Below are 72,089 nucleotides of genomic sequence, written 5' to 3' on the forward strand. Positions count from 1 at the left end.
TGACTTGGTCTTCACTGCAAAGTCTGCAAGGGCTAATCCAGTTTTATGATGTAATGAGTCATCTAGAATAAATGCCAATCTCATTTTTTCCAACATTTGCTTTGGCAAGATAGTAGAGACAATAAGGCACTTCTCCGAAAAATTCTGAGGCCAAAAAGAAAACCAAAGTTTTTTTGTTTTGTTTTGTTTTAATTTGGCCGTGCTGCGCGGCTTGCAGGATCTTAGCTCCCCAACCAGGGATAGAACCCAGACTCCGGCAGTGAAAGCGCCGAGTCCTAACCACTGGACTGCCAGGGAATTCCCAAAGAAAACCAGAGTTAAAGGACAATAAATGTGTCATCTTCGTAGTCACCTCAGAAATTATTTGCAAAACAAGTATAAGCTTCATGAAATCCTTAAAATAGGACACAATACACAGAAAACCGTCTTATACCGACAGAGCAAGGCCAAAGATAATCTGAGTAGGTAAAAAAGCTACCTTGTGCTACTATGTCCTAGTCACATACTATGAAACACCCAGGGACTGATATTTAACTACAGTCAAGACCAAAGTGAGAACCCATTAACCCTTTACAAAGCCTTCATTTGTTTTTCTTTGTCTTTCAAATTTGACCTTGGAAAGACACAAATATTAGGTGACAAACTACCAAGTATAAAAATAATAAAGGACTGAAATCTAAATAGTTAATTTGACTGATAAGGTCCACTGCCTGTTGCTTATTTATCTCTTCTATTCTAATTAATAGAAGAGATAAATAAGCAAATAGGGCTACTGTATCATGACTGGTCTTAACTGAAACTGTGTAAAGATCAAATAGAAGGTTAAAATTACACGGACTGGAGAGGTATCAGTTTGGAATAAGAAGAGACATATTTGCTAAGTTCTAAGACATATTTTTTTCACATTTACTTGTTTGCTTATTCACTCAGTGAAAGTCTATTGAACATCTAATATGTGCCTCTTTTAAGCTCTGAAGATATAGTAGTGAACAAAACAGCCAAAAATAGCTATCTTCTTGGAACTTACATTCTGGTTGGGGGCTCTAACTGTACTTGATATTTGGTCTTGGATATCTAATGGGCATATCAAACTTGACAAATCCAAATAATTCTCAATCCCTTTCCCCTTCAAATGTATTTCTCCTCCAGTCTTTCCTACCTCAGTAAATGGCATGTCCATTCACCCTGTTGCTTATGCCAAAAACTACGGTTACTCTTGTTTTCTCTCATTCCCTTATTCTACACTTACAATCTATCCATCATCAAATGCTGCTGGTTCTACCTTCCGAATATATTCCAAATGTGACTGTTTTTCAACACCTGCTACCACCCTGGTCCATCATTTCTCAATTATACTGCCATAATAAGTTTTCTAACTTTCCTCATTCTGTAAGAGGAAGCAGGGGAGAGGGGGAGAAAGAGAGAAAAAGAGATACTACAAAATAGAACAAATAGAGAAAGACTGTTTCTAGTTGTTTACCTAAGGTATCCAGGAATTAGGTTGAAGCAGATAAATATATACATATATATGTGCATATATATACACATTTTAATATAGTCTTACAAGCTTGATTTTTAATTGTGTAATATTTTAGTAATAATAAAACACGATTAAATTGAAATGCAACCACTAAACATAAAATTTAAAAAGTACTTTTCCAATCCACATCCATTGGAAAGTTCTTAAAACACTGGCAACCTGGTAGCAAAGAATATTTCCAGTACTCAGACTTTGGTCTTAATATACCATTTTCCTATAAAATGAACCAAAGTTCCTTAAAAATGGCAGGAACTGTATAATGTCTACATGGAAAAACAAGCTTTTACCTTAGACAGCAAAAATAAAAATCTCAAACTCACTGCTAGAGTCATGCCAAAGGACTCAGTAGTAACTGATGAATCTCACACTGGGTGAAGATAGAAAAATTTGAGCATCAAAAATAAGATAATTTAAATACCTAAAATAGATTTAAATACACCAGCTCATCATGATGTTAAAAAAATGCTAATTGCTCATCATTTGAAGATGCTGGTAAATGGACTCATTATGTTGTGAAATAAATGTAAAAAATTAAATATGTATCCTACTGTTTTCTGCCATAACTGTTGTGGGTTTTTTTTGGGTTTTTTTGGCTAATGACATAGCACATGAGAAGTTTATTTTTAAGGGAGAATTTCACATAATAAAATAATATGATAGATGTACTATCATTTTATATACTCTAATGAATTAATCTAGATATTGATCAACAACTACTGTTAACATCAGAAAACAAGAAAAACAGGTATTATGTGCTTCATTTTAGATAAACACAACACTATGAAATAGCATTGCTACAAAAAGAGAAATGAATAAATCTAATCACATCAAGCCTCCAGTTCTAATGAAGAGAAAAATATATATGAGTGTTGGTTTGTGAACTTGGGAATTTACCAGGTGAAATCTGAAACTGGCCCCTATACATGGAAGGCAAGAAGAGATCCAAGAAAGAGGCAGACCACTCCAGATTGGTAGGTGGCAGGTTTAATAAGCAAGGGGACTTAATTACCAGGTTTGTTTTGGGCAGCTTCAAGACAAGTAGATCTTCACACCTGCCCACCAGAATCTTAAAAGTTGACATAGAGGCTTTAACTGGGTTCAGTCATGTACCCTGTCCGGATGGTCTCAACAGCACATTACTCCCTCAAGGTGGCATCCTTGAAAACAGCTCCAGCTGTGGGAACAGTCGGTGGAACATATATTCCAAGGACAGAGGAGGGGGTGAGGAGCTTCTGACTGCCCAGGCCCAACTCACAGGTCAACGGCTGGTCATGACCTCTCAATAACTCCTCCAACAAAGAAAAAAGAACATGTTAAAGGGACACACGAGGGGTGCAACCAGCAAAAGCTAAACTGTAGGAAACTGCTGAACAAAGAATCTTGTTTCTGATTCAACAGATACGTTGCAAGTAATCTTTTTATTTTTAGTTTTGGTATGAATTTATTTATTTATTTTTGTCTGTGTTGGCGTCTTTGTTGCTGCGCACAGGCTTTCTTTTTAGTTGCAGCAAGCAGGGGCTACTCTCCATTGTGATGCATGGGCTTCTCATTGCGGTGGCTTCCCCTGTTGTGGAGCACGGGCTCTAGGCGCGCGGGTTTCAGTAGCTGTGGTTCAAGAGCTCTAGAGCGCAGGCTCAGTAGTTGTGGCACTTGGGCTTAGTTGCTCCACGGCATGTGGGATCTTCCCGGACCAGGGCTCGAACCCATGTGCCCTGCATTGGCAGGCGGATTCTCAACCACTGCACCCAGGAAGCCCTAAAAATGAGACAGATGGAGAGAAACAGAAACCATGCCCTCTAAGTTACAAGGCCCATAAGGTAGAAACAAAATGATACATCAAGAATACCAAGCTTGTTTTGCAGAGGACCAGAGAAACCACAGACAAGAAAACAACTTGCTGACAGACCCTGACTAAGCATCACACAGGTTCAGGCACGTTGAAGGACTAGAATGACATAGTAAACTTTAGACCTCAAATGACTAAAATCTACCACATGTTACATAATGAACCCTGCACATACAACCCACGATGAGGTTTGAAGAACAGTCACACCTGCACAGAGAACTCTAGAAACTTACAACTTGCTTTCCACCAATCATTTCCTGGCCCCCTCCCCCTCTTGCTCCCTGCTTCCACTATAAATACCCCAGTCAACAGCCTATCCAGCAGACAGCTGAGCTTTGCCTCTTGTCTCCTTGCTTGGCCGCCCTGCAATAAAGCCTTTTCTTTCTGGAAAAGACTATTGCCTCAGTATTTGGTCTTTCCATTGTGCAGTGGGCAACAAGCCACTTGCTCTGTTACAAAATCTTTTATATTAAAAGGGAATTAAGAGATATGTCAAATAATTGAAATGTTTAGAATTTAGTTGGTCCCTGATTTTTAAAACAACATATAAAAATAATTGTGGCATTTGTGAGAAAGTTGGAAAAATTTAAACAATGATTGGATCTTTTCTGATATTAAGCATTTATTGTTAAATTTTTGGAATAATAATGATATCATGGGTATCTTTAAAAAGAAAACTATTAACTTTCAGAGAAACATACTGATATATTTGCAGATGGAATAATACATCTTATATCTGCTCCAGAAATGATAAGATAAAGGGAAGTACGTAGGAGTATATAACACAAGATGGGCCAGGTATTGATAATTGTTGATGATGGGTCATGGTGAAGTACTTTATTATGCTCTTCTATTTCTATATATGGTTAAAGTTTTATACAATAAATAATTTAAAATACATATGCAAAGCAACATGATATAAATATATATAAGTAAAGTTTTTGAGACAAGAAAACATAACTGTGTTCCTTTCACTGTCGTGTCATTTGCTAAGTGTTTTGAATCATTTAAAATCGGATAAAGATGTCATATTTGAGGCTTCATGCTTTTAGTGTATATTTTGTTGGTAGAGGTGTTTTCACAGCAGCGGAATTTATATTTTCTGGCAAAACTTCTCATGTGTCAGTACTTTTAATATTGTATACATCAAATTACAGTAAAAAGACAACTACGAACAAGATGCAGTTCCTCTACTTTAATTAACCACACACCTCTATTATAGTAAGCCAAAATTATATTCCACCATCAAGTGGGGTTCTTTCATTACATCATTTTGTGACGGATCATTAAAACTATCTTGAGAACCAATAGCTTCATCGTTACCCCTCAACATATCCAGTGAAAGATCTGAGCTAGGAAAACACGGAAGATTCTGAACGTGCTCCGCTGCACTGAATTCCATTTGTAATTCTATTAGAGCAAATAGACCCTGGATGTTTCTTAATGTGGATGAATTCATTTTATTTCCATTGAGCATTTTATTTTGGTATACTAGTCAGCTGGGGCTGCCATAACAAAATACCACCAACTAGGTGGCCTAAACAATAGACATTTATTTTCCCACATTGTGAAGGTTGAAATCAAGATGCTGGCAGGGTTGGTTTCTCCTAAGGTCTCTGTCCTTGGCTCACAGACAGCTGCCTTCTCATTGTGTCCTCACTTGGCCTTTGTGTAAATCTCTGGTGTCTCTTCCTCTTCTTCTAAGGATTATCAGTCATTGGATTAGGGTCCTTATGACTTCATTTAATCTTAAGTACCTTCTTAAAGGCCCTATCTCCAAATACAGTCACCTTGGGAGTTAGGGCTTCAATATATGAATTTGGGTAATACTGTTCAGTACATAACAAGCTGAAAAGTTTTTTTTCTAATAGTTCAAGAGGATGACTGGGAAAAAGTTAATTTTTCACATAAGAAAAATATTTTGAAAGAAGATCATGACTTTCAAAAGGTCCACTTGCTGAAAGTTCAGTAACTGGAACACTATCCATTAGCTGAGCTCCTAGTCCTCTGGCATTCACTTCCAGCCTGCTCTGCACACAGCCACTCAGCCCCCTGATGTCAGCCAGCCCCTCACTTCTAATTCTGGGAGTTAGTTCCTCACATCTGCTGGCACATGCTTTTTTTTTTTTTTTAATATGCACAGATTTGTGGTCAAAAAGATTTAAAAGTTACAGATAGCAAATAAACATACGAAAAGATGCTTCACATCATATATCATTAGGGAAATGCAAATTAAAACAACAATGAGATACCACTACACACCTATCAGAATGGCTAAAATCCAGAACTGACAACGCCAGATGCTGATGAAGTATGGAGTATCAGGAATTCTTATTTATTTCCGGTAGAAGTGCAAAATGGTACAGTCACTTTGGAAGACAGTTTGGTGGCTTCTTACAAAACTAAACATGCTCTTACCATACAACCCAGCAAATGCACTCCTCGGTATTTACCCAAAGGGGTTGAAAATGTATATCCACACAAAAACCTGCACATGGATGTTTACTGCAGCTTTATTCATAAACGCCAAAACCTGGAAGTGACCAAGATGCCCATCAGTAGGAGAATGGATAAATAAACCGTGGTGCATCCAGGCAACAAAATATTATTTAGCACTAAAAACAAATAGCTATCAAGCCATTAAAAGACATGGAGTAAACTTAAATGCATATTACTAAGTGAAAGAAGCCAATCAGAAAAAGTTACGCAGTGGACTTCTCTGGTGGCGCAGCGGTTAAGAATCCTCCTGTCAATGCAGGGGACACGGGTTCAATCCCTGCTCCAGGAAGATCCCACATGCTGCGGAGCAACTAAGCCCTTGCTCCACAAGTACTGAGCCCACGCTCTAGAGCCCGCGAGCCACAACTACTGAAGCCTGTGTGCCTAGAGCCCGTGCTCTGCAACAAGAGAAGCCACCGCAATGAGAAGCCCGTGCACCGCAACAGAGAGTAGTCCCTGCTCGCTGCAACTAGAGAAAAAGCCAGCGCGCAGCAACAAAGACCCAATGCAGCCTAAATAAATAAATACATTTAATTAAAAAAAAGAAAAAGTTATGTATTGTATGATTCTAACTATATGATATTCAGAAAAGAGACAAACTATGGATATGTTCAGTAGTTGCTTAGAGGGAAAGGAGACATGAATAGGTGAAGCACAGAGGATTTTTAGGGCAGTGCAAATACTCTGTATGATGCCATAATGATGTATACATTTCATTATACATTTGCCAAAATCCATAGAATGCACAACACCAAGAGTGAATCTTAATGTAAACTATGGACTTTGGGTAACTATGATATATCAATGTGGGTACATCAATTATAACAAATGTGCCATTCTGGTGTTTGATAATGGGGGATAGGGGTGTTGATAATGGGGGAAGTCACACATGCCTGGGGACAAGGCATATGGGAAATCTCCATACTTTCTGCTCGATTTTGCAGCGAACATAAAGCTGTTCTAAAAAACAAAGTCTATTTTTAAAAAATAATAAAATTTTAAAAATTTGAATCCCACCCCTTTTATTTACTGTGTGATTTTGAACAAATTAATTAGTATCTTTGTAGTCCAGTATACCTATCTGGAAAATGGAATAATAAAAGTACTTGCTTTTCAGAATGATTAAGGATAATTTTAAATGAAAAAATAAGGATTTTACAAAATGCTTTCAGATACTGATTTGTACTAAATTGATTGGAGGCTTTCAGCTGGGACATAAGTGAAAAACAGTGCAAATAGGAGGCCATTTATTCCTTTATACTACTTCTATAAGGGGAATCATAGAAATATTTCTTTCTAATGATTATTTTATAGATTCTTGAGATCTAGATATAAGATTTATGTCTATAATAATCTTGCTTAATTAAAACATAATCACTGTTTTCAAGAGGCAATATATATTCATGGTACAAATTTTAAACTTAACTAAATCATACATGGTGAAAAGAAATTCCCCCTACTCCCTTCTTCATCATATATATATATATGTATATATATATGTGTGTATATTCTATATAGATGACCTAGTTTTATTAGTAAGAACTTTGGTAAAATTTTTTTACTTAAAAATAAAAGATTTGCCAGAGCAATGTATTACTTCCTTTACATACCTTTCCCTTAATTTTCAAAATATCATTTCTAATAAACTCATATTCCCACTGTGTAAAGAAACCGATATTTAAAGTGATTAAGGAGTTGCTCAGAACTGTGAGTTAGGATTTATCCCATATCTCTGTGATTGTGATGCCAAAACCAAAGGCTTTTAATTTGACTATTCAGCTTTATTAATGCTGAGTCCCTGAGTAAAGATTTAATTTATTCTCTTACCTAAAATAACATTTTCTAATTTTTAAGAAGTTTTACTTTGATTTTCTTTGTTCCCTATACCCATCTTTCTCCCTTGCCACCTCCCTAAACCTCCTAAGAATTGTCATTTTCTAGGATTTCAGGATGAGACTCTGTACAATCACATTTTTCACTTTTTCTAACTTTAGAAATGTGGTAGTCAATGACAAGTTTAGACAGCTTTTCTTCAGATTCAATTTTGGTCATATACAAGACTCATTCAGCCTTCTCAGGTCCTTTCATGAACAGTCTCAGAAGTAAGGCACCTTAGGTTTGATGTATTTCAAGTCTCATAAAATGCGCTGTTCACTTTCAAGTATGTTCATTCATAGCCATTCTCTTTCTTTACCTCAAAGTCAAGGGAGGTATACCCATAAAAGAATTTCGAACCTACCACTGTTAATTCCGTATGAATACTGCAAGGAGATGATAGAAATATCCAAAGGAAGCACCATTTTAGCACCGGGCTAAAACAAAATAAAATGTCAAGTCATATTTGTCTCCCTCTTTTCTTCCATCTATTTATTATTAAGTACAGATATTAAAAAAAAAACCCAAAAAATCCTAAGAGCTAATATGTGATTTCAGAGCTTTCTGTCTTTCAAATAACTTACGATAACTGGTGTGTCCATAAGACGGTGCGATATGATGGAAAGCATAGTAGCTGGATGAGCTCCAGTTCTTACTAATGGATGATCCTAGGCATCCATTCACTAGTCTTCAGCTTCAGCTTCCATAAAACCATTCTAATATCTACTGGGGCTATTTAGAAGCTTCAGTGGTATGTATTAAATGTTTTATAAACTGTAAAACACGTAAAGTGGAGGATATATTATCTCTGAAAAAGGTATGTTTTTTGGTAAGAGAGTTTTGCCACAAAACCTCATTCCTTTTTCACTGCACTTAAGAATCCATACAAATATTTAAAATTAGTTTCAAATTTGGCATATGAATTTTATCCATGGCTGGGAAGATGGAAAGGTAACATCATGACAGAGTCATGCAAGTTCCAGGAAGAATGACTCTGTGAATTTTAGCAGCATCTTCTAGAGTGCTAGGGGTAGAGTGATAAAACTCAAAGAAACTTTTTCAGAAGGGGAATCGAGAATAAGAGATATAAAGTTCCATGTCTAAAGCAACAAAAATAAACAACTATACTCCAATATAAAATAAAGGTTTTTCAAAAAGCAACAAAAATAATTATTGGTGAAAACTCTACAACCCAAAACCCAAGGCTGCCAGATAAGCTTTTCCTTTTCTCAACACTGATATGTACTATCTCCAAAACTCTCATGTTGGAGTCTCAGGTAATGGATAACTCAGCAGTGGGAAATATATGGGAACAGACAGCTCTGACCAGCCTAACTCAATTCATACCATAAATGTAACTCTCAAGAGTAGTTCTGATGCTAACTAACCTTCTGGGATTTTCAGCTTGGAGACAGATGCCCAACAACCTGTATCTATAAATAGTAAGAATACATGTGGGAGCTAATCACTTTTTCTTGCTTCCACCTTTAACATTTTTGATATTTTATTTTATTGTTTTCGTTAATTGCTACTTTGAAAGCACATATGCAGAATAATAAAGAAATTTCAGAAAATCAGTATCGGGCCTGAAGATAATGTTCATTCACTGAGTGAGTGCTAAACTGGACAATTAATGAGTGATGAATGAAGATAGCTTTATAAGGTAAATAGTTCTTTCCTCTTTTCTAGAGATAAATGAGAGTTCTTTAAGTCTTAGCTGATGTCTTGGGACCAAAGAAAAATGCAAATATAAACCTGTCTTTATTTTTTAAATAGATGTATTCCTAGCCTGTGCAACTTAACTACTTTATAAATCTAACATATTTTTCTGAGTTAAAGGGGCTTGATATTCACATTTCAAAAGCTGAATACTCTTTTTAAAAAAATTTTTAAAAATTTTTTAGCCACATTGCACAGCATGTGGGATCTTAGCTCCCACACCAGGGATCGAACCTGCACCCCCTGAATTGGGAGCTTAGAGTTTTAACCACTGGACTGCCAGGGAAGTCCCTGAATACTCTTTTAATGTGGATAAATATTATTAAATATATCTTGTCTATAAATTTAGGGTTTTTTTTCTTTTTTTTTAAACTTTGGATTTATTTATTTATTTATGGCTGTGTTGGGTCTTCGTTTCTGTGCGAGGGCTTTCTCTAGTTGCGGCAAGTGGGGGCCACTCTTCATCGCGGTGCGCGGGCCCCTTATTATCGCGACCTCTCTTGTTGCGGAGCACAGGCTCCAGACGCACAGGCTCAGTAATTGTGGCTCACGGGCCCAGTTGCTCCGCGGAATGTGGGATCTTCCCAGACCAGGGCTCGAACCCGTGTCCCCTGCATTGGCAGGCAGATTCTCAACCATTGCGCCACCAGGGAAGCCCCTTTTTTCTTAAGTTGATAAAGTCTGTTAGCTTTACTAACTCTTCAACATATACAAACAAGACTACTTGAGATAAAGCATTTTTGTCACTGCCACATTTATTCAGCATACTGTAAACTGTCAGTATGACATGAGATAGTGAAAACAATTTTGGCATTCATCTTCACATTGCATAAACACTGAGGGAGTTGAAACCGGGAAGCTCTAATTTAGACAAGCTGACCAGCAGTTACCAATTTCTAAGGAATAAAGCTCCATTTTCATGTGTTGGACCAGAGGAAAGAAGTTCCCAGAAAACTTGACAACACCCGTAGATCTCATCTTAACTTCCCCCAAACTTTGTGTTGTGGATAAATCCTTTAATATTTTGGGGCCTCTAATGTGCAAAATGAGGAGGTTGAAGACATTGGTCCCCAAGTTCTTTACTACAAAGCTCCTTTTAAAATTTTATTTAACTACTTTAAAAATTAATTTTAGACTTACATAAGTGTTCAAGAGTAGTACAAAGAGTTTTCTTCTACCTCTCGTGCTGCTTCTTCTAATGTTATCTTACACAACCATAGTAAAATGATAGAGAACAGGAAATTAACATTGACACAATGTTATTAGCTAAACTACACCAACTTTCCACTAATGTAATTTTTCTTTTCCAGCATTCTATACAGGATCTTGTATTATATTTAGTTGTTATTTATACTTGTTATACAATCTGTAGCAGTTCTTAAGCTTTCCTTGCCTTTCATGCTTATGACACTTTTGAAGAGTATTCATCAACAATTTTGTAGAATGCCCATAAATTGGGGATCATCTGGTGTTTTCACAGATTGAGGTTATACATTATTGTCAAAAATACTACAAACAATGTTGTACCCTTCTCAGTGCTTCACATCAAGGGCTTCGTGATGTCAGTATGTCTTATTCCTAGTGATGTTTACCTGGATCGCTAGGTTAAGATGGTATCTGCTGGGTTTCTCCAGTATAAAGTTACCATCCTTCCCTTTGTAGTTGGTAAGTATCTTGGGGGACATACCTGAGACTATGTAAATCTTTTCCTCCTCAAACCTTTTCCCAAGATTTCCCTAATTTTAGTATTCATTGGTGGATTTTTGTCTGTAACAATTATGACTATAGTTATTGCCTCATGATGATCCTTTATTTCCCTTCTTCCTTCTATATGTTTTCATTAGAATTCTACTGTAAGGAAGGTTTGCCATGTTTCCCCCATTTTTTAGTTAATCTGATTATTTATTTACATTAGTAAGGATCCATGAATATGTATTTTACTCTATGAGTTATATTCCAATACTATCACTTTTTATTCTGTTGGGAAACTTATTCCAGTTTTGTCCATTAGGGCTCCTTCAGGGTGGCTCTTGTGTTTTTGTTTTTTTTTTTTTTCCTTTGTAACACTTTCTTACTTTCTGGGATGAGAAGAAGTTTCAGACTCCTCTTGTATTTTCCTGCCCCAGTTCTGGAATCAAACAGTTATTCAAGCAGCCCTAGTTCCTTTTACTGGAGAATGGGGTTTATAAACCAAGATCTGGATCCTTGGCATGCTAATTGCTACTGGGATGTCATGGCTTCTAGGCCATATTAACAGACAGAACTAGGAAATATGTGTTTGTGTACTAACCCCTGCATGGGTGGATGCATACAAACACACACCATGTCTATTGTTCTGCCTATTATTCTATCGAAAACCATGAATTTATACTGATACCTCCAACTTAAATGCAACACCACATGGTTCATTCTAGCCTCCCTTCTTTCCATATTTAGAAATTCTTTCTCCAAAAGTGAGAAATGAGAAATCTGGCTTTCATTACATCTACACTACATTTTCTTACTTATAAGTTTTAGCATACACATAAAATAGTTTCAGAATTGCTAAATCATACCCCTACGAAAAACGTTTTTACTGACCAGAGTTTATCTTTACTTACAGTATTTTCCACAGCTACTTATATTAGTTCTTGACTTCTGCACTCCATTCAATGTGGATGTGTTATTCATTTGTAATGCAGTTAGGTTCACTTGTTGGTATCTGTATTCAATTTTTGTTTCCCACCACATCACGGTTGGTTTTAAATGTTTGTTTATTTTAGAGCACATGTGAATACTACCAGGGCCTTTTAAAATTATTATTATTTCCCCCAAAGCATTCATGTTTTAAAATTGTTGTCTAGGAAAAAATTTCATTTATTAAGTGGTCATTTTCCATTTCCCTGATTATTTTTTGTTTTAATTAAAGTCATAGAAAATTACAAAGAGAGTTTCCAATGTTATCTCTGAGTTGATTTAAATTCTGACCAAAAGAAGAAAAATAATTAACAACAGCTGTCTCATACAGCATTACAATTTCTCATAATTATAACTGTTAAGCATAATCTTATGACTATAATTAAAACGCATAATTTTAATTGTTTTTCAAAAAGTACATTGCAAACAGTTCACTTTACTACTTCCAAAGGCACATAGACAAACACTGGACTAAAGGATTTCTAAGATTATATGCCCGTTTATGATTCAATCCTGAGTCAGAAGAAGAGGCCTGATTTTCTGCACCACACCTGACCCACAAAACCACTCTCCAGTGATAGACAGGGAAGGGAGGAATAGATGTAAATGACTAGCTGGACAAATAATTTTCCTATCTGTCAAAGGTCAAAGTTGATTAAAGTATACCATGAAATTAAAAACACTATATTTTGGTATGTGAAATGGAAATCACAATGATTCAAGTTATACAATACCTACAATTACACAAACTATTAAATTCTTAAAGTTAGAATTCCTCAGATTTAACAATATGAAGAGACTCTTAGAATGAAGTTGATGAGTTTGACAAGAAATTCTCTAAAAAATATGATTCATGTGTTACAATTATTTTTAAGCAGAATATCCTCCCAAATAATTCATTTCCACCTCATTTTTTTTTAATATTTTGTGTACTTTCCTTTAAAATCTTTATTTGAATTTTACATCTTAACATTAGTCATGGGACAGTAATATAAAGAGAACACATTATCCTGATTGATAGCTGGAGATTGACAAGTCTCATTGTCAGTTTGGTAGAACTGTACATGTATCTTAGCTCAGAATTTGAAATCTCCCTCAGAGATTGTGTGCTAATTAACAATGAACTGCAATATATTTTCATAATTTTGTCATTTGGTTGAATTCAGGTGAATCTAAGGTGCCAAATAAAGTTGCGAGTTGTGTTGAATACAAGCCCTGGCATTTTAGATGTCACATGCCCATTAGAGAACACTCAACCAATGGATACTATGGTGTCATTTTGGAGCATTCTCAGTTGGTACACAAAACTAGCAGTGATTACAGCAGGTTTTCTGATAGTAAAATATCATGATATTCCTAACAACACTGATAATAAATACACTCCTAGAAAAAATGAGTTACCTCAAGTCTGAGAATTGTGTTATATAGGAGAATATTAGTAGGATATGAACTTAAGTACAAATAATTCAGGAAATATTTCCACTAAAATTCTAAGTTCCACAATAATTTTTGTTTTCTTTGAGTTTAGGTAGTCCGTATTTTTTCAGAAATAGATTTTAAATGAGTAAAATGTCTCACTTTCTTATAAGTTATATATATTACATATATATATATATATATTGCCAGAGAGAGGGAAAATACTTGCAAAGCTCTAAAAATGGTAATGATCTAAAATTTTTACTTGCCCTAACTTATCATAATTTCTAAATAATGTCTAATATCTATGATTATCCACAGTTTTCTAATATGCCTATTGTTACTCAATGAGTTCATTAATTCAGAGAGTCATGAAAATAGTCTTGACACTATTTTATTCTTCTTATATTGATGTAAAAAATGTTCATCAACTAGCATTTTAGTGTTAGGGACCACAATATTAAAAGCCTTTGGTACTTGCATATTCACAGTAATATCATGTTCTCTATTTTCTCACTGAAAGGATGAGAACCCTAAACTTTTAGTGACTAATAGAGTCCCTTACATTAACCTATAATTACATTCTAACGTAAGAATGTGCCCTGTTTTAGGTCTTACCCAACTCCTATCCTCTGATACATCAGAAGTTCAGTGACTTTTTCTTCCTTTACAAATGAAGACAAATAGTTCCCGTAATGGATTTCTACTACCTTTTTGAGTTTTATTTGCCACTGTAAATTTCTCACACTGAGTCACATTCACACACTCATTTAGTGTTTTTGTAAAGTTTCTAAGGTTTTAATTCTGGAAAGTATTATTCTGAAGATGACTCACACCAAGGACCACATGTTTCTGACTTGAAGTCTCAACAATAAAATCTCTAAAAGGACTACTTAGCCCAGACCTTGGCTTCTCAATACTATTCTCCAATAAAAGGAACTAGGTCTCCCTGGAAAATGGCTGATGTCAGAGATGGGGCACAGAAATGTACAACATGCCCCTGGAACATCTTGAATTGGCAATAAAAAAGTACATACACAAAAAGAAATGGGGGGCAAGCTGAAAGAACACAGGAGCCAAATCAAAGGAGCTGCCAATGGCTAAATCTGGCACACAGTTAGCAACAAAATAAACAATGATAATATTGGATTACAAGAAATAAATTAAAATAAATATGCATTTATCCATATTAGTATAAATGAATGGATGAATAAAATAAATAGATAGTTACATAAATGCAGGAGGAAAATTGCTCTTTTTTTAAATAGGAAATTCCAATTAACAAATGTAGGAGGAATAAACAAAATAGAAATTTACCATTAGACAAATACCACAATAATAGTTGTGGCAGGCAAGAACTATCCATGGATGATAAAATAACTGGATAGAAGTATTATGAGAAACAGGACATTTGGATAGTCTTAAAGTATCTCCTCAAGAGAGACTTGTCAATTACAAAAGAAGAATTATAACTTCACAGTGGAGAAAGCTGACTGACACCACCTTAACCATGTGATCAAGATTAATACTACCAGAAATAAGACATATTGACTTTATGCCCTTCCTGAAATGATGTGCTGAGAAGGGTATATCATTTCTGTGGTGTTCTTACCAAAAATGCATAACCTAATCATGAGAAAATATTGCACAAGCCTGAATTGAGAGGTATTCTACAAATAATTGGCCTAGAGTCTTCAAAAGTGTCAAGGTCATGAAAGACAAAAAAAAACTAAGGAAATGAGGAACTGTCCTAGATTGAAGGAAGAGATCATGACAACTAAACAGAATGTGAGGTCCAGGATGGGATTCTGAGTGAGAAAAAGCACAATAATGGGAAAAATGGCAATATTCAAATAAGATCAGTAGATTATTTAATAGGATTGTATCAAAGTTAATTTCTCCTTTTGATAGTTTTAAATGGTTTCTAAGACATTAGCATTAGGGAAAGCTGGGTGAACAATATACATATGGAAATTCCCTTTATTATGTGTGTAACTATCCTGTAAGTCTAAAATTATTTCAGAATAAATTTTTTAAAAGGTCTATGATGGTTTCTCTCCCAAACTTCTAGAGTTCAGATAGGATATTGAAAGATACCTTAAGAAAGTAAATCCACTGAGATAGTATTTTCAACCTCAAGTAACATGAGGAGAACCCTGTAAATGAAAAAACAAAATCTGAAATTTTATTAATACATTATTGCTCCCTATTTCTGAAATGCTGTACTAAGATTGTTCAATAAAGTCTTTGGGAACCAGACTTTGAATCATTACTCTGCTAGTTGTCTCTTTAGCTCCTAACATAGGCTGCAAGTCCATTGAGTCTCCATGGCTCAGGGGACATTCTTATACTGCCTAGTGCTGCCCTTGAAGCATGTCTCTCTCTCTCCCCTTGTATCTACATTTAGTCTCTGGAATATCTTTGTATGTAAAATGTTCCCCAAAGGAGAGATGCAAATAAATGATATTTGTATCCCCATGTCATATTAGCATTGGGCTTCAGCTTATCATTCCCATAACACATTTAGATATACTTTCCGCACATGTAGTTTTCTGAGTAAGATACATATTGGAACCTTTAAAAGCTTTAAAGGTCAGAAATATCTCATAGAATCCTGTATTTAAATAAATTACATTTGTTTGCTCTTTCTTGCCAGGAATTCCTAAAGAAGACATGTTCAGTAATAGTATACTCTCTGCTTTACATACTTATCTTTGCTTAACAACCAACAACTTCAGAAAGCACTTGCGAGAATACAGTATTTGATACCTATAGTGCCTGGTGGCTTGACTCCTACAAGCATATCTCAAAGTTCTGTTACAGCATTTTCATTAGGAAAACTTCTTGATGTTTCCTGATATCTCTACCTTTTTCTCATTAAAGGATAATCTTTTTTTTTTTTTTTTAAACATCTTTATTGAAGTATAATTGCCTTACAATGGTGTGTTAGCTTCTGCTTTATAACAAAGTGAATCAGTTATACATATACAATATGTTCCCATTTCTCTTCCCTCTTGCATCTCCCTCCCTCCCACTCTCCCCATCCCACCCCTCTAGGTGGTCACAAAGCACCGAGCTGATCTCCCTGTGCTATGCGGCTGCTTCCCACTAGTTATCTATTTTACATTTGGTAGTGTATATATGTCCATGACACTCTCTTACCCTGTCACATCTCACCCCACCCCCTCCCCATATCCTCAAGTCCATTCTCTAGTAGGTCTGTGTCTTTATTCCCGTCTTGCCACTAGGTTCTTCATGGCCTTTTTTTTTTTTTTTTTCCCTTAGATTCCGTATATATGTGTTAGCATACTGTATTTGTTTTTCTCTTTCTGACTTACTTCACTCTGTATGACAGACTCTAACTCCATCCACCTCATTACAAATACCTCCATTTCATTTCTTTTTATGGCTGAGTAATATTCCATTGTATATATGTGCCACATCTTCTTTATCCATTCATGTGTCGATGGACATTTAGGTTGCTTCCATGTCCTGGCTATTGTAAATAGAGCTGCAATGAACATTTTGGTACATGACTCTTTTTGACCTATGGTTTTCTTAGGGTATATGCCCAGTAGTGGGATTGCTGGGTCGTATGGTAGTTCTATTTGTAGTTTTTTCAGGAACCTCCATACTGTTCTCCATAGTGGCTGTATCAATTTACATTCCCACCAACAGTGCAAGAGTGTTCCCTTTCCTCCACACCCTCTCCAGCATTTATTGTTTCTAGATTTTTTGATGATGGCCATTCTGACCGGTGTGAGATGATATCTCATTGTAGTTTTGATTTGCATTTCTCTAATGATTAATGATGTTGAGCATTCTTTCATGTGTCTGTAGGCCATCTGTATATCTTCTTTGGAGAAATGTCTATTTAGGTCTTCTGCCCATTTTTGGATTGGGTTGTTGGTTTTTTCGTTATTGAGCTGCATGAGCTGCTTGTAAATCTTGGAGATTAATCCTTTGTCAGTTGCTTCATTTGCAAATATTTTCTCCCATTCTGATGGTTGTCGTTTGGTCTTGTTTATGGTTTCCTTTGCTGTGCAGAAGCTTTTAAGTTTCATTAGGTCCCATTTGTTTATTTGTGTTCTTATTTCCATTTCTCTGGGAGCTGGGTCAAAAAGAATCTTGCTGTGATGTATGTCATAGAGTGTTCTGCCTATGTTTTCCTCTAAGAGTTTGATAGTGTCTGCCCTTACACTTAGGTCTTTAATCCATTTTGAGTTTATTTTTGTGCATGGTGTCAGGGAGTGTTCTAATTTCATACTTTTACATGTACCTGTCCAATTTTCCCAGCACCACTTATTGAAGAGGCTGTCTTTTCTCCACTGTATATGCTTGCCTCCTTTATCAAAGATAAGGTGACCATATGTGTGTGGGTTTATCTCTGGGCTTTATATCCTGTTCCATTGATCTATATTTCTGTTTTTGTGCCAGTACCAAACTGTCTTGATTACTGAAGCTTTGTAATATAGTCTGAAGTCAGGGAGCCTGATTCCCCCAGCTCCATTTTTCGTTCTCAAGATTGCTTTGGCTATTCGGGGTCTTTTGTGTTTCCATACAAATTGTGAAATTTTTTGTTCTAGTTCTGTGAAAAATGCCAGTGGTAGTTTGATAGGGATTGCATTGAATCTGTAGATTGCTTTGGGTAGTAGAGTCATTTTCACAATGTTGATTCTTCCAATCCAGGAACATGGTATATCTCTCCATCTATTTGTATCATCTTTAATTTCTTTCATCAGTGTCTTATAATTTTCTGCACACAGGTCTTTTGTCTCCTTAGGTAGGTTTATTCCTAGATATTTTATTCTTTTTGTTGCAATGGTAAACGAGAGTGTTTTCTTAATTTCACTTTCAGATTTTTCGTCATTAGTGTATAGAAATGCAAGAGATTTCTGTGCATTTATTTTGTATCCTGCTACGTTACCAAATTCATTGATTAGCTCTAGGAGTTTTCTGGTAGCATCTTTAGGATTCTCTATGTATAGTATCATGTCATCTGCAAATAGTGACAGCTTTCCTTCTTCTTTTCCGATTTGGATTCCTTTTATTTCTTTGTCTTCTCTGATTGCTGTGGCTAACACTTCCAAAACTATGTTGAATAATAGTGGTGAGAGTGGGCAACCTTGTCTTGTTCCTGATCTTAGTGGAAATGGTTTCAGTTTTTCACCATTGAGGACAATGTTGGCTGTGGGTTTGTCATATATGGCCTTTATTATGTTGAGGAAAGTTCCCTCTATGCCTACTTTCTGCAGGGCTTTTATCATAAATGGGTGTTGAATTTTGTCGAAAGCTTTCTCTGCATCTATTGAGATGATCATATGGTTTTTCTCCTTCAATTTGTTAATATGGTGTATCACATTGATTGATTTGCATATATTGAAGAATCCTTGCATTCCTGGGATAAACCCCACTTGATCATGGTGTATGATCCTTTTAATGTGCTGTTGGATTCTGTTTGCTAGTATTTTGTTGAGGATTTTTGCATCTATGTTCATCAGTGATATTGGCCTGTGGTTTTCTTTCTTTGTGACATCTTTGTCTGGTTTTGGTATCAGGGTGATGGTGGCCTCGTAGAATGAGTTTGGGAGTGTTCCTCCCTCTGCAATATTTTGGAAGAGTTTGAGAAGGATAGGTGTTAGCTCGTCTCTAAATGTTTGATAGAATTCACCTGTGAAGCCATCTGGTCCTGGGCTTTTGTTTGTTGGAAGGTTTTTAATCACAGTTTCAATTTCAGTGCTTGTGATTGGTCTGTTCATATTTTCTATTTCTTCCTGGTTCAGTCTCGGCAGTTTGTGCATTTCTAAGAATCTGTCCATTTCTTCCAGGTTGTCCATTTTATTGGCATAGAGTTGCTTGTAGTAATCTCTCATGATCTTTTGTATTTCTGCAGTGTCAGTGGTTACTTCTCCTTTTTCATTTCTAATTCTATTGATCTGAGTCTTCTCCCTTTTTCTCTTGATGAGTCTGGCTAATGGTTTATCAATTTTGTTTATCTTCTCAAAGAACCAGCTTTTAGTTTCACTGATTTTTGCTATTGTTTCCTTCATTTCTTTTTCATTTATTTCTGACCTGATCTTTATAATTTCTTTCCTTCTGCTGGCTTTGGGGTATTTTTGTTCTTCTTTCTCTAATTGCTTCAGGTGCAAGGTTAGGTTGTTTATTCGAGATGTTTCCTGTTTCTTGAGGTAGGCTTGTATTGCTATAAACTTCCCTCTTAGCACTGCTTTTGCTGCGTCCCATAGGTTTTGGGTCGTCGTATCTCCATTGTCATTTGTTTCTAGGTATTTTTTGATTTCCCCTTTGATTTCTTCAGTAATCACTTCGTTATTAAGTAGTGTACTGTGTAGCCTCCATGTGTTTGTATTTTTTACAGATCTTTTCCTGTAATTGATATCTAGTCTCATAGCGTTGTGGTCAGAAAAGATACTTGATACGATTTCAATTTTCTTAAATTTACCAAGGCTTGATTTATGACCCAAGATATGATCTATCCTGGAGAATGTTCCATGAGCACTTGAGAAAAATGTGTATTCTGTTGTTTTTGGGTAGAATGTCCTATAAATATCAATTAAGTCCATCTTGTTTAATGTATCATTTAAAGCTTGTGTTTCCTTATTTATTTTCATTTTGGATGATCTGTCCATTGGTGAAAGTGGGGTGTTAAAGTCCCCTACTATGATTGTGTTGCTGTCGATTTCCCCTTTTATGGCTGTTAGTATTTGCCTTATGTATTGAGGTGCTCCTATGTTGGGTGCATAAATATTTACAATTGTTATACCTTCCTCTTGGATCAATCCCTTGATCATTATATAGTGTCCTTCTTTGTCTCTTGTAATAGTCTTTATTTTAAAGTCTATTTTGTCTGATATGAGAATTGCTACTCCAGCTTTCTTTTGATTCCCATTTGCATGGAATATCTTTTTCCATCCCCTCACTTTCAGTCTGTATGTGTCTCTAGGTCTGAAGTGCGTCTCTTGTAGACAGCATATATATGGGTCTTGTTTTTGTATCCATTCAGCCAGCCTGTGTCTTTTGGTGGGAGCATTTAATCCATTTACATTCAAGGTAATTATCGATATGTATGTTCCTATTCCCATTTTCTTAAATGTTTTGGGTTTGTTATTGTAGGTGTTTTCCTTCTCTTGTGTTTCTTGCCTAGAGAAGTTCCTTTAGCATTTGCTGTAAAGCTGGTTTGGTGGTGCTGAACTCTCTCAGCTTTTGCTTGTCTGTAAAGGTTTTAATTTCTCCATCGAATCTGAATGAGATCCTTGCTGGGTAGAGTAATCTTGGTTGTAGGTTTTTCTCCTTCATCACTTTAAGTATATCCTGCCACTCCCTTCTGGCTTGCAGAGTTTATGCTGAAAGATCAGATGTTAACCTTATGGGGATTCCCTTGTGTGTTATTTGTTTTTTTTCCCTTGCTGCCTTTAATATGTTTTCCTTGTATTTAATTTTTGACAGTTTGATTAATATGTGTCTTGGCGTGTTTCTCCTTGGGTTTATCCTGTATGGGACTCTCTGTGCTTCCAGGACTTGATTAACTATTTCCTTTCCCATATTAGGGAAGTTTTCAACTATAATCTCTTCAAATATTTTCTCAGTCCCTTTCTTTTTCTCTTCTTCTTCTGGGACCCCTATAATTCGAATGTTGGTGCGTTTAATGTTGTCCCAGAGGTCTCTGAGACTGTCCTCAGTTCTTTTCATTCTTTTTTCTTTATCCTGCTCTGTAGTAGTTATTTCCACCATTTTATCTTCCAGGTCACTTATCCTTTCTTCTGCCTCAGTTATTCTGCTATTGATCCCATCTAGAGTATTGTTAATTTCATTTATTGTGTTTTTCATCATTGCTTGGTTCCTCTTTAGTTCTTCTACGTCCTTGTTAAATGTTTCTTGCATTTTGTCTATTCTATTTCCAAGATTTTGGATCATCCTTACTATCATTATTCTGAATTCTTTTTCAGGTAGACTACCTATTTCCTCTTCATTTGTTAAGTCTGGTGTGTTTTGACCCTGCTCCTTCATCTGCTGTGTGTTTTTCTGTCGTCTCATTTTGCTTATCTTACTGTGTTTGGGGTCTCCTTTTCACAGACTGCAGGTTTGTAGTTCCCGTTGTTTTTGGTATCTGTCCCCAGTGGCTAAGGTTGGTTCAGTGGGTTGTGTAGGCTTCCTGGTGGAGGGAACTAGTGCCTGAGCTCTGGTGGATGAGGCTGGATCTTGTCTTTCTGGTGGGCACATCCACGTCTGGTGGTGTATTTTGGGGTGTCTGTGGCCTTATTATGATTTCAGGCAGCGTCTCTGCTAATGGATGGGGCTGTGTTCCTGTCTTGCTAGTTGTTTGGCATAGGGTGTTCAGCACTGTAGCTTGCTGGTCATTGAGTGATGCTGGGTCTTGATGTTGAGATGGAGATCTCTGAGAGATTTTTGCCGTTTGGTATTACGTGGAGCTGGGAGGTCTCTTGTGGACCAGTGTCCTGAAGTTGGCTCTCCCACCTCAGAGGCACGGCCCTGATGCCTGGCTGGAGCACCAAGAGCCTTTCGTCCACACGGCTCAGAGTAAAAGGGAGAAAAAATAGAAAGAAAGAAAGAAAGAAAGAGGCTATAATATAGTGAAGTAAAATAAAGCTATTATAAAGCAAAGCTATACAGACAAAATCTCACCCAGAAGCATATACATATACACTCACAAAAAAAAAGGAACAGGGGAAAAATTAATATATCCTGCTCCCAAAGTCCACCTCCTGAATTTGGGATGATTCGTTGTCTATTCAGGTATTCAACAGATACAGGCACATCAAGTTGTTTGTGGAGTTTTAATCCGCTGCTTCTGAGGCTGCTGGGAGAGATTTCCCCTTCTCTTCCCTGTTCGCACAGCTCCTGGGGTTCAGCTTTGGATTTGGACCCGCCTCTGCGTGTAGGTCGCCTGAGGGCGTCTATTCCCCGCCCAGACAGAACGGGGTTAAAGGAGCAGCTGCTTCGGGGGCGCTGGCTCACTCAGGCCGCGGGGAGGGAGGGGTACGGAGGAGGCGGGGCGAGCCTGCGGCGGCAGAGGCCGGCGTGACGTTGCAGCAGCCTGAGGCGCGCAGTGCGTTCTCCCGGGGAATTTGTCCGGGTATCACGGGACCCTGGCAGTGGCGGGCTGCACCGGCTCCCGGGAGGGGCGGTGTGGAGAGTAACCTGTGCTCACACACAGGCTTTTTGGAGGCGGCAGCAGCAGCCCCAGCGTCTCACGCCCGTCTCTGGGGTCCGCGCTGATCGCCGCGGCTCGCGCCCTTCTCTGGAGTTCGTTTAGGCGGCGCTCTGAATCCCCTCTCCTTGCGCGCAGCGAAACAAAGAGGCAAGAAAAAGTCTCTTGCCTCTTCGGCAGCTTCAGACTTTTTCCCGGTCTCCCTCCCAGCCAGCTGTGGTGCGCTAACCCCTTCAGGCTGTGTTCACGCCACCAGCCCCAGTCCTCTCCCTGCGATCCGACAGAAGCCCGAGCCTCAGCTCCCAGCCCCGCCTGCCCCGGAGGGGGAGCAGACAAGCCTCTCGGCCTGGTGAGCGCTGCTTGGCGCCGAGCCTCTGTGCGGGAGTCTCTCCGCTTTTTCCTCTGCGCCCCTGTTGCTGTGGGATCCGCGCTGTTAGCTGCGGCTCGCGCCCGTCTCTGAAGTTCGTTTAGGTGGCGCTCTGAATCCCCTCTCCTCGCGCACCAGGAAACAAAGAGGCAAGAAAAAGTCTCTTGCCTCTTCGGCAGCTGCAGACTTTTTGTCGGACTCCCTCCCGGCTAGCTGTGGTGCGCTAACCCCTTCAGGCTGTGTTCACGCCGCCAGCCCCAGTCCTCTCCCTGCGCTCCGACCAAAGCCCGAGCCTCAGCTCCCAGCCCCCGCCCGCCCCGGCGGGGGAGCAGACAAGCCTCTCGGGCTGGTGAGTGCTGGTCGGCACCGCTCCTCCGTGCGGGAGCCTCTCCGCTTTGCCCTCCGCACCCCTGTGGCTGCGCTCTCCTCCGTGGCTCCAAAGCTTCCCCCCTCTGCCACCCGCAGTCTCTGCCCGCGAAGGGGCTTCCTAGTGCGTGGAAATCTTTCCTCCTTCACAGCTCCCTCCCACTGGTGTAGGTGCCGTCCCTATTCTTTTGTCTCTGTTATTTCTTTTTTCTTTTGCCCTACCCAAGTACGGGGGGGAGTTTCTTGCCTTTTTGGAGGTCGGACGTTTTCTGCCAGCGTTCAGTGGGTGTTCTGTAGGAGCAGTTCCACGTGTAGATGTATTTCTACTGTATCTGTGGGAAGGAAGGTGATCTCTGCGTCTTACTCTTCCGCCATCTTCTCTCTTCCCCCGCCCCCAAAGGATAATCTTATATAAGGTATATTTATATAAATTCATTTACATATACATGTATATTCATATACATATACATGTATACATATGTCATAAATATCTTATATATTAAGGGAAATATATAGTCACCTTTTAGTCTAAAACCCTTTTAAAAGCCCCTCTGTTTTGTTTAAGATAAAATTCAAACAATTTAGGAGCTTCACAACCTGCCTTTAACCTCTCTCCTTTAACTTATGTATTAGTAAACACCTACATAAAATTTGTAATTTAGCATTCCTCATTCATAGCTTAACATAATTCCAACTGTTTCTTTACTTTTAACATTTACAGACATCTTTCTTCCAACTTCCCCTTCTCTACATTTACTTTTCCTTTGAGAAATGCTGTAATATAACTAACTCCATGAAGACTGTGGTGAATTCCAGCCTAGGGATCATTCTCCTTTATTAACTGCTTTTTTCAACTGCTTTACTTTTTAAAAAAATTGTAGTTAAAAAAAATACAACACATGATATGAGATATACAGTCTTAAAATTTTAAGTGTGCAGTACAGTAGTGTTAACTATAAGCACGCTGTTGTAAATCAGATCTCAAGAACTTTTTTTCTGGCATGATTAAAATTCAAGAGTCTTTGAAATGCAACTCCCAATTTCTCCCTCCCCTCAGTCTCTGACAACCACCATTCTCCTTCTTGTTTCTGTGAGTTTACTACTTTAGATACCTCCTATAAGTGGAGTCATGCAGAATTTGCCCTTCAGTGATTGGCTTATTTCACTTAGCATAATGTCCACAAGGTTCATCCATGTTGTAGCATCTGAGAGGATTCCTTTTTTTCCTATGGCTGAATAATATTCCATTGTATGTATGTACCACATTTTCTTTATCCATTCATCCACCAATGCACATTTAGGTTATTCCATCTCTTGGCTATTATGAATAATGCTGCAATGAACATGGAAGTCAAATATCTCTTTGAGGTCCTCATTTTAGCTCTTTTGGATAAATACCTAGGAGTGGAACTGCTGGGTCACATGGTAATTCTATTTTTAACTTTTTGAGGAAATTCCACATTTTCCATAGTGTTTGTACCATTTTACATTCCCATCAACAATACATAAGGGTTCTAATTTCTCCACATCCTCATCAACATAAGATGATGTCATTGTGCTTTTGATTTGCATTTCCTTGACCATTACTGATGTTGAGCATTTTCTTATTTACCTGTTGGTGATTTGTATGTTTTTTCAGAGAAATATTTCTTCAGGCCTTTTGCCCGCTTTTGAATCCAGCTCTTTGATTTTCTGCTAGTGAGCTTTAGGAGTTCCTTATATTTGGGAGGTATTAATCCCTTATCAGGATATATGATTGGCAAATATTTTCTTCCATTCCATAGGTTGCCTTTTCACTATTTATTCTTTATTTTGCTTTGTAAAAGTTTTTTAGTTTCATGTAGTCTTACCTGCCTATTTTTGCTTTTGTTGCTTGTGTTTATGTTGTCATGTCTAAGAAATCTTTCTTTTTTTTTTTTTTTTTGGCAAGACCAATATTATGAAGCTTTCCCCCTGTTTTCTTCTGGGAGTTTTATAGTTTCAGATATTTTGTTTAAGTCTTTAATCTATATTAAGTTGATTTTACTGTACAGAGTAAGATAAGGATCCAATTTCATTCATTTGCAAGAAGATACCCAGTTTTTCCAACACCACTTTTTAAAGAAACTATTCTCTCCCCCTGTGTACAGGGGGAAAGAATATATTGTATCCTTATAGAAGATCATTTGACTATTTACATGTGGGTTTATTTCTGGAATCTTTATTCTGTTCCATTGGTCTATTTGTATGTCTTTATATCAGTACCATATTGTTTTGATTACTGTAGATTTGCAATATGTTTTGAAATCAGAAAGTGTGAGGCCTTCAGCTCTACTCTTTTTTATCAAGATTGTTTTGGCTATTCAGGGTCTTTTGTGGTTCCACATGAACGTTATGATTTTTTTTAATATATATGTAAAAAATATCATTGTGATTTTGATAGGGATTGCATTGAATCTGTAGATCACTTTGGGTAGTATAGTCATTTTAACAATATTAAGTCTGGGGCTTCCTTGGTGGCACAGTGGTTAAGAATCCGCCTGCCAATGCAGGGGACAGGGGTTCGAGCCCTGGTCCAGGAAGATCCCACATGTCATGGAGCAACTAAGCCCGTGAGCCACAACTACTGAGCCTGTGCTCTACAGCCTGTGAGCCACAACTACTGAGCCTGTGTGACACAACTACTGAAGCCCACGTGCCTAGAGCCCATGCTCCGCAACAAGAGAAGCCAATGCAATGAATAGCCCACGCACCACAACGAAGAGTAGCCCCCACGTGATGCAACTAGAGAAAGCCTGCATGCAGCAATGAAGACCCAACACAGCAAAAAAATAAATTAATTAATAAATTTTAAAAAAAATTAGGTCTTCCAATTCACAAATCAGAATATCGTTCCACTTTTTTGTCTTTAATTTCTTTCAGCAGTGTTTTGTAGTTTCCAGTGTACAAGTCTTCCACCTCCTTGGTTAAGATTATTCCTAAGTATTTTATTCTTTTACATGCTATTGTAAACCTGAAGGTTTTATTAATTTTCTTTTCAGATTGTTCATTGATAGTGTATAGAAATGCAACTGATTTTTGTATGTTAATTTTATATCCTGCCACTTAACTGAACTCATTTATTAGTTCTAACAGTATTTTTGTGGAATTTTTAGAATTTTCTACACATAAGATCATGTCATCTGTGAAGAGAGAGAAATTTACTTCTTCTTCCTTTCTGGTTTTTCTTTGTTTTTCTTTCCCAGTTCCTAGGCAGGACTTCCAGTACTACTTTAAAGAGAAGTAGCAAGAGTGGGCATCTTTAGCTTGTTCTTGATTTTAGAGAAAAGCTTTCAGTTTTTCACCATTGAGTTGATGTTAGATGTGGGCTTTTAATATATGGTCTTTAATGTGTTGAGGTGATTTTCTTCATTCCTAGTTTGTTAAGTGTTTTTTTTCTTTTAATCTTAAAAGGCTGTGAATTTTATCAAATGCTTTTCCTACATCTCTTGAGATCATCATGTGATGTTTATCTTTTGTTCTTACATTCCAGGAACAAATCCCACTTGGTCATGGTATATGATTCTTTTAATGAGCTGTTGAATTCTGTTTACCAGCATTTTATTGGAGAGTTTTGCATCTATATTTAGCAGGAATATTAGCCTCTAGTTTTCTTTTCTTGTAGTGTCTTCTTTTCATCTAGTGTCTTCTTTTGGCTTTGGTACACAGATAAGCTGGCTTCACAAAACAAATTTGGAAGCATTCCCTTCTCTTAATATTTTTGGAAGGGTTTGAGAAGAATTAGCATTAATTCTTTTGCAAATGTTTGGTATAATTTATGAGTGAAGCCATCTATTCCTGGGCTTTTCTTTGTTGGCAGGTTTCTGATTACTGATTCCATCTCCTTACTAGTTATGTCTGTTCAGATTTTCTATTTCTTCATGATTTAGTCTTGGTAGGTTGTATGTTTCTAGGAATTTATCCATTCTTCTAGGGTATCTGATTTGTTAACATATAATTGTTCATATTAGTCTCTCATAACCCCTGTAATTCCTGTGACATTAGTGGTAATGTCTTCTTCTTTCATTTATAATTTTCTTTGAATCTTTTCTCTTTTTTTCTTAATTGAGCTAAAAGTTTGTCAATTTTGTTGATCTTAGTTTTGTTGATTTTTCTGTTTTTATTAATTTTTTGATCCTCTATTTTATTTATTTCTGTTCTAAGCTTATTTCCTTTCTCCTGATAACTTTGGACTTATTTGTTCTTCTTCTATTTCCTTGAAGTATAAAGTTAGATTGTTTATTTGAGATACTTCTTCTTTTTTAATATAGGTGTCTATTGTATTAAACTTCACTCTTGGTAGTTTTCTTGTATCTCGTAAGTTTGGTATATTGTGTTATGTTTTCATTTGTATCAAGATAATTTCTAATTTCCCTTTTGATTTCTTCTTTGACACATTGGTTGTTCAAAGGTGTGTTATTTAATTTTCACATATTTGTGAATTTTCCAGTTTTCCTTCTGCTATTAATTGCCAGTTGCATTTCACTGAGGTCAGAAAGACACTTGGTATGATTTCAATCTTAAATTTGTTAAGTCTTGTTTTATGACCTAACGTCATCTATTCTGGAAAATAATCCATGAGTTCTTGAAGAATGTGTACTCTGCTGCTGTTTAGTGGAATCTTCTGTATATATGTTTGTTAGGTCCATTTGGTCTGTAATGTTACTCAAGTCCTGTTTCCTCCTATTATTTTTACAGTGCTATTTCTTTTTTCAGTTCAGTAATTGCTTTATATATATCAGTGCTCTGATGTTGAGTGCAGATATATCTATACTTATTACTGTTATGTCTTCCTGATGGATTGACATTTTTATCATTATATAATGCCCTTCTTTGTCTCTATTGATGGTTTTGACCTAAAGTCTGTTTTTTCTGATATAAGTATAGCCACTCCTGCTCTCTCTTGGTTATAATTGGATCTTCTTTTGTTTTGTTTTAAATATCTATTTTGCCACTCTATGCCTTTTGATTGGGAAGTTTAAAACATTTGCATGTAATTATTTATAAGGAAGGACTCACTATTGCCATTTTGTTAATTATTTGCCAACTGTCTTGTAGCTTTTTTGTTCCTCTTATTCTTTCTTACTGCCTTCCTTTGGGTTTTGTTGATTTTTTTGGTAGTGATATGCTTTGATTCCTTGCTCATTTGTGTGTGTGTGTGTGTGTGTGTGTATCTTCTATTAAGTAATTTCTTTGTGGTTACCATGGGGCTTATATAAAATATTGTATAGTTATAACAACATATTTTAAGGTGATAACAACTTAATTTGAATCACATACAAATACTCTAGACTCTTATATAACACCCTCCTGTAATTTGTTATTAATATCACAAACTGCATCTTTTTCTATTGTGTATTTATTAATATATTTAATAGTTAGTTATTTTTATACATTTGTTTCTATACCAGAATTAAAAGTGATTTATATACCACAGTTACAATACCACAGTATTCTGTATTTGTCTACATGTTCACTAGCCAGTTTTATATGTTCATTTTCTTTTATGTTTAGTATCTCTTTGGTTCAACTTTCCTTTAGCATTTCTTATAAGGTAGGCCTAATAGTGATGAACTCTCTCAGCTTTTGTTTATATGAGAAAGTCTTTATTTCTCCTTCATTTTTTATTGAAGTCTTGTTGATTTACAATGTGTTAGTTTCATGTGTACAGCAAAGTTATTCAGTTATATATATATATATATATATATATATATATATATATATTCTTTCTAAGATCCTTTTCCATTATAGGTTATTACAAGATACTGAATATAGTTCTCTGTGCTATACAGTAGGTCCTTGTTGTTTATTTATTTTATGTATAGTAGTATATATCTGTTAATCCCAAACTCCTAATTTATCCCTCCTCCACCCTTTCCTCTTTAGTAACCATGTTTGTTTTCTGTCTGTGAGTCTATTTCTGTTTTGTAAATAAGTTCATCTGTATCATTTTTTTAGATTCCACATATAAGTGATATCATGATATTTGTCTTTGTTTGACTGCCTTCACTTAGTATGATAATCTGTAGGTCCCTCTATGTTGCTATAGATGGCATTATTTCATTCTTTTCTATGGCTGAGTAATACCCCACGTGGTATATATGTACCACATCTTCTTTACCCATTCTTCTGCCGATGGACATTTAGGTTGCTTCCATGTCTTGGCTGTTGTAAATAGTGCCGTTATGAACATTGGGGTACATGTATCTTTTCAAATTAAAGTTTTCATCGTTTCCAGATGTACACCCAGAAGTGGAAATGCTGGATCATATGATAAATCTATTTTTAGTATTTTAAGGAACCTCCATACTGTTCTCCATAGTGGTTGTACCAATTTACAGTCCCACCAACACTGGAGAGTTCCCTTTTCTCCACACCCTCTCCAGCATTTATTGTTTGTAGACTTTCGGTGATGGCCATTCTGACTGGTGTGCTTCAAACCTTAAGCACAGCAAAGGAAACCATAAACAAAATGAAAAGAGAACGTACAGAATGGGAGAAAATATTTGCAAATGATGTGACTGACAAAGGATTAATTTCCAAAATATACAAACAGTTCTTACAGCTAAGTATCAAAAAAACAAACCACCTAATAAAAAATGGGCAGCAGAACTAAATTGAAATTACACTAAAGAAGACAGACAGATGGCCAACAGGGTCATGAAAAGATGCTCAACATTGCTAATTATTAATCATTTTTTAAGGATATTTTTGCTGGATATAATATTCTTTGTTGACAGCTTTTTTCTCTTCCAGCACTTTGAGTATATCATCTCACTCCCTTTGCCCCACAGGTTTCTGCAGCAAAACCTGCTTATAGTCTTTAAGGATTCCCTTGTACTTGACAAGTTGCAAAGACCTAACTTTTCCTTTGTTGTTTTAATAATTCATTTTTCAATTAGTCATGGCAACATAAGACTCTAAAATAAATAATCCCTATCACTCTATTCCAGGGCTACATCTTCCACAGTCATCTGAGCTCCCTATTTTCCACTGTTGGTTTAGGCTGCCAGCAAGAATATTTGGTCAAATCATCTGCAAAGTGGATATACTGATTTATACAATCACTAGCATTGTATGAGAATTTAATTGTTCCACATCTATACTAACACATACCATTTTCTGTTTCATTTTTTAATCTAGTGGCCATGTAGTAATAACTAGGTCCTGTTTTAATTTGCATTTTCTGAAAACTAACAAAAGTTAATCTCCCTTTACTATACTTGTTGCTCTTCTTGGTGTCTTCTTTTGTGATGTGTTTGTTCAAACCTTTTGCCCATACTTTAAATTTTAAATAATCTTAGTCCTCATTTTAAATATGAGCTTAATTTGAAGCCTTAAATCTTTAAAAAATGTACATATACAGTTTTATTAGCTTTTTCAGTATCATAATTACCTTATCCAGATATTTTAAAATCTCAGTTTCAATGATTTCTAAAATGCTGTCAAGAAGCAAGAAGAACTACAATCCTGCAGCCTGTGGAACAAAAACCACATTCACAGGAAGATAGACAAGATGAAAAGGCAGAGGGCTCTGTATCAGATGAAGGAACAAGATAAAACCCCAGAAAAACAACTAAATGAAGTGGAGATAGGCAACCATCCAGAAAAAGAATTCAGAATAACGATAGTGAAGATGATCCAGGACCTCGGAAAAAGAATGGAGGCAAAGATCAAGAAGATGCAAGAAATGTTTAACAAAGACCTAGGAATTAAAGAACAAACAAACAGAGATGAACAATACAATAACTGAAATGAAAAGTACACTAGAAGGAATCAATAGCAGAATAACTGAGGCAGAAGAACGGATAAGTGACCTGGAAGACAGAATGGTGGAATTCACTGCTGCGGAACAGAATAAAGAAAAAAGAATGAAAAGAAATGAAGACAGCCTAAGAGACCTCTGGGACAACATTAAATGCAACAACACTCGCATTAGAGGGGTCCCAGAAGGAGAAGAGAGAAAGAAAGGACACGAGAAAATATTTGAAGAGATAATAGTCGAAAACTTCCCTAACATGGTAAAGGAAAGAGCCACCCAAGTCCAGGAAGCACAGAGAGTCCCAGGCAGGATAAACTCAAGGAGAAACATGCCGAAACACACAGTAATCAAATTGGTAAAAATTAAAGACAAAGAAAAATTATTGAAAGCAGCAAGGGAAAAACATAACATACAAGGGAACTCCCATAAGGTTAACAGCTGATTTCTCAGCAGCAACTCTGCAAGCCAGAAGGGAGTGGCACCATATATTTAAAGTGATGTAAGGGAAGAACCTACAACCAAGATTACTGAACCCGGCAAGGACCTCATTCGATTCGATGGAGAAACGAAAAGCTTTACAGACAAGCAAAAGCTAAGAGAATTCAGCACCACCAAAACAGCTCTACAACAAATGCTAAAGGAACTTCTCTAGTGGGAAACACAAGAGAAGAAAAGGACCTACAAAAACAAACCCAAAACAATGAAGAAAATGGTCATAGCAACATACATATCGATAATTACCTTAAATGTGAATGGATTCAATGCTCCTACCAAAAGACACTGGCTTGCTGACTGGATACAAAAACAAGACCTATCTATATGCTGTCTACAAGAGACCCATTTCAGACTTGGGGACACATACAGACTGAAAGTGAGGGGATGGAAAAAGATATTCCATGCAAATGGAAACCAAAAGAAAGCTGGAGTAGCAATACTCAGATCAGATAAAATAGACTTTAAAATAAAGAATGTTACAAGAGACAAGGAAGGACACCACATAATGATCAAGGGATCAATCCAAGAAGAAGATATAACAATTATAAATACATATGCACCCAACATAGGAGCACCTCAATACATAAGGCAAATGCTAACAGCTATAAAAGAGGAAATCGACAGTAACACAATAATAGTGGTGGACTTTATAACACCTCACTTACGCCAATGGACAGATCATCCAAAATGAAAGTAAATAAGGAAACAGAAGCTTTAAATGAAACAGTAGACCAGATAGATTTAATTGATATTTATAGGACATTCCATCCCAAAACAGCAGATTACACTTTCTTCTCAAGTGCACACAGAACATTCTCCAGGATAGATCACATCTTGGGTCACAAATCAAGCCTCAGTAAATTTAAGAAAATTGAAATCATATAAAGCATCTTTTCTGACCACAACGCTATGAGATTACAAATGAATTACAGGGGAAAAACCATAAAAAACACAAACACATGGAGGCTAAACAATACGTTACTAAATAACCAAGAGATAACTGAAGAAATCATAGAGGAAATCAAAAAATACCTAGCAACAAATGACAATGAAAACACGACGATCCAAAATCCATGGGATGCAGCAAAAGCAGTTCTAAGAGGGAAGTTTATAGCTATACAAGCCTACCTCAAGAAACATGAAAAATCTCAAATAAACAATCTAACCTTACACCTAAAGGAACTAGAGAAAGAAGAAAAAACAAAACCCAAAGTTAGAAGAAGGAAAGAAATCATAAAGATCAAAGCAGAAATAAATGAAATAGAAACAAAGAAAACAGTAGCAAAGATCAATAAAACTAAAAGCTGGTTCTTTGAGAAGATAAACAAAATTGATAAGCCATTAGCCAGACTCATCAAGAAAAAGAGGGAGAGGACTCAAATCAATAAAATTAGAAATGAAAAAGGAGAAGTTACAACAGACATCACAGAAATACAAAGCCTCCTAAAAGACTACTACAAGCAACTCTATGCCAATAAAATGGAAAACCTGGAAGAAACGGACAAATTCCTAGAAAGGTATAATGTTCCAAGACTGAACAAGGAAGAAATTGAAAATATGAACAGACCAATCACAAGTAATGAAATTGAAACTGTGATTAAAAATCTTCCAACAAACAAAAGTCCAGGACCAGATGGCTTCACAGGTGAATTCTATCAAACATTTAGAGAAGAGCTAACACCCATCCTTCTCAAACTCTTCCAAAAATCTGCGGAGGAAGGAACACTCCCAAACTCATTCTATGAGGCCACCATCACCCTGATACCAAAACTGGACAAAGATACTACAAAAAAAGAAAATTACAGACCAATATCACTGATGAATATATTTGCAAAAATCCTCAACAAAATACTAGCAAACAGAATCCAACAACACATTAAAAGGATCATACACCATGATCAAGTGGGATTTATCCCAGGGATGCAAGGATTCTTCAATATATGCAAATCAATCAATGTGATACACCATATTAATAAATTGAAGAATAAAAACCATATGATCATCTCAATAGATACAGAAAAAGCTTTAGACAAAATTCAACACCCATTTATGATAAAAACTCTCCAGAAAGTGGGCATAGAGGGAACCTACCTCAACATAATAAAGGCCATATATGACAAACCCACAGTAAACATCATTCTCAATGGTGAAAAACTGAAAGCATTTCCTCTAAGGTCAGAAACAAGACAAGGATGTCTACTCTCACTCAACGTAGTTTTGGAAGTCCTAGCCATGGCAATCAGAGAAGAAAAAGAAATAAAAGGCATACAAATTGGAAAAGAAGAAGTAAAACTGTCACTGTTTGCAGATGACATGATACTATACATAGAGAATCCTAAAGATGCCACCAGAAAACTACTAGAGCTAATCAATGCATTTGGTAAAGTTGCAGAATACAAAATTAATGCACAGAAATCTCTTGCATTCCTATACACTAATGATGAAAAATCTGAAAGAGAAATTAAGGAAACACTCCCATTTACCATTGTACAAAAAGAATAAAATACCTAGGAATAAACCTACCTAGGGGGACAAAAGACCTGTATGCAGAAAACTATAAGACACTGATGAAAGAAATTAAAGATGATACAAACAGATGGAGAGATATACCATGTTCTTGGATTGGAAGAATCAATATTGTGAAAATGACTATACTACCCAAAGCAATCTACAGATTCAATGCAATCTCCATCAAATTACCAATGGCATTTATTACAGAACTAGAGCAAAAAATCTTAAAATTTGTATGGAGACACAAAAGACCCCGAATAGCCAAAGTAGTCTTGAGGGAAAAAAACGGAGCTGGAGGAATCAGACTCCCTGACTTCAGACTATACTATAAAGCTACAGTAATCAAGTCAGTATGGTGCTGGCACAAAAACAGAAACATTGATCAATGGAACAAGATAGAAAGCCCAGAGATAAACCCACGCACCTATGGTCAACTAATCTATGATGAAGGAGGCAAGGACATACAATGGAGAAAAGAAAGTCTCTTCAATAAGTGGTGCTGGGAAAACTGGACAGCTACATGTAAAAGAATGAAATTAGAACACTCCCTAACACCATACACAAAAATAAACTCAAAATGGATTAAAGACCTTAATGTAAGACCGGATACTATAAAACTCTTAGAGTAAAACATAGGAAAAACACTCTTTGACATAAATCACAGCAAGATCTTTTTTGATCCACCTCCTAGAGTAATGGAAATAAAAACAAAAATAAACAAATGGGACCTAATGAAACTTAAAAGCTTGTGCACAGCAAAGGAAACCATAAACAGGACAAAAAGACAACCCTTAGAATGGGAGAAAATGTTTGCAAATGAATCATCAGACAAAGGATTAATCTCTAAAATATATAAACAGCTCAGGCAGCTCAGTATTAAAAAAGCAAACAACCCAATCCAAAAATGGGCAGAAGACCTAAATAGACATTCCTCCAAAGAAGACATACAGATGGCCAAGAAGCACATGAAAAGCTCCTCAACATCACTAATTATTAGAGAAATGCAAATCAAAACCACAATGAGGTCTCACCTCACACCAGTTAGAATGGGCAACATCAACAACAACAAATGCTGGAGAGGGTGTGGAGAAAAGGGAACCCTCTTGCACTGTTGGTTTGAATGTAAATTGATACAGCCACTATGGAGAACAGTGTGGAGGTTCCTTAAAACACTAAAAATAGAATTACCATATGATCCAGCAATCCCACTACTGGCCATATATCCAGAGAAAACCATAATTCAAAAAGACACATGCACCCCAATGTTCATTGTAGCACTATTTACAATAGCCAGGTCATGGAAAGAACCTAAATTCCCATCGACAGACGAATGGATAAAGATGTGGTACATATATACAATGGAATATTACTCAGCCATAAAAAGGAACGAAATTGGGTCATTTGTAGAGACGTGGATGGATCTAGAGACTGTCTTACAGAGTGAAGTAAGTCAGAAAGAGAAAAACAAATATCGTATATTAATACATATATGTGGAACCTAGAAAAATGGTACAGATGTATTGGTTTGCAGGGCAGAAATTGAGACACAGATATAGAGAACAAACGTATGGACACCTAGTGGGGGAGGTGGTGGGGGGGTGGGGGTGGTGGTGTGATGAATTGGGCGATTGGGGTTGACATGTATACACTGATGTGTATAAAATTGATAACTAATAAGAACCTGCTGTATAAAAAAATAAAAAAAATAAAATTGAAAAATTTAAAAAACGAATAAAATAAAATAAAATAAAATGCTGCCACATCCAACAAAGGCATTTGTGTGTGTGTGTGTGTGTGTGTGTGTTTGTGTGTGAAGTTTTACATAAACGAGATGGAAATCAAGTAACAAAGGAGAGATTTTAGCCCCTTGAGTGCAGGAGAGTGAATTATGATTTTTGTCCCGACTATTATTTATCCTTTAAATAAAACAAAATAATAATTTTAATCCAAACAGCCCCTATTATAATATATTATAGATATGAAAGAATTGAAAAAATCAGTAAGTTGATGGAGTTGTTAAAAAAACTAACAGCAATAGTTGCCTTGTGTACTTGAAGGAAAAATAAACCAAATAGCAGGCAATGATATTTTACAGTTGGTAGGACTACATTTTATTCATTGTTGTATTCCCAACAACTAACAGAGTACTTGAACACAGTAGATAGATAGTCAGCTAGCATTTGTGGAATGGATGAACAAATTTCAGAGAGCCTAGAATCAATGCAAGATATAAAAAGATTAGAGAAGGCAGAGAGAAAAAGAAATGGTAGTGGGAGGGAAAGAGAGAGAGAGAGATTTAATCCCAGCATCTGCAACCTTCTTGCTCCCCAGAGCTAATCTTGTATGTTTATCTCTCCCTCTGCACTCAAACACATCTCAACTCCCAAGGCCAGTCCTGATATGAATCGGGAAGTGTTGAACAGTCCTTGCTCCATAGCTTGAATGAGCACCATCATTCTTACAAATCATCTGACTCTAATGTGTATCTTAATTCTGATAACTGGATTTCTTCCTCAAACACAAGTCCAAGCCTCAAGCCAACAACCACTCATAATTGTGCCAGCTCTCATCTACTCTTCAGCCTTGGTTACTGTTTCTGATGTCTGATTATTTCCCTAGCACTCGTGACTCTTTTTTGTAAATTTAGAGTTGAAACCTGTTGTTCTTTCAAGTTTTATGGATCAGAACCTGCCCTATACCCTAGCAGGTTACAGGAGCCCAGTTACACAGATGGTGGGAGTCTTGTTTACTTGCCCATACTTCTAAGTACAGTTGACCCATGAACAACATGGGTTTGAACTGCACACATCCACTTGTAAGTGGATTTTTTTTTTTTCAGTAGGAAATACTACAGTACAACATGATCTGTGGTTGGGTCAAACCAGGGATTCAACATCTCGGAGATAGAGGGCTGACTATAAGTTACAGGTGGCTTTTCGATTGTACAGCAGGTCGGTGACCCTAGTTCCCACGTTATTCAATTGTATATGTTTCTAGCTATTGTTCTCAAGCCCTGTACCTAACTTATCTGTTGGAATATTCCTTTCTCACTCCCCCCTCCCATTACCAGTTGGCTACCGGAATTGCATTCTGCTTTTACCTGACACTTTGGATGCTGTGCTAGAAGAAACTAATGTTCTACGATCAAGGGCTACAGATCTGTTACCCTTGATGTCCATTATCAATTAACAGATGTAGTGCCAGGTCTCTCACCCTTTATTCCTGCTCAAAATTGTAGTAAATAACTGGCCATGCTTTATCCATCCCAGAGTGATATAACATGCACATTCCCAAAGGAAAACTTCACACATTGACATCTTAATAAGTAATATGGCATAGTGAAAAAGAGCATCGGCTTTGTAGTCAGACAAACCCATTTCTAAATCCTTCTTCATGACCTGTAGTAGAGAGAAAAATGGTCCCCAATGAAGTTCAGTCCTAGTCCCCAGAATCTGTGAATATGTTATGTTACAAGTCAAAGGAGAATAAAGGTAGTAGATGGGATTGAGGTTGCTGATCATCTTACTTTATGACAGGGAGATTAGCCTGAATTCTCTGGATGGGCCCAATATAATAACAGGGACCTTATGAGCGAAACAGGGAGTCTGAAGAGAGTGTCAGAATGATGTGATGTGAGAAAGGCTCAATCAGCCACTACAGGTTTTGAAGATGGAAGGGGGCCAAGGAATGCGGATACTGGTAAAAACTGGGAAGTGCAAGGAAATGGATTATTCCTTAGAAAATGATACCAGAAAGAAAAACCCTGTGGACATCTTGATTTTAGCCCAGTAAGACTGATTATGGACTTCTGATTTCCCTACCTGCAAGATAATAAATTTGTGTCGTTTCAAGACACTAAGTTTGTGTGAATAAGCAACAAAAAGAAACTAATACACCAAATTAGTAACTGTGCAGCTATGAGCAAGTTACTCAATGATGCTGGCCTTCGATTCCTTCCTTCCTTCCTTTATTTATTTATTTATTTTTAACATCTTTATTGGAGTATAGTTGCTTTACAATGTTGTGTTAGTTTCTGCTGTATAAAAAAGTGAATCAGCTATATGCATACATATATCCCCATATCCCCTCCCTCTTGCGTCTCCCTCCCACCCTCCCTATCCCATCCCTCTAGGTGGTCACAAAGCACTGAACTGATCTCCCTGTGCTATGCGGCTGCTTCCCACTAGCTAGCTATTTTACATTTGGTAGTGTATATATGTCCATGCCACTCTCTCACTTCGTCCCAGCTTACCCTTCCCCCTCCCTGTGTCCTCAAGTCCATTCTCTACATCTGTGTCTTTATTCCTGTCCTGCCCCCAGGTTCATCAGAACCTTTTTTTTTTTTTAGATTCCATATATATGTCAGCATACGGTATTTGTTTTCTCTGACTTACTTCACTCTGTATGACAGACTCTAGGTCCATCCACCTCACTACAAATAACTCAATTTCATTTCTTTTTATGGCTGAGTAATATTCCATTGTATATTGTGCCACATCTTCTTTATCCATTCATCTGTCTATGGACACTTAGGTTGCTTCCATGTCCTGGCTATTGTAAATAGTGCTGCAGTGAACATTGTGGTACACGACTCTTTTTGAATTATGGTTTTCTCAGGGTATATGCCCAGTAGTGGGATTGCTGGGTCATATGGTAGCTCTATTTTTAGTTTTTTAAGGAACTTCCATACTGTTCTCCATAGTGGCTGTATCAATTTACATTCCCACCAAGAGTGCAAGAGGGTTCCCTTTTCTCCACATCCTCTCCACATTTATTGTTTGTAGATTTTTTACGATGGCCATTCTGACTGGTGTGAGGTGATAGTTCATTGTAGTTTTGATTTGCATTTCTCTAATGATTAGTGATATTGAGCATCCTTTCATGTGTTTGTTGGCAATCTGTATAGATTCCTTCATTTAAATAAGGGCTGTGAATATGTTGATAACACTGTATAGTATAACCAAAATTTGCTAAGAGATTAGAACTTAAATCTACTTGCAAAAAAAAAAAAAAAGAGATAAATATGTGAAGTGATGGATGTATTAATTAACTAGATGGGAGGAATCTTTATAAAATGTATATGCATATCAAGTCACTGTGATGTATACTTTAAATATCTTACAATTTATTTGCCAATTATACCCCAGTAAAGCTGGAAAAAAACAAAACCAGGGCTTTAAGAGAAAATGTCTGTAGAAAAGAAGAAACTTTAAAACTAAATAAATACTGTTAATACTATATGTCATTAAATCTAAGACCCCATTAATTGTAATTAGATGTAAATAGATGGAACACTATTTATAAGTGAATAAAATATACTGACACAATTTAACCTTGGTACAAAGCTTTCATCACATTTAGTATTTTTGCTTTGTACACATTTAAAGAGTTCTCTTAGACTTACTTACATTTAGATTTTTATCATATATCACTCTCATGCATACATAAAACTTAAAAATAATTAAGATATTACTAAAACACTGTCACTTTCAATGTCCAATTTTTCTGAACCATTTTATAACTCTGCATCATAAATGTGCATGCTTTATCAGAAATATTGTCCTTTCTGCCATCAAGAGCATTTATAATGTGGCCTTACTTCAATAGGCTTTAAGATTTTCTTCCAATCCACTGGCACCCATATATAAGTTTTAATGTGCATGTGCAGCCAAGTAAGGATTGCCATTTGATCAAAAGGGATTGCAAAATGCAAACTGATTTGGAGATTTTTCTTTAACTTCTTCTTAGAATGAATATAATGTGGCATAATATAAATGATCTAAACACAAAGGTATAAAGACTTCAGATTTTTTAATATATTTCTTTTTCTAATTACATGTATAGTGTATTTTACTTATAATTATGTTTTTCTTAGGTTCATGCACTCAACAGTTTAATAGTCAAAAAAGGAAGCCTGGAGAAGAAAGTTAACTTTTAATTTTTGAAAGTGGCTAAAAATAATTAATGGAGGTAGAAAACCAAAATTATAATTGCTTTATATCTATATTTTTGTCTATCTTTTATATACACACACACATATATACCTCTCTATCTATATACATACATGTATACCTATATGTAAAGTATTATATTTATGTATATACATACATATCAATAGATAATATAGATATAGATGATAGATATATTGATATCAGGGATATTTTTGTTCTCTTTCCATGCAAAAGCAATGAAAAATGAAGAGACACACTTGAAGATAAGTAGTATTTGACAGTCAATTGCTATCTTTTAAACAATTTGATAACTATGTCGTTTAGCCATATTGTAGTGTTCTTAAATTTTTTTTCAAGGTCAATATTGAATCAGATGTGTACAGACAACAAGACATATGAATTTATGAAGAAACATTCTGATTGAAGTTGGCTAGTGTGTCAGAACAGAGGAACACTTTTTGAAAATGGTTATCTAGAAAAAAAAATTGAATTTAAAAAAGCTGTATATGTATGTACTTTCCTTATTCTTTTTTTATCACCTCTAGGTTTTGTGGGCTTATATAAAATGATGGTCATATTAGGGATATACATTTTCTCCAAATGGAAATCATGGTTCCAACTAAGGAGGAGTTGAAAATTAGTTTATATAGATATTTGTGATAGAAAGTTAGTTCCAGTTTTTTCTTCTCACATAAACAAAATTTGAGAATTGGTGAATTATAATTGGGATATTGATTAAAATCAGTTTAAATTCATAAAAACTATCTTGTTTTACCCTTATCAGTATGAAACCGTAAAAAGAATTACACAGTTAACTTTCTCAAAATTACTTTCTCATTCAGTCAGCCAACTAGGGTTATGGTTAACTCATCTAAGAAGACAAAATAAACTGTAAAGAGATGATACACTGCAAAAAAGTCAGTAGATGTTTAAAAATTGGAGGAAATCTACACTTATCAGAGTACATGTTCACAAGGCTTTCAGTAAGTAAAATCAATTTTAATTCAACAAAGAGAAGTTTAAATAAGAATTCCAGTAAATCTCGCAGCTTACTTCCTAGATAATCTCCTGAAAGATTAAAATATTTTCCACAATGGATGTAACTCTTCAATGGTAACTATGTGTCATTTAAAAATAAGTACCTCTACAAAAAAAAAAGAACAGGAATGAGCAAGCAACACATAAAATACAGAAGATAAATGCGGATATAGCTTTAAAATATGGTTCATTTTGACTTGGGCATTTATTGAAGTTTGACTACATCCTAATATTCTGTCCCAATCTACCACTTGGCTTTGATTTGTAAGAAATTAACAGAAATCTCAATTAAATAAAGTCAGGAGACCAGAAGGGGGCGCTCTTATAGACTTTGATGATAGCAGATCCCAACAGGAAAAAGAAAGACTCCTTTTCCTGGCAACAGCTCAGCCCAAGAAAAGCCGTGGACTCCGTTTACCATAGCCCTTCCAGCCCCCTATTCCTCTCTATAAAAGGTTACACCTCCCTTGCCCTGCAGGGATTTGCACAGGGCTCACCATGGTTGCAAACCCCGAATTGCAATTCTCTGCTGCTGCCAAATAAACCCATCTTTTCTGGAGAAAAATCTCGCAGGCTATTTATTTCAAATCAACAGATTTTATCTTTTAATGATGGATGTCTCCTTCAACATTGTTAATGGCAGGTCTAGAGTTTGCATAATAAATGTGTAATCTGATAGGCTATAGCATCATATCTAACCACTGTAACAATATCAGTAGTACAATTAAAGCATACCATTCAGAATTATTATTAATATCTGAATATTCATCTTCAAAAACAGGTAAGCCTCTGAGTATCACGTATAGAAAAGTTCTTATATATGTTAATTGTTGATTTCTGTGTATAATTTGAAGTATAAACTTAAATTTATCATTGGGTAAAATTCTGCAACAATTATGATTTTGAAAGCTGCTAATTATATACAATAAAACATGTATTATTAACTTTTAAGTAGTTATAGAAAAATGAATTAGCAGACTATACAAACGTTGAGAGAATGTGTTAACTAGATAATATTTGAAAGAATGTTAGATATATTTTTGAGCCAATAAATACAAAAAATATGTAGAAAATCTTATTTATAAAATGTGAAAAACTACATGGCAGAATATGAGTACTACATTACTTTAATAAAAACTCTTTGCAGAATCTCTGGTATGCTATCATTCAAAATATCAAAAAATAATTTAAAAGACCTCCATTTTATATTAAGATACTGAATTTCATTTAGGTTATCAGCCTTTCAAAATAAAATCTTATATGAGAATTCTACATTTTAAAAAATCCTAAATGGGGCTTCCCTGGTGGCGCAGTGGTTGAGAGCCTGCCTGCCAATGCAGGGGACACGGGTTCGAGCCCTGGTCTGGGAGGATCCCACGTGCCGCGGAGCAACCGGGCCCGTGAGCCGCAATTACTGAGCCTGCGCATCTGGAGCCTGTGCTCCGCAACAAGAGAGGCCGCGATGGTGAGAGGCCCGCGCACAGCGATGAAGAGTGGCGCCCGCTTGCCACAACTAGAGAAAGCCCTCGCACAGAAACAAAGACCCAACACAGCCACAGAGAAATAAATAAATAAAATAAATAAATTCTTGGAAAAACAAAAACAAAAAAACATTAAAAAAAAAAAAAAATCCTAAATGTATGTAACAGTTTATAATAAAAATATTTAAGTAAGAAAAAATAAATATATAAACAGTATGAGGGAAAAACTACTTTTTAAAAATGAGATGCCAACAAAAATATCCTGAACTCCATTTATTTTGGTGAAATGGAGGCATCATTGTCTTACAGCAGAAGTGCAGTATACTTAATTCAGCAGCAGAAGATGCTGAATTTTTATTGTTCCCGCATAGTAATGCAACATTTTAAAAGTTGACTACAAAATTTTTAGTAATAAAGTCATAAAAATTATAATTATTTTGATATACATTTTGATAACATTTTATTCTTTCATTTCAGAGTTCATTCTATGGGTGGATGATACTTGATTTCACACTAAACTTAAGCCAGATGTTATTTCTAACTATAAGCTTTCGGTGTTTGACCAACATGTATATTTGGTGAATCTCAAATATACAGTAAATTTTCTTTTAAAAAAATGAAGTTGTTGAGGGAGATGAGCAAAGATGCTTTAATACTTTGAGGTAGGAAGTTGAAATTTGCTCTACCTTCTTTGAAGAGTAGTTTGGGGAAGTGTGCTTGAAAAACTTTTAAATATGAACACAAGTTGAAAGAAGAATACGATGTGACATAAGTTATGCAGATAATTACTCATCCACGAATTTGTCTAAACATAATATTACTTGATTGGTGCAAACATATGACTATAAGAAAATATTAAAAGGTACACTGCAAGGTTAGTCTTTATAGTCCAAAAAACAAACAAAAAAGAAAAAAATTTTAAAACGCAACCATACTAAATAGCCAAGAAAACGATACCATGCAGTCATTAAAAATGGAAGAATTTTCATTAAATAAAATAACGTTTCCAATATACTAAGGTGACAAAATACATTAAAAATAATATATACAGCACAATGTCATTTTTGTAGCTCTATATCTATTATTATGACATAATTATTAATAATACCTCATTTCACTTAAACTGTTTCTTATTGGATGAATTTTAAACAATCTTTACCTATAAGGAAGTGACAGTTGTACTGGCCTCTGGGGAAAATATTAAGATATTTCCTTATTTAAATCTAGACTCTAATTTACACAGCACCACTAATGACATTCATTCTGCACTGAAAAACGCCTCCAGAAAACCGGAAAACAATATCTCTGTGTTATTGGTGCTGCACTTCTGCAACAATGAGGTCTTGGACACAGCATTTTCTCATACAAAATTTTCAATTACAGTATGTGCTGCATTTGGTGACCATACATCTAGTATTGTCAACATGATCACCAAGGGTACACTGAATCACATAGCTGAATGACTTTATAAAGCTTCTCATATCTTGGTGAAAAGGAAATCTTCAGGCTGTATGCTAAGGGTCAGGGACTTCCAAAGATAAATAAAAACTACTTTAGTACTGTCTTTGTAAAGGAAGAAAAGTCGAACACTTTATTCTAATTCAGCCAAGACTAGGAACCTATGTGATATTTTGTAAAGTTGGAGCAATTTCTCTAATACCATGTTTTCACCTCGTGAAGTCGGGAAGTTCCATGTGAATCAAAGACTTTATCCAAATGTAATGCAATGACAGATGAAGATTGTAAACATTTTTATATACATTATATACCTTATTAACCATTTAAGTCAAAATGGCAGTTGGGAAAACGTACCCATTAGAATAAAACGGTGACATCCTAAATCCACAAAACGCAGACCAGACTTAGACAAGTAGGATCTTTTGCCCATCTGTTCCCCAAAGGACTGATCTTGGTACATACCGTTTATTTATCTATTTATTTGCAACTTGTGTTGCCTTCAGAATAGTTCTTTTACTCATTATATTAGTTGAACAAAAGAAACAGAATAATTTCCAAACCTACACCGTACAACCCTATTTATTTACATATAAATCACTTCCGTTGTCAAAATTTTATTGGAATAGAAACCCTCTGGTAAAGTAGCTGAGTTTCTTATAAGGCATCTCTTCAGCCCCAGAACATTAATGAAAACCCTTTTGTGAGTGTTCAGGGAAAAGAATTTCTAATATGTACTCTAGGCTGTTAGAAACTTGAAAAAGTCTTTTATTTCACGAGAGTAGAAAAATTCTAACAGGTACTAAACTGTGCCTATTTATTCACACAGCCCAAGAATTTAACAAAAGATACCTTTTCTTGGTTTTATATGCAAACGAACCGCTTTAACTTTATCCCTTCTTGGAAATTTCCTGGCGGTCCGGGGGTTAGAATTCGGCGCTGCCGTGGCCCAGGTTAAATCCCTGGTCAGGGAACTAAGATCCCGCAAGCCATGCAGTGCGGTCAAATTAATTAATTAATTAATCAGTAAAATAATTTTAAAAATTGAAAAACTTTATCCCTTCTCACTGAATAAAGTAGTAGTTTAATCACCAGGCTGATAATTCAGACCTCAGGGAAAACTTAGAAAAACACTTAATACAGTAAGTCCCCAACATATGAACGAGTTCGTTAAGTCCACTTTGTTCGTAAGTCCAACAAAGTTAGCCTAGGTACCCAACTAGCACAATCGGCTGTATACCACTGCTTTTATGCTTGCTTCTGGATATCCTGGGCTTGAAACAAAGATACTGCACTACTGTACTCTCTATACAGTACTGTACAGTAAAGTATACAAAAGCACAACCACTTGTAGAGTATGCACGCACATGACAATGTACGCCAGACGTGTGAACTAACTTACATGACTGGACACGTAAACACACGTTTTCATCTTTGAAAGTTGGCAACTTGAATTTTCGTATGTAGGGGAATCACTGTAATTAGTTCTATTAAACTAAATGAATGTTCATATTTTAGTGGTATCTTTCCTAATACAGTATTATAACACACAGACATTTTAACCTCTATGCCAAAGCTAAATAGGAGGAAATATGCCTAGAATAATGACTTTCTTTATAGAATAAAAAGCTCAGATTTCTTTAATTATTTGTGTAAAGGTAAGAGTTTTTAAAAAAGCTAAATTGAAATTACACTTACAATGAAAATTTCAAATGTTGAGGAGTTTGTCAGAATTTTCTGAGATTACTAGTATCTTAAAAACGTAAAAGATTCAGGAAGGTGGCAGGGTAGTGCATCACCACATCATCATTTAAGTTTCCTCATGGCCAGACAGATCTTGGAAAATGACTGTGGATTACTGCAAACTTACATGGTGGTGCCAATTAGAAACAGAACATAGTACCTAGAACAGAGGTTAGCAAACTGCACCCTGTGGACTGTTTTTGTATAGCCCAAGAACTAAGAATGCTTTTACACTGTCAAAGTTCTATTAAAGGCAAACAAGACCAATATATGACAGAGATTCTATGTAACAAAACCTAAAATATTTATGTCTAGCCCTTTACAGAAAAAGCTTGCCAACTGCCACTCCCCAAAATGCTTTCATTTCAATTCTTATCAAGTAAGATAATCTGAAAGAGTTTTCACATACGTCGTAGGGACAGAAATGTACCTTCACTGTTTTGCCTCCTGTTTTTTGACATAGTACAATAGTTCCCCCTTATCCACCGGGGATATGTTCCAAGACTCTCAGTGGATGCCTGAAACCACTGATAGTACCAAACCCTATACACACACACCCACTCTCACACTCACTCACACACACACACACACACACACACTATGTTTTTTCCTGTACATACAAACCTATGATAAGGTTTAATTTATAAATTACGCACACTAAGAGATCAACAGTAATAACTAATAATAGAACAATTATAACAAATATACTGTAATAAATGTTACATGAATATGGTCTTTTTTTCTCTCTCTCAGAATACCTTATTGTACAAATGTAATGCCTTCTCCATGATAACTAAGCACCAGTCACACAGTGTGTCTGTGACTTCTGCAGTTTGAAGTGTGACAGCACTTCTTTACAATTTCACGGAAAGAAGATTCATTCTTATTGTAAATCTTAGCAACTTCAGCATATGATTTCTTTTCCTTTCCTTATTAAAAGAACTTTCACCTTGTCACTTAAAGGAAGCATTTTACAGCTTCTTTTTGGCATATCTGAATTACCAGCATCACTACTCTCGTGTTTTGGGGCTATTATTAAGTAAAATAATGGTTACTTGAACACAAGCACTGCAATACAAGGCAGTCGATTTGATAACTGAGATGCTCCTAAGTGACTAATGGATGGGATACACTGGACAAAGGGATGGTTCATATCATGGGCAGGACAGAGCCGGAGTGCATGAGATTTCAGCACACCACTCAGAACAGTGCAAATTTAAGGCTTATGAATTTTTAACTTCTGGAATTTTTCATTTAATATTTTTGGACTGAAGTTGACCATAGGTAACTGAAACTGTGGAAAGCAAAACTGCAGGTAACGGGGGACTACTGTATGTTCTTTGACATAGTATCAGCGAAGTCTCCAGAAGTTTAGTGACCTGGGGTATAAGACACCCCTTATAAGCAAAGAAAAATTGTTCCACTTGCACAGCCCACAACTAAGAAGAGACATAAGTACTTTTTGGGCCTTTTTGGATTTTGAAAGCAGCATCTAACAATTTAGGTGTGATGCTCTGGCCCAGCTCCCATCATGAATGAGACCTAGAGTATAAACCGCTCTGCACAATCCCCAAGCTCAGACGCAAGGTACCTCGCTCTTCTGGCCTTATGACTAAATGACCAAATGCTATTCAAACTGTCTGTGGCAGAATGATTGTTATATAGAATTAAGTACTACAGTACCATAAGAAATATTAAAGAAATAAAAATTTTAACACTAAAGAATGTTTAAGCCATTAAGTAGATTGAAGATTGGCCTCCAAAATATTAAATGACCCATTTTCTATTTTGAAGCAAGTACGCATCTAAATGACCCATATAAAATTATTATCTATTTATTTAACTTAGCAATTTTGTTCAAATTTCACAGGGGTGGACTATCTGAGTTTTTATTTTGCGTACCGGATTCATGTATCTCTGGAATAAGTGAATATAATCTTATGACCTAAAAAGATAATCATAAGTAGCACACGTTCATTAAAGAGTTGCAGATAATATGTAGTCTACAGATCAGCTTGATTTAAAATGAGAATTTAATTAGACCATGAATTAAAACCAAAATTATAAAGCAGAGTAGGCGATGGAATGGAGATTGCAATGTTTACCTCCATTCTAAGTGGCAGCTTTATCATACCACCATCAGCAAGATCTTATTCTTCATAATAAGAGAAAGTCTAGGCAAGCAACACTTGAACTTCCCAACATAATTTCTCTATGCAAGAAAGTATTGTGAAACAATAAAAACATGGAAACCAATCTAGAGTGTGGTTAAGTAAACTGCAGCAATGATTGTGAACTAAAAATAAGTGAAGAGCCAAATATGGATTGAGTGATAAGAAAATTTGCTTGAGCCACATATCAGTGATGGTCTGCTTATCTTACAATGACTTCTTTGCTCCATTGACAAATGGTTGACTACTGTTGGGTTTAAAATTTTGTGTCTTTTTTATTTTTTGGTTATAAGTATAGCATTATAAGAAAAGTTATCAATTCTATGTAATACTTCACTTATTCACTGGAGAGCACTTTTTTTCCCAACAAAATGTATTCTGACCCCAAAACCTTCACATTCTAAAGGATGGTTTCATAGAAACTATTTGCCAGCATGCTCACTGTGTTTTGTTCTCCAAACTTATCCGGATGGAGATAGAGTACCTATAAAAAATTTTCACTTGTTGATCCATAAGTGTGATTATAAAATTCCATCAGCAAAATAAAATTCTGGGAAAATATTTATTTTAGAAAACTATCTGTCCTTATGTATTTGGAAAATGACAAATATGTCTGAATAAATTGATAACCCTTTTCTTTGGCAAATTTAATTCTTATAAGTCTCAGGAAAAGTTGAAAAAAGGAACAAAAGTTTCTTTAATTTGTAGACATATGTATTAGTCAGGTTTTGCTATATGATAATACCCTATAACAAAAACCCCAACATCACAGCGGCTTACAATACCACATTTATTTCACATTTATATGTCTTCTGGTTAGCTACAAGTCAGTTGATTTTGTCTGAGCTTGGATAGGCTGGGTGACATTATTAGTTTGGGGTTGGGTTCTGCTTCACATGCAGTCATTCTAAGATCTGACCTAAAGGAGCAACGGACATGTGGGGAGTGCTCTTCTCCCGCTGCCATGCCTCCCAAAGTCTCAGCTCAGAACTGGCACACTGTCACTGCCATTCACACCCACTGGCCACAGCCAGTCACGTGGCCAAATTCTGAGTCCATGAGGTGATAACTTACACTTCTTTCATGAAGAGAAGGCTGTGAGTATTTGATGAACAGTAATCTAAGCTACTACAATGTGGATGAGCTAGTTCAAACTCTCTACTAGAGGAAGATAATATAATAGATTCTACTTCAGTGACCAATACTCAACAAGTCTGAGAGGAAATGACACTATTGGACACTTTGCCTGTTCAAAGATTTACACTTTGGGTGCAAAAACAGCATTAAGCCACATAGTCATCTCTTTTATTAGCCAAGAGGTGTTGGAAATTTAAAGTGATATTAATGATAGCAAAGTCAGGGCCAAAATAATGTGTAATGTTCTTCTTAATTAGAACATCGTTTGGCATAATTTCATTGTCAAAATGCAAAATGAATAAAATAGTAGAGGCTAGCATACCTTCTCTGTTCTTCAATCTAAACATTTTTTTCCATCAAACTCTTTTTTGTAAAAAGAGAAAAATTATACCTATATTATGGTATTTGTTTTTTTTGTTTTTTTTTGTTTTTTTGTATTTTTGTTTTTTTGTTAATTCAAGTTTAATTAACTACATAACCTTTCTGGTTTATCCAGAAATGCAACATTTTTCTTTTTTTCCATTATAGAGATCAAACACTTGGCCCTTTTGCATGGTCCAAGTGCAATTCTTTTTTTTCCCTGGCATTAGGTCAATGTGGTCTAATATGATTTAAGGTAAAATGATAATTCCAAATAGAGAATGACTTAAAGTTGTTTACTAACTTTTTTATTCATAATTCTTTTAATATTTCATCCAAAACAAATAATTAAAATATTGCTTACTCAGAAACACTCACAGACATAGAAAACAATCTTATGGTTACCAAAAGGGAAAGGGGGTGGGGGAGGGATAAATTAGGAATTGGGGATTAACAGATACACATTACTGTATATAAAACAGATAAACAAGAACCTACTGTATAGCAAAGGGAACTATATTCAGTATCTTATAATAACCTATAATGGAAAAAAATATGAGAAAGAATATATATATATATATATTTTTGAATCACTTTGCTGTACACCTGAAACTAAAACAACATTGTAAATCAACTAACTTCAATAACAATTGAAAAAAATGTTTTCTATTTAGAATGCTAATCCACCTTCTATTGCATGCTACTTGATTTTATTAATTGATACATATCTTGTTGAATGGATTTTATACTTAATCCTCCTTCTATATCCAGCTAATATTCCACTTCCTCTACTAAGCTTTTACCAGATACAATGACCTACAGTGATCTCACCTGTTTCTCATATCTTTTGGTTTTTGTAAACACTGTTATTTTTCTCTGATGCTTATGTGTATATGTGTTATTCCTTCAGGTAGAAAGGCTTTGGTTATCTACTGTTACTTAACAAATGACAAATGACTAGCAAAAACAGTAACAATTATTTATTAGTCTTATCCTCTATCTTTCTGGAGTTAATGGCCTCAGCTAGGCAGTTGACTTACGGGGTTTTTCAGGCAGTTGCAATCTGACAGCACCTGGGGCTGAAGTCATCTCAAAGTCCACCTCTGTTAAGTGTCTGGAGGCTGCTGCTTCCTGCAAGCTAAGATCTCACTGGGAGCTCTCAGTTAGAACACCTACATGTGGTTTCTTCATGGGTCTGAGACTTCCACACATCACAGCAGCTGGATTCCAAGGGTGGGTGTCTCAGACAGAAAGGCAGATGGAAGCTGTGTTACATTTATGAATTAGTCTTAGAAGGCACACACCTGGACCTCATTTTAAAATGACATTCTAACCATATCTCCTTGCCCTAGATTCCTTATGCCTCCTCCATGTCCCACTATCAAAAAAGGGCTGGGCAAATAAAAATTTTGATTAATAAATAAATGAACTCAATGTTTTGATTCCTGTAATTATATTTGCCTAAGGCTTATGTTACTCTTTCAATATCTATAATTTTCCATCGTAAACTTTTTAATTTAAACAGATACATTATGAAATGAAATTTAATTGGGTATTTTACTTTACTTAGCTTTAATAATTAAAAAAGAGAAGTTGAAAAAAACAGAGTTGAATCCCATTATGAAGCAGATACCAGGCCCGTGATTAACAAGGCCATATAGAATTTGTTCAGGATATAACGGAAGGCTGTACTCTGCACTATACCTGGAGATAAAATTTAATATTTGGAATAAACAAATTCTCTGGAAAAACTAAGGACTTATTTTGGTTTTATTGCAGTTCAACTTATTAATTGGCTTTCAAATATTAAGTAGACATTTTAATTTAGATCACTTGTTTACATAATGTACTTTCCATCATGTTCAAGGTCCTCAGATGTGGTTGTGTCTATTGTTCACGGCTCTAGGGTCCTGGTTGAGGGAGCGAGTGGGGACTGAAGTTCAGCCTGTCCTCTGTCTACCAAGTCACATACCTTTAGCACCAGGCTGCTCAGAGTACGTTCATGAGCTGCTCTTTTGAATTTACATTAAAATGATGCCATATGGTTTAGTAGAGTCCCTGGTATGAGACATGATGTTACAGGAATTTCCGTCAAAGAAAATGGTATAATAAAAAGGCCACTAGAGTCTCAGCATAAAAAACAGATGCAGAGTGAATCTTGGCTCTGCCACGTACAGTATTGTGACTTTGCGAAAGTGATGCAACCTCTCTGAGCCTCAGGTTCCTCACAAATAAAATGAAAATATCAATTCCTCTTTTTCAGAGCTGATATGAAGAACAGAGCTAATACATGAGAAGCATGAAACACAGTGTCTTACAGAGTAGAAATTATTTAAATAGAATCCATAATAAATTATAAGAGAAGTTCTGTCACTGAGCTTTAATCCTTGGTTCTGTGTTTGTTTTTTGATAGATACAGTTCTACTTTAGGTATGTAACTACATAAATCACTGGTTAAAGTCACAATAGGAAGAATAAAAGAAAGTAGTATGTTATGATTCAGTTCAGGAAAAACACTTCTGAACAAAATATTCCTAAGGATTTGTGTAAGAACTGATCAGTTTGAATTTTCAAAACTTAGTTTTCTAAATCCCTCAGCAGTTTGGGGGGATTGGTTTCAGGACCCTCCCCCTCAAAATACCAAAATCCTTGGACACTCAAGTCCTTTATATAAAATGGCCTAATAACTGAATATAGCCTATGCATATCCTCCTGTGTACTTTAAATCAACTCTAGATTACTTATAATAGCTAATGCAATGTAAATACTATGTAAATAGTTGTCAGAGCAGGGAAAATTCAAGTTTTGCTTTTTAGAACTTTCCTGAATTTCTTTTTTTTTAAATATTTTTGATCTGTAGTTGGTTGAACCTGCTGATACTAAACCTGTGGATATTGGAGGCTGGCTGTAGTTCTCAAAATCTAGCTTCCTGGCACAGAAGGAATTGTCTTGTAAGATCACATCCTGTGATAACTTCCGTTAGGCAAGAGCCTAGCCCAGTGGCAAGATCCAGGTAGCTCCTGGTTCAACCCCACTTTTGATCAGCCATACCTTGCTAGAAATGCAACGGATTCATCAGAATGATAAGACTCATGGTTAAAAATAAAGATTAAGTTAAAATAACAGCATTGATAAGATATATGCTCCTATTGCATACAGGTAAAAAATACTCTCAGATGTGTGTTTAGAACATAATCCGACTGAATCATTGCTTCTTTCAATGATGTACCTTTAATTATCTTCATTGGCTTCAAATCTTAAATAATTAGAACTATCTCACAATGGAAATTACATGGCTATCTATTTCTTAATAAACAAGAGGTGATTTAAAATCTTCCTCAAACAAATTACGAGTATGTCTCATAGATGACTACAGTTTAAATAGCTGCACAATGCAACCCCCAAAACACAAAGTCCTTACCAAAGCATTTAAAGTGCTGTTTTGTCTCTCCTAGCTCATCTTGTGTACCTGCTTCCCTTGTTTATACGCTCTGGCCATGCCAGTCTTTCAGGTCTTCAAAAATATGTAGCCATAGGACCCTTGTACAGCTGTTCCCTTTTTCACTAATGTGCTTCCTCCTGCACTTTGCCTATATCATGTCTCAGCTTAAATCTCCATTCACAAAGATGCCGTCTCTGACACAGGATTCACAACTTAATCACCATGAGCTTTTGTCATAACTCTCATTGCAAACAGAATCATGTATTTACTCTCTGATTACTGGTGTTTCTCCATCCCTCTTCCCACTAAGCCATATTTTTTTTTGTTTGTTTGTTTAAAAGGAACCATTTTGAGGTATGTCAGAGCACACGGTTCTTTTTTTTTTTTTTTTTTTTTTTTATTTATGGCTGTGTCGGGTCTTCGTTTCTGTGCTAGGGCTTTCTCTAGTTGCGGCAAGCGGGGGCCACTCTTCATCGCGGTGCGCGGGCCTCTCACTATCGCGGCCTCTCTTGTTGCGGAGCACAGGCTCCAGACGCGCAGGCTCAGTAGTTGTGGCTCACGGGCCCAGTTGCTCCACGGCATGTGGGATCTTCCCAGACCAGGGCTCGAACCCGTATTCCCTGCATTGGCAGGCAGATTCCCAACCACTGCGCCACCAGGGAAGCCCCCACTAAGCCATATTTATTACCTTTATTTGTCTAGTGCCAAGCAAATAGCAGGTCCCTCATAAATATTTGTTAAATGAATAAGCAATTATATAAGGAGATATAAAACTGTAAAAGTTTGAACATTTACAAATCAACACAAATAAAGGTCTGAAGAAAATCTTCACGAATAAATACAGCATTCATATGGAAGAAAAATAAGAAAATAGATGAATTTTTCAAAAGTAATGAAGCATGATCTCATCAAAGTAAATAAAGTAATAAACACCCTATAACCAACTATGTATATGCATGACTGCTCATTACATCATTGCTTAAAGCAATAAAAAATAACAACTTACTTAAATGGCTAATTTAATCTGAAAAAATTTAATGCAAAGAATCATGCCCCACCATTAAGAACGGGTGTAGGTTTGGGTTTATTACCAAGGAGAGTTGTTCAGGATATATTTATTACTGAAAAGCTAGTATAACCATTGTGCCTCATATAATTCCATTGCAAGGGGTAGAGGCAGGAGTGACAAAATACAAATAGGAAACATGTTTGAACAACAGAACTACAGGTGATTTTTCACTCTTTATTGATATTTTTTGCCTATGGTTTCTATAATTTTCTATGAATACTGGATAGAGAGAGAAAGATTGATTTTAGCCATATATGCCTTGGCACATTTTTCTTTTGCTGCATGTTTTTCTGCACAATTTGATCTCTTTAGATGTGTGTCTTCTCTCCTGAGGCACTTTACCAAGTACACTGAGAAACAATGTTTACCCTCAAGGATTTCACAGTCATACTGATGATAAAGCTATCTATATAAGGGATTTTTGTTGTGTGCAATGAATCCAAGATATCTGATACAGAGGCAGTGAGAGAAAGGAGTCTCTCCAGAGAACAGTGCTTAGTTTCTCAGATAACTTCCTCCCTCCTCTGCTTCTTACCTACAGTGGTGCCTGCATATAAAGAGGGAGGGTGTAGTTTATGTGACTTTGGCGGGGACAAAATTAGGTCTTCTGATCACTGTGTGATGAATTTTGTACACCTATGAGACTTTACATCTCTAGCAGAAGTCTGCAGCTGGTATAACTCAAAGACATTTCCTTTGGCTCAGAAATACCTCCAGATTTGCCACTAAAGGACCTCAACCACATCTCCCTCATTTGGTATCACAGAATTCTCTGTGTTCCCAGTATCTACTCCCTCCCCTTGGCTTTGCTCAGGTGACTACTTCTTTGACTTCAACCCAGAGTCATATTATTGTTAATGGGTCCCCTTAGCAGGTTCTTCATCAAGATACTAGCTACTTCTGCAAGACTGCCACAGGGAAACCAAGGGTAGCTGAGAAAGCTGAACCTCACAGCTCCACCTGTAAAAGCATGTAGCACTAACACATTTGATTTAACGAAGCAGAGCCCCTGATTGGGCAGCTTTTCAAGAAGCCACATCCCAGACTCACAAATGAGAAGGCAAGAAAGCCCTAATGTATCAGATATGCCTCTCCCTATCTTTAGTCTTTACAATCAACATTATAAGCTTTGAAATGTGAATTCTTTTTTAAAAATTAAAAGAAATTGTAGATCACAGTGCTATTTGTTGAAAAGATATTAAGAGGACATAATCTTGCTGTTATACAAACTTCCTCATTGCAAGTACTAAGCTAATTACTGTCCCTTTCTGTGAGATACAAAAGAGAAAGTTGCTATAATACAATAAGTAGGGTCCAAAACATGACGATGCAGAATTGCAGTACTGTGAAGTTACTGAAATAACCACAGCAGACCTGGGCAATTAGTTGGCCTTGGATTCTAAAGGCTCTTCACAATCCAAATCCAACTTTGTTCTGGCTGCAGTTTAGAATGACCTGGTGGCTTTTTTTTTTTTTTTTTTTTGGAGAAATGTTGGCTGACATCTTTGTTGCTCTGGGGGGCAGGGAGGGAGGGCTGTGTTCAAGAGCTCTTGGTGGGGCACGTCTGCCTCCTCTTCACCGTCACAGGCGTCTGCTGTGTAGGATGGTGCTGGCTCTGCAGTTGGAGACTATGCTTAGATCCCAGAGGTACTTGATTTTGCAGATTATGTTCTGGATACTGCTGAGGGTGGCAGGGGAGTTCTTGCTGATGGTGGTCTGCATGTAGGAGGTGGCGGGCTTTGTAGGGCCAGATCTCCACTTCTGCCACCTGCTGCCGGCTCCACGCCACAGTCTTGTGGTCCATCAGCCGGTTGTAATGGAAAGAATTGTGGACCTTCAGATTATTGGGGTGGGTTCCCTATATCTGTTTGTTCTTCTTGATCAGGAAATTGGAGCAGTTCCACAGGACCATTCATTGCAAGTGCGTGGACTTGGAGGCAGCTCCTCTCCCAGCAGCAGCCAGAAAAGGAAAGTGATCAAACATTCATGAGGATATTTATGGGGCTTGTGGCTGGACAGTGTAATTTGAAGGACAGGGGCAATAATCCTAAGAATCTTCTGGTCAGTTAGCATCCAATTAGGGTTGACGGAAAAATACCAGATGCCCAATTAAATACGAACTTCAGATAAGTGACAAATAAGTTTTGTATTTGTATGTTGTATTTGTATTTGTATGTACATAAGTTTTGTATGTCCAAATACTGCATGGACATACTTACACTAAGTAATTATTTGTTATTTATCTGAAATTCAAATTTAACAGGTTATGCTGTGTTTGTAAGTGTTAAATCTTCAACCTATATCCAATTCATTAGCCTTGTCAAGGAAACTGAGCCTGGAGAATACTGGAGATCCCTCTTTCACAAGACAGAGTTGCCTGCTTTTTCTCCTTCTCACATCCTACCTGCCTCACAAAATAAGAACATTAGCCTACTCCCAGCCCTCATTTTCAGGAGGTGGCAGGGGACTGGACCCAATGACAATACATCTTAATCCATGTTACCGTTATGAAAGTTATAGCAGAGTTTTATGGTATAAACAATCTGAAGATCTCAGAAGCACAGGGAACAAAGGGTACTGCTGAAAGAAAGACTTCATTTAAAATTAAAGCTAAGCATGCTCCATTTCTTTTTATGGTGATTATAGTTCCTTACACATTCTTTCATTCAAAAATAAAATGGCAAAAGTCCCTTCAAGTCATTTGGCAGTTTAATATCAAGATATTATTTAATCTTCTAAAAGGTAATCTTAACAGCAGGACATGTGATAACCACAAAGCCTGTAAATCATATCTAGTTTAGAAAATTGAATTTGCTCATGTAAACTTGAAATGAGCTCACTAGCCTTGCAGTAATCAAATGACTACGCCATAAACAAACACACCAGCACCGACCTCCCCACACGCGCAGTGTGCGCCTTTTTAAAGCATTTAAGTCTTTGGTCTAACTTGCTCCTTGAAGACCTGCTTGTAATAAATATTGCTTGAAATCTTGTCCAATTCTTATCCACAGTACGTGAAACTCCAGTCTTCTCACAGGACTTAATCCTAATTTTTTTTTTTTTCAAATTAGATATTTCCTAAGGATACCTATGTTATCTCCTGCTTCTCTCTTCTTCCATCTTCCCATAATCCTCAGAAATGGAAATTGGCTTTCCCTTTTAATTCTAAGTTATGATTCCTTCTACAGTCTTGATGTACTAGGCAAATGGGTATCTTGTCTACACTGTGGCTCAAACTATGAGATGAGTCTTCATTGCTTGATCCTAGATATTCTTTGAAGGAAAGGAAAAAAAGGAAAAGGATCTGGAAAATCTACCCAAGTTCAATAATGCCACTATTTATACTTTTAAATACCACTGTAGTTTTCTATACATTCTTTCCTTAATAGGCCCTATTTCTTTCTTTTATAAATCTTCATTTTTCTCCAAAGTAACAGATGTCTCAGGCAGAAAAGGGCCAAGGATAAAAGTTCACAAAGGCAAATAAGAAAATCACATTAAGGATTTTAAAGCGTCACTGCTGTTACATCATCAAGGAAGAGAAGAAAAATTTTAAATATTTTAAAAGGCTATGTTTTATATAAATACTTAAATTTTAAATATTTTAAAAAGCTATTTTTTAAAGAGACAACAGACTTCCTAATTGGCGTCAGTATATCCATGAACTGCAAACTTAACTCCCTGTCTCCCCTGCTTTGGACACTATGTGAACTTAAAAATGAAAAGTATTTGCAAACTGTCTTTTAGAACTTAACCACTTTGTAAGTAGATGGACTTCTGTATTTAATAATGTAAACAATCTTTAAAGCAAACCCAACATATATATTCCTATCAAGGCTACTTTGATAACTTGTGGGCTTACTCTGATGAAAACGAGTCAAAGCTATGATCTACTCAAAAGAAAATAAAACAGAGAAAAAAAGATAGAAGTAACAGTTTAATAGTGTTTCACTGAACAGCTGGACCAATTCCGAAACTTTTCTCAATATATTCAAATGAGAATCTCATTAACAAGGCAAAGAATTCTGGGAAGATAAGTGGATCTTAAAACAATTTCAAGAAACAATATACAATTAAGCTGCCATATGTGTTTCCTCTGTATGAGTGATACACAATATATAATGAGGTAGGGGCTACAACATTTCACAGACTTTTTATTTTTACCATGAAAGTCTTCCACACATTCTAAGGGATGTTAAAATTAGTCTGGAAGAATATCTACTTCTCTTGAAAGTTTTCATTGTTGGCTTTGAGAAAGATATTCCTTCACTGCTAGGCACTGAAGCATATACCATCAGTCATGATGAATTACTATCTCATCTGTTGTCCCTTTTTAGGTTCAAGCAAAGGAAAAGAGTGACAAATTCTAGTTGAATTTGAAACAAGTCATCAGATTTAACCCAAGTATTTCAAATTTGTGCCTAGATGACTTTTGATTACAAATGAAAGTAAACTTTTGCAAATACAGAGAGTCTTGCTGTGCTTCTATCTACTCCACAAGTGTTTCTATATATTCATTTACTCAGCAGATATATATATTAAGTGCTTACTGTGAGCCAGGAATGCTTACAGAGACAAGGAATGCAAGAGTAACATTTCACTTTATGGAACAATCCACCCAACAATATCAGAATACACATTCTTTTTAAACATATGGAAGAAAGAGCAAAATTTACAAGTTATAATGGAGATCACAATTCACTGCAGGGGGAGGGTGGATAGACAAACTGACAAGTACATAAATTCTCTGGGAAAATTAAAGAAGTAAGGGAGATAGTGTTGTTGGTGGGTGGCCGGGTGGGTGCGCTGAGTGTAATTTTAAGTATGATAGAAAAGGAAGGCTGCACTGAGAAAAAGACTTCCAGAAGTCTGAAGTATGTGAGTGAACAATCCACAGTGAAGAACGTACCAGACAGAGGATACAGGAAGTACAAAATCCTTGAGATGGTGTGCACCAAGTGTTGAAGAGGAAGTGAAAAATGGGAATTCTTGTACATTGTTGAGGGAATGTGTTATAACCACTTTGACAAAAGTCTTTCGTTTCCTTATAAAACTAGGTATATATCTACCCTGTAACCCAGCAATTCTCATCCTAGATGTGACCAAGAGAAACAAAAACACACATCCACAAAAGGATGTGTACAAGAATGTTCAAAGCAGCTGTATCCATAATAAAGCAAAACTGGAGAAAACACATATGTCCATCAACTGGTGAACAGATAAAAAATCATCTGTGGTATAGTCATATAATGAAATACTACGCAGCAATAAAAATGAACATGCAAAACTTGAAAAAACATGAATGAAACTCAAAACCTGTGCTGAGTAAAAGAAGCCTTGTCCAAATTATTTCATTTATTTTAGGTTCTAGAACAATAAAACTAATCTATGAGGGGGCTAATGGGAATTATTATCAGGGAATAGGGTTAAAGGTTGACTGGGAACATTTCTGTGGTGATAGTAACATTTTATGTCTTGATAGGGGTTTAGTTACCCAGTTGTATGCAATTGTCAAAACTCATTGAAAGGCATAATAAATTTAATATTTCCTTGCAGGTTATTTTTAACATCAAAAGAAAAGATTTTTAAAATGCTAATCAGATACTGACATCAAGCTAATGACATTCATGCTGAAGTGTTTAGAAGTGAAGGGTGCTGGTATCTGCAACTTGTTTTGAAATATATGTAAAACAAGATGAATGATGGATCACAAACCAGATGAACTGAGTATGTGGTATGTCTAGAAATGTTAATAAAAGAATCTAGCTAGTGGATGTATGGATTTTCAAGGTAAAAATTCTTTCAACTTTTACATAAGTCCAATATTTTCATAATAAAGTACTGAAGCACCTACGGTGTGCCCTGCTGGGGGGGGTCTCCTTGGTCCAGCTGGGCTAGAAGCTAGCTCTGCTGAGCTTTCCAGCTGCTCTGTAATCAATGCACATGCACACAGCGGCTAGGAACAGGGGAGTTGCTGGCCCAGAAGGGGATGGGGAAGAGACTCAGAAGTTTGGGCTCAGGGAAAACTATCCCAAAGCTGTATTCACCCTGTTCATCTATTCCATTAAGCAACGTTGGGCATGAGTGGGCTGGCACCAGAACCAGGGCCAGGAGTTGTTAATTACTAGCATCCTTCATACTTCCTTGATGACTCCAGGAAGACCAAGCAGATTTATCAAACACTTTTAGACTATTTACAGCTGTTAGTCATTTTTCTGAGACTTCTACATGTGCTAAGGCATCTAATCCCCACAGTAAGTCTATATAGTAAGTTCAGATATTTATACACAGACAGACTGAGGCACAGAGAGGTAAAAGATGTAAAGCTAGGAAGTAGTAAAGTCACAATTCAAACTCAAGTGGTCTGACCCCAGATTCTCAGCCTTTCATTGCAACTCTAAGCTCCCTTGCAGTTGAGATACTTTTAAGTATTAATCACTGCTCCAGGCCCATTTGACAAGGCTTTTCCTGAAATCTTCACTACAAACTTGCTGGAGTGATATGGTATTTTCACTCAATTTTTTCGGTGAGGGAAAAAATATCTGTTCTAAGTTGTTCAAGTGAAGGAACTGGGAATCCAATGAACACCATATTTATTTATTTATTATTGCTATTTTATTTTCTCCATCTGTCGCTCAGTTATTCAACAAATATTTTCTGTACACATATTCTGAGTTGAGAATATCAGGATGAACAACCGGATATGGTCTCTGCTCTTGGAGCTCAGAGTCCAACAGGGGACAAAGATAACGTAGAAATGATGGGATAAAAGAATTTCAGCACATATGTGCCACAGCAAATGAAATTAGTGGATTAGTTACTGGATGGTATTTGGAGGGTGGGCAGCTTTAGCTGGGCTGGACAGGCAAATCCTCTCGGAAGCAATTGCTTTAAGGCTGAGGCCTGAGAGATGAAAAGGAACTGGCCTATATGAAGAAATGAGAGGAAAATGTTCCAGGCAGAGGGACCAGCAAGGACAAAGTCATAGGGGCAGGAAAGTACGTACTTGGTGTGTTCAAGTAATGAGAAGAAGTTCAGGGTGTCTGGGACATAGTGTGTGCGTGTGTGTGTGTGAGAGACAGAGAGAGAGAGAGACAGGCAGCAGGGGGGGATGAGGGAATGAGGTCACAGAGGTAAACAAAAGTCATATCAGGTAGAGCCTTTACAGATAAGCATTTTTCAAATTTTATTCTAAGCTGGTGGGAAGCCCTTGAAGGTATAAATACAAGAAAAAAAATGGAAAAAGAAAAGAAACATCAAGGAGACAAAATAAGAGTCAAGAAAGGAAGGAGTAGTAAAAATAGGTTGGATAAACAATGATGAGCCAAGTTCTACTGGCCTCTTTGGACCTTCATCATTTTAACTGTGAGAGTAACAAGAAATCATTGACTACTTCTGAAAATAGCAATAATATGATTTGACATACATTTCACAAGGTCCACTCAAGATGCTGTTTGACTAAAACTGTGGAGTGGGATAGTGTGTGTAGGGGAAGTACAAAAAACAGAAAGAGCAGAGCGAAGGCTATTACAAAGATGTAAGCAAAAATGATGACAACTTAGACTAGCATGGCAGTAGTGGGGTGGTGAGAAGTAGTAGAATTTTGTATTAATCAGAAGATTGAACCAACAGGATTGCAGATGCATTTTTCTAAAGTTTTTAGTTACAATTATCCCAGCTTAGCTGGAATAAGAATCTTGTGTTTCTATTTTTATTCACTTCAAAATGTTTTCTAATTTCCCTTTTGATTTCTTCTTTGGCCCATGAATTATTTAGAAGTGTGTTGTTTAATTTCCAAATATGTAGATATTTTCCAGATAGCTGTCTATTATTTTTAATTCCATGCTACTGTGGTTTGTGAACATACTGTTTACAATTTTAATCTCCTTGCATTTATTCAGATTTGCTTTATATCGCAGTATAGGCTTTATCTTCATATGCTCTGTGTGTGTTTAAAAAGAAGCTGTAAAAATAGATAGATAAATAAATAACTAATTAGGTTTCTACCTAACATTAAAAAATAGCAATAATAAAAACTAAAAAGAAGGTGTATTCTGATATTGTTGGGGGACTGCTCTATAATGTAAGTTAGGTAAATTTCTTTGAAATGCTTTCTATGTAATGCTTTCTAATATAATACAATTTACTAATACTTATTTTATCAATTATCCAACACAATTTTAATTTATACATTTCTTTTTTTATTTCTGTCAGGTTTTGCCTTAACTTATGCTCTGAAGATCATCTAATTTGACCTTCTCAAGTAATCCATCCATTTATATATTCCTTCTAAACCTTGCATGATGAATTTTTCATCTATACTTGATCAGTTCCAACATGCTCTGGGATCTACCATCTTGAAATACACACACTCCCTTTATTTCACATTTATACTCAAAAGACTTCCCCATCTTCTACTACCCTTTGATAACTAAACATCTCGAAAGAGTTGTCTATATACAATGGCTCAAGTTCTTCTGCTTCTATTCCCACTACAACATATTCTAATCTAATTTTATCAGCACTTTGGGCAGACTGTGCTTTTACCAAGTTCACCAAGTATCTGAGAAGGCCAAATACAATAAGCACTTTTCTATTTTTGTCTTAGACTCTTAGCTACATTTGACACTATCAGCACTCTTTTTTGTTAAATTGAGGTATAATTTACATAGAGTCAAATGCACAAATCTTAAGTGTACATACAGTTCAATGAGTTTTGACAAATATAAACAAAGACACTGAACTACTAATATTTCTATACGCTCCAGAAAGTCATCTTGTATTCCTTTCCAGTCAATCTTTCCATTTCTGGAAACAACCACTGTACTCATTTCTATCATTAGAAATCTGCTTTACCCGTCCTTGAAACTTACATAAATGAAATAATATAATAGGTAATCTATTGTGCCTGATTTCATTCACTAATGTTTTTGAGACTTATGTATGTTTTGTCTATAAGTCATATTTTTTTTTGCTAAGTGTATTCATTTTCTATTGCTCTGTAACGAATTACCACAAACTTAATGGCACAAGACAGCATTAATTTATCATTTCACAGTCTCCATGGGTCAGGAATTGAGTCACAACTTAGCTGAGTACTCTGCTCAGAGTTTCAGATGTGTCAGCTGGGCTACATTTCCTTCTGAAGCCAGGGTCCTCTTCCAAGCTCAACTGACTGTTGGCTAAATTCAGTTCTCTGTGGCTGTAGGACTGAGTTTCCATTTTCCCATTGACTGTCAGCCAGCGTCTGCTATCAGCTCCTAGAGGACCTTGCAATTGCTTGCCACATGGCTCTCTCACAAATCTCATAATATGGAAGCTTACTTCTTCAAAGCCAACAGGAGAACACCTCTATATCTTCAGAAAGAGCCCAGTCCTACTTTTAAGTGTTTTGACCTGATTAAAGCAGGGACATCTGGGAAGATTTCCTTTTTAACTCAAAATCAGCTGATATGAAACATTAATTACACCTACAAAAATCCCTTCACCTATCCACAAGATACAATCTAATCACAAGCATGAGGTCCCATCATATTCACCTGAGCTGCCCATACTCAAGGGGAGGGGACTATTCAGGGCATGTGTATCAGTAGGTGGGAATCTTGGAGTTCATCTTAGAATTCTGCCTACCACATTAAATATTTTGTATACCACAAATTTATATTTTTTTCCTATTAGTGGTCACCTCAACTTTAATTTTTTGGCTACTATGAATAAACTTGCTATGAACATCTAAGTATAAGTTTTCTGTGGACATATTTTTCATTTCTCTTGGGTAAATATCTAGGAGCAGAATCACTGGGTCATAGAATAAGCATATGTTTAACTTTACAAGAAAGTTCCTATCAGTTCTCCAAAGTAACTGAATCACTTTATATCCTGTCCAGGAATGTATGAGAGTTCTGGTTCCATGTTTTCACCAGCTTTTGGTATTGTCAATCACAAAATTTTACCATTCTAATGAGTATGAAGTGGTTGTGGTTTTAATCTGTTTTTCCCTAGTGATTAATGATATTAAGCATCTTATTATATGCTCATTGGTCATTAGAACATTTTTGTGAAGTATCTTGTGCCAATATTATGAAGTCTTCCCAATATTTTAAATTGGACTGTTTGCCTTTTAATTACCAAGTTGTAGAGCTTCTTTTTATATTCTGCAAGTTCTTTGTCAAGTATATAAATTGTTAATGTTTTGTCCTGATCTGTGGTTTGCTTATTCAATCGTTAATGGTGTCTTTTGAAGAACAAATGCTTTAATTTTAATTAAGTCCAATTTATCAGTTTCTTTTACTTATAAATGTATTGTATTATGTATGCAGGCTAAAAAATATTACCTAAGCCAAAGTTGTAAAGATATATTCTTATATTTTCTTCTATATGTTTAGAACTTTAGCTTTTTTCTTTTGGTCTGTGATCCTGTTTGAATTAATGTTTATATAATGAGAGCTAGAAATCAAAGTTCCTTTAATTTATTTTCTGCAGTATGGCTATCTGGATGTTTCAGCATCCTCTGTTGAAATTATTTCCTACTCTGTCTTTCTTGAAACTCTTATCTCTTATTTCTAAATATATATAAATTTTCTTCAGGAATCAGCCAAAACCTCTCTTTTATAACACTCTCTTCTTATATGGTTTTGCCTTTTTCCATGACTTTCAATGAAATCTAAATACTGATGATATCTAAATGTATATCTGCATTGGAGTATTTTCCCCTGGGTATCCAGATAAATCAATTCAACTGTCTGTTTGACATTGTCCCTCGAATGTTTCAAAGGCATCTTAAATTCAACATAGTGAAAAACACTCTTAATTTCCCCAATAACAGAACTGTTCCATCCATATGACTTTTCCTCATTTCCACAAATATTATTACTTCGCTCTCTGAAATCTAAAATTATGCTTAATTCATTTCTTTCCTTATCATCCTCAGCCAATAAGAGTAAACCTTCAAATTTTCTCCCCAAATCATCTGAAATCCAGCTAATTTTTAAGATCTGCTCTATCTCTTCAATACCCACCCACAACTCTCTCTCACCTGGACTGCTACAGCAGCCTGTTAACAAGCTCCCTTCTTCACTTATGCCCATCTCTAATCCATTCTTATCAAAGCAGCCAAAGTGATCATTTAAAAATATATATTGTATTATATAACTCCCCTGCCTAGAATACTTCAATAACATTTACTCAAGGAACTAAATAAATATGTATTAATCATTTACTGTGTGTCAAGCATTGTTCAAAGCACTGGGGATATAATGGTAATTACAAAAAGACATGGTTCCAGGACATATTTAAAGTGATGAAAGGGAAAAACCTACAGCCAAGATTACTCTACCCAGCAAGGATCTCATTCAGATTCGACAGGGAAATTAAAACCTTTACAGACAAGCAAAAGTTAAGAGAATTCAGCACCACCAAACCAGCTTTAAAACAAATGCTAAAGGAACTTCTCTAGGCAGGAAACACAAGAGAAGGAAAAGACCTACAATAAAAAACCCAAAACAATTAAGAAAATGGTAATAGGAACATACATATCAATAATTACCTTAAACTAAAATGGATTAAATGCTCCCACAAAAAGACATAGACTGGTTGAATGGATACAAAAACAAGACCTGTATATATGCCATCTACAACAGACCCACTTCAGACCTAGGGACACGTACAGACTGAAAGTGAGGGGATGGAAAAACATATTCCATGCAAATGGAACTCATAAGAAAGCTGGAGTAGCAATTCTCATATCAGACAAAATAGACTTTAAAATAAAGACTATTACAAGAGACAAAGAAGGACACCACATAATGATCAAGGGATCAATCCAAGAAGAAGATATAACAACTGTAAATATTTATGCACCCAACATAGGAATCCTCAATATAGAAGGCAAATGCTAACAGCCATAAAAGGGGAAATCGACAGTAACACAATCATAGTAGGGGACTTTAACACCCGACTTTCACCAATGGACAGATCACCCAAAATGAAAATAAATAAGGAAACACAAGCTTTAAATGACACATTAAACAAGATGGACTTAACTGATATTTCTAGGACATTCCATCCAAAAACAACAGAATACACTTTCTTCTCAAATGCCCATGGAACATTCTCCAGGATAGATCATATCTTGGGTCAAAAATCAAGCCTTGGTAAATTTAAGAAAATTGAAATCGTATCAAGTTCCTTTTCCGACCACAATGCTATGAGACTAGACATCAATTACAGGAAAAAAATTGTAAAAAATACAAACACATGGAGGCTAAACAATATGCTACTAAACAGAGATCACTGAAGAAATCAAAGAGGAAATCGAAAAATACCTAGAAACAAATGACAGTGAAAACACGACAACCCAAAACCTATGGGAGGCAGCAAAAGCAGTTCTAAGAGGGAAGTTTATAGCAATACAATCCAACCTCAAGAAACAAGAAACAGCTCAAATAAACAACCTAACTTTACACCTAGAACAATTAGAGAAAGAAGAACAAAAAAACCGCAAAGTTAGCAGAAGGAAAGAAATCATAAAGATCAGATCAGAAACAAATGAAAAAGAAATGAAGGAAACGATAGCAAAGATCAATAAAACTAAAAGCTGGTTCTTTGAGAAGATAAACAAAATTGATAAACCATTAGCCAGACTCATCAGGAAAAAAAGGGAGAAGCCTCAAATCAACAGAATCAGAAATGGAAAAAGAGACGTAACAATTGACACTGCAGAAATACAAAGGGTCATGAGATATTACTACAAGCAACTATATGCCAATAAAATGGAAAACCTGGAAGAAATGGACAAATTCTTACAAAAGCACAACCTTCCCAGACTGAACCAGGAAAAAATGGAAAATATATACAGACCAATCACAAGCACTGAAATTGAAACTGTGATTTAAAATCTTCCAACAAACAAAAGCCCAGGACCAGATGGCTTCACAGGCAAATTCTATCAAACATTTAGAAAAGAGCTAACAGCTATCCTTCTCAAACACTTCCAAAATATTGCAGAGGGAGGAACACTCCCAAACTCATTCTACGAGGCCACCATCACCCTGATACAAAAACCAGACAAAGATGTCACAAAACAAGAAAACTGCAGACCAATATCACTAATGAAAATAGATGCAAAAATCCTCAACAAAATACTAGCAAACAGAATCCAACAGCACATTAAAAGGGTCATACACCATGATCAAGTGGGCTTTATCCCAGGGATGCAAGGATTCTTCAATATACGCAAATCAATCAGTGCAATACACCATATTAACAAATTGAAGGAGAAAAACCATATGATCATCTCAATAGATGCAGAAAAAGCTTTAGACAAAATTCAACACCCATTTATGATAAAAACTCTCCAGAAAATAGGCATAGAGAGAAATTACCTCAACATAATAAAAGCCGTATATGACAAACCCACAGACAACATCATTTTCAATGGTGAAAAACTAAACGCATTTCCACTAAGATCAGGAACAAGACAAGGATGTCCACTCTCACACTATTATTCAACATACTTTTGGAAGTTTTAGCCACGGCAATCAGAGAAGAAAAAGAAATAAAAGGAATCCAAATCAGAAAAGAAGAAGTAAAACTGTCACTGTTTGCAGATGACATGATACTATACATAGAGAATCCTAAAGATGCCATCAGAAAACTACTAGAGCTAATCAACGCATTTGGTAAAGTAGCAGAATACAAAATTAATGCACAGAAATGTCTTGCATTCCTATAAACTAATGATGAAAAATCTGAAAGAGAGATTAAGGAAACACTCCCATTTACCATTGCAACAAAAAGAATAAAATACCTAGGAATAAACCTACTTAAGGAGACAAAAGACCTGTATGCAGAAAACTATAAGACACTGATGAAAGAAATTAAAGATGATACAAACAGATGGAGAGATATACCATGTTCTTGCATTGGAAGAATCAACATTGTGAAAATGACTATACTACCCAAAGCAACCTACATATTCAGTGCAATCCCTATCAAACTAGCAATGGCATTTTTCACAGAACTAGAACAAAAAATTTCACAATTAGTATGGAAACACAAAAGACTCCGAATAGCCAAAGCAATCTTAAGAAAGAAAAATGGAGCTGGAGGAAACAGGCTCCCTGACTTCAGACTATACTACAAAGCTACAGTAATCAAGACAGTATGATACTGGCACAAAAACAGAAATATGGATCAATGGAACAGGATAGAAAGCCCAGAGATAAACCCACGCACATATGGTCACCTTATCTTTGATAAAGGAGGCAAGAATATACAATGGAGAAAAGACAGCCTCTTCAATGAGTGGTGCTGGGAAAACTGGACAGGTACATGTAACAGTATGAAATTAGAACACTCCCTAACACCATACACAAAAATAAACTCAAAATGGATTAAAGACCTAAATGTAAGGCCAGACACTATCAAACTCTTAGAGGAAAACATAGGCAGAACACTCTATGACATAAATCGCAGCAAGATCCTTTTTGACCCGCCCCCTAGAGAAATGGAAATAAAAACAAAAATAAACAAATGGGACCTAATGAAACTTAAAAGCTTTTGCACAGCAAGGGAAACCATAAAGAAGACGAAAAGACAACCCACAGAATGGGAGAAAATACTTGCAGACGAAGCAACTGACAAAGGATTAATCTCCAAAATATACAAGCAGCTCAAACAGCTCAATACCAAAAAAACAAACAATCCAATCCAAAAATGGCCAGAAGACCTAAACAGACATTTCTCCAAAGAAGATATACAGATTGCCAACAAACACATGAAAGGATGCTTAACATCACTAATCATTAGAGAAATGCAAATCAAAACTTGCAATGAGGTATCACCTCACACCGGTCAGAATGGCCATCATCAAAAAATCTACAAACAATAAATGCTGGAGTGTGTGGAGAAAAGGGAATCCTCTTGCACTGTTGGTGGGAATGTAAATTGATACAGCCACTATGGAGAACAGTATGGAAGTTCTTTAAAAAACTAAAAATAGAACTACCATATGACCCAGCAATCCTTACAAAGCTAAAAATAGAACTACCATATGACCCAGCAATCCCACTACTGGGCATATACCCTAAGAAAACCATAATTCAAAAAGAGTCATGTACCACAATGTTCATTGCAGCACTATTTACAATAGCTGGGATATGGAAGCAACCTAAATGTCCATCAACAGATGAATGGATAAAGAATATGTGGCACGTTATACAATGGAATATTACTCAGCCATAAAAAGAAACGAAATTGAGTTATTTGTAGTGAGGTGGATGGACCTAGAGTCTGTCATACAGAGTGAAGTAAGTCAGAAAGAGAAAAACAAATACAGTATGCTAACACATATATATGGAATCTAAGGGGAAAAAAAAAAGGTCATGAAGAACCTAGTGGCAAGATGGGAATAAAGACACAGACCTACTAGAGAATGGACTTGAGGATATGGGGAGGAGGAAGGGTAAGATGTGACAAAGTGAGAGAGTGGCATGGACATATATACACTACCAAACGTAAAATAGATAGCTAGTGGGAAGCAACCACATAGCACAGGGAGATCAGCTCTGTGCTTTGTGACCACCTAGAGGGGTGGGATAGGGAGGGTGGGAGGGAGGGAGATGCAAGTGGGAAGAGATATGGGAACATATGTATATGTATAACTGATTCACTTTGTTATAAAGCAGAAACTAACACACCATTGTAAAGCAATTATACTGCAATAAAGATGTTAAAAAACAAAAAAAAAAGAAGCGAAATTGAGTTATTTGTAGTGAGGTGGATGGACCTAGAGTCTGTCATACAGAGTGAAGTAAATCAGAAAGGGAAAAACAAACACCGTATGCTAACACATATATATGGAATCTAAAAAAAAAAAAGTGTTCTGAAGAACCTAGAGGTAAGACAGGAAAAAAGATGCAAACATAGAGAATGGCCTTGAGGACACGGGGAGTGGGAAGGGTAAGCTGGGATGAAGTGAGAGAGTGGCATGGACATATATAAACTACCAAATGTAAAAACACATAGCTAGTGGGAAGCAGCTGCATAGTACAGGGAGATCAGCTCGGTGCTTTGTGACCACCAAGAGGGGTGCGATAGGGAGGGTGGGAGGGAGACACAAGAGAGAGGGGATATGGGGATGTATGTATACGTATAGCTGATTCACTTTGTTATAATGCAGAAACTAACACACCATTGTAAAGCAATTATACTCCAATAAAGATGTTAAATAAAAAAAGACATGGTTCCTAACTTCATAAATTTACATTTATCCAATATTTACTCACACACACACACACACGCACACACACACAGCTATAAAATGTTAACTCTGTCAAATATACAGAAAAGTAATGAATAGTGCTATGAATATCTTCAAATAGGAATTTTATGTGGTTAGGAGACAAAGCAAGGCTCCTTGGGATACAGATTCTTTAGCACAAATTATCTAAAAAACAGGGGCTCAAGTAGAAAACTATGCATGTAAATGTGCAGATTTAAGGTATGATAAGGCATGACAAGGACACAAAGATAGAAGGACAGATAACTAGGGCAGAAATCAAAAGAGAACAAGATGAATTTTGCAAAAAAAGGAAGGAGCCGAACTTGCAGGCCTTGTTAAATAGTATTTTCTTCTTCCTTAAAATACCAGAGAGCAATTTGAGAAAGACCACTGTGGCTACAGTGTAGAAATTATACAGAAAGCGGACAGAGCTTTGGGAAGTTTCAGCAATGATCTAGAGCAAGTGGAATGGTAGCACTTTCGCGCTTCAGGATCCATACCCGTTCTGCCTGCGATGATCTCCTCCACTTGTCAGGTCTCAGATTAAATGTTTCCTCTTCAATGGAGGCCTTCCGTGACCACCAAAAAAGTAAAATGTTTCTTACTCAGATCTATTATTTTCTATCATCACCTTGTTTGCTTCCTTCTTAGCACTTTCATATTTTGCAATCAGCACTTCTTGTTCATTTCCATCTCCAACACTAGAGTATTTGCGCCAGGAGAGTGGGGACCATGTCTGTCTTTTTTTGCCAGCTTGGAAATTGTCAGTACGTGCACCGGTGGCTGCTTCATGGTTGTTCTCAAAAGAAGTTAATCAAATGAAGTAATATCACTGTCTTCCACATGTTAGCTCTCCTCTCTTCATAGTATATGCCACCTTAGCTCAAGTATGCTCAGTTAAACCTTTCAACAACTGCTCCATACCTACATGTCACGTGTTGGGCAAAGTGTTAGGGATAGATGACTTCCAAAACCATGTGGTATCTACCAATGGTTTACAGCAAGGGTTCTGGAACCAGTCTGCTTGGATTTGAACTAAAGTTATTCTACTTCCCAGCCGTGTGATGTTGGGAAATTTTCTTAGCATCTCTGGATCTCAGTTTCCCCATCTGTCAAATGGTGATATTGAGTTCCTCATAGCATTGTGTGAGTATTAAAGCCCACCTGTGGTTTTTAGCTATTATTCATCCCACTGGGCAAAGGAGAAATTGAAATCAAATTAATAGTTTATTACAAATATGATATGTGTCAAGAAGGAGAATTACAGGAAAGTAATTCTTCTGTAGGAGAGTATACAACAGATTGACATACTTATTATTATATAACAAGCAGTCCTGCTATTTAGTGGAAAGTAAGAGAAAACTTGACTTCATTCCATGTTCAGGTTCATCCTGCCGATGCACGTTAAGGAGATGAGTTGAAGAAAGCTCTGAGATCTCAAGTAAGAATTCTACTGTCATGAAAAAATAGTAGTTGCTAACTGTGTATTTATGTGTGTGTAGTCGTCTCATGTATCAGATTTCACATATATCTGCTGGCAAATACTGCTTATAACAAACTACTCAAACGCTAAGTGGCTTAAAATAGCAATCATTAATTCTCACTAATCTTGGGTCCACTGGGGGTTGGCTGACGTAGGTAGGCTGGGCTTGGCTATCTCCCTCTCTCTCTCTCTCTCTATAC

At 36.2% G+C, this 72,089-nt stretch overlaps 2 pseudogenes; both read right to left on the reverse strand.

The window, feature by feature from the left end:
• Positions 1 to 4,602: 4,602 nt before the first annotated feature.
• LOC137777361 (proteasome maturation protein pseudogene) lies at positions 4,603 to 37,456 on the reverse strand (annotated as a pseudogene).
• Positions 37,457 to 55,664: 18,208 nt separating this feature from the next.
• Positions 55,665 to 56,108, reverse strand: LOC137777362 (large ribosomal subunit protein eL28 pseudogene; annotated as a pseudogene).
• Between the last annotated feature and the right edge of the window lie 15,981 nt (positions 56,109 to 72,089).

Source organism: Eschrichtius robustus, chromosome 15 (genome assembly GCF_028021215.1).
Source record: "Eschrichtius robustus isolate mEscRob2 chromosome 15, mEscRob2.pri, whole genome shotgun sequence".
Taxonomy (NCBI): domain Eukaryota; kingdom Metazoa; phylum Chordata; class Mammalia; order Artiodactyla; family Eschrichtiidae; genus Eschrichtius; species Eschrichtius robustus.